This window comes from Mangifera indica, chromosome 19, assembly GCF_011075055.1.
Source record: "Mangifera indica cultivar Alphonso chromosome 19, CATAS_Mindica_2.1, whole genome shotgun sequence".
Taxonomy (NCBI): Eukaryota; Viridiplantae; Streptophyta; class Magnoliopsida; order Sapindales; family Anacardiaceae; genus Mangifera; species Mangifera indica.
This window is the reverse complement of record NC_058155.1, coordinates 1037275-1109363: the sequence shown is the minus strand read 5'-3', so window position 1 is coordinate 1109363 and position 72089 is coordinate 1037275. Positions and strand designations below refer to the sequence as shown.

The window sequence follows — 72089 nt, the reverse complement described above, 5'->3', positions numbered from 1 at the left end:
CTGCGGGCGGTGTAGTGTAAAGTACCCCCTCATAGTTTATAGCATACATACGGGTCTTATATTTTACTAAATTTGCTTCCATTTAATTTATTCATAACTCACCAGACATTACTCTTGGGACGACCCCTAAATCTTGAGTCCCAAATTCTTTTTCTTATTTTTCTTTCTTTTTTTCTTTCCTTCTTTTCTTTCCTTTCCTTTCTTCTTCCTTTTCTTTCTTTCTTTCTTTCTTTCTTTTCTTTCTTTTCTTTCTTTCCTGCCCAGAATTGCGAAACACTGTTCACAGAACAGTCATTTAACAGGGCAACCTTCTTTTTCATACAATTTAACATCCCAAACGGTTTCTAACTCATACAAGCTATATATCGTTGAAAAGAAGATTCAAAGATCTTTCCAACGACCTATAATAGCACTCATAATTCAATAGATAAGGCAGTCGAAACGTGACTAAACTCAGTGATAAAATTACGAAGTACTGTTCACAGAACAGACATTTAGCAGGGCAGCATACTTTTATACAATTTAACAGCCCAAATGGTTTCTAATTCATACAAACTATATATCGTTGAAAAGAGGATTCAAAGATCTTTCCAACAAGCTATAATAGCACTCATAATTCATTCAATCAGGCAGTCAAAACAGCAGATAAATTCAGTGGCAAAACTGCCTCCCCTGTTTTTTTCTTAGTAAAACAGTCCTTTCGGTTTATACAACTTTAACAGTCCAAATGATCTCTAATTCATACAAGCTATATATCATTGGAAAGAGGATTCAAAGAGCTTTCCAACAAGATATAATAGCACTCATAATTAATTCAATAAGGCAGCCAAACATGGGACGAACTCAGTGCAAAAACTGTAAATATTCTGTAACTTTCTGCCATGAACCAAAATCACATACAAGACATCCCAAATGGCAAAACAACATTCCTCAACATCAAATCAACATATATAATATAGATCTAAGGAACCAAAACCCTAAAACATTCACATATCAAGGAGGAAACCCTTACCTTGCTTTAAGCCAAATCTTTGAAAGTTGGCTTCCTCCTCTTTGTTTTGCTTCCTTTATCACCAAGATCACTTTAAATCAATACCAAAACACTCTAACATATTCACATAACATGCATATAAACATAGATAAAAGAAAAAGGAAGGAGAATCTTTGGTTACCAAAGCATCCAAGTGCTATCCATTTCTTTTCTTTTCTTTTCTTATCTTCCAACTCCCTCAAATCCTTCCTTTTTCTTCAAGAAAACAAAGAAAATATGAAGAATGTGGCTGCTAGAGAATGAACGAAAATGATGGAAAAGTCTTGGTTTTGCCTTTTATTTTTCTCCCTTGATCTTATCTCCTTCTCTTTTTCTTTTCCCCCCTTTTTGACTTTTTGTTTTTTGTATTATATATATAATAAAAAATATATATATATAATCACACCCATACTTATATATATTTAAAATGAGAAAAATCTCAAAACATGGTCAAAAGACATAATTGCCCCTGGAATATACCTGAGGGTATTACAACTATATACTTTTAATTTATACGTACAAGATATAATGAAAACTTTATGAAATTTGCATATCTAAACTATCCCCCCTGTGCCAAGAGTTGAACCATATCATCCCTTGGATAAGTAATGTCAATCAACTTATCACACTAAGAGGTAATATCAATTACCTTTTTACCTTTGCTTGGGGTGTTGAGATAGACCAATCGAATATCTTGTTATAACAATAGATAAAAGGTAAATGAGAATTTATATTAACAAATTTAACCATTTATATTGGTTTATCAAATAGTTTACCTCAGCTATCGAAAAAAATGATAATAGGGAATCCTCATAAGGTGATCTATCATCGCCGATACCTTATAATAATGTTAACATTTTATATTGGTTAATCAAAGTGTTTAACAAAAATTATAATATATATAGTCGAACATTATTTGTACCTCTACTGTCAGAATAGATGTCAATATGGGATCCCCCTTCGATGCAGTCTTATCAACACGGGGGCACTATTACAATGTCAACAGTAACGAGTTAATAGGGAATCGATAATCGAATTTTGAATTGAGATATAACATTTGCAAACGATGTTATACTTACTTGAACCATTATAGAAGATGTTAATAGGAAAACCTTATGCAATGATCTCTCATCGCCTATATCAAAAGTCAATATAGGATCTTCCCTTAATAGTCCCTCAACAAAAAACTGAGCTGTAATAATATCAACAATCATAAGTTAACAAAATACTAAAAGTATTTATAAAATATCATTTCCAATATACTTAAAAAGTTTAGTACTTACCTCAACAGTAAGTGGGGATGTGAATGTCAGATCCTCTCTTGATGGTTCATCATCATCGTCATAAGGAGACTATAAGAATATATACAATTATTACAGGGTTTATATGTTTGCATATTTAATTAACTAGAATATTTGGTATATTATTAACTTTTTTACCTGTACAATAGTATTTATGCGGAGATGAGATTATGTGTCCTCCATACAAGTCATCTTATCTTCCATATAAGTTAATTAATCTAAGATAAGATTACCTTATCGAGCCAATACAACATCATACAAGTCATGAATGGAGAAAATCTTGTCCAGTGATGAGGGATCATTTAACTTACGTTCGATGGTTCGGGGCACAATAAGGGTTTTGGTGATATGTGCTCGACAACAGGGTCACAATAAGGGTGTCAACAGAAGTGGGCTTAGTGATGTAAATAGGATTGGTGATAGGAGGTTGAACAAAAGCCTTGATATGAGGAAAAGTAACAATCGAACAATCAATGTCAGGAGGAATCGATGATGTTTCTCTTGATAAAGATAGAGAGGATGTCGATGAAGAAGACTATCTATCCGACATCCCTGTGTATCAAACATTGTCGTCAAACCAGTCTGTGACTTTCTCCACTAGAGTTAAAACTAGCAGAAAATTAAGTAAACTTTGTTATTATACCTCATTCATATTTTAATCAATAATAAATTATTATTTACTGCATCTCCGATAAAGATAGTTGGAATAACATCCCATCCTAAAATGTCTTTTGTGTGCCACCTCAAATTAGGGCAAATCTTGAAACTAGCGTGATATCCACCCATTAATACAGTGTGTCTAGTGTTTTGTATATCCAAAACTGTAATTTCAACTTAAATCTGTTATTTTATAACATTACAATCGTATTAAATCCTTTTTATTTTAATTACAACTTTTTTAAATTAATAAATGTCGCAATTACCTGGAAAGCTAATGAGAACCCCATGATACCATATTGTTTTATAAGGTTTTCCTTATTTTTTATACGGCTGGAATCCATAGAAATTTATGAGATATTATCACTAATCAATTGATACATCATCTGCCACACCCGTACTCCCATATGGGTATGCATTAAACCTATCAAGGTGATCAGCCAAATGTAATATTTTTTAGGGGATTGTTTTTCAAATCACTCTCTAATAACCCCATTTGAAGATAATACAATAGGGTCAACTTTACTACATCAGTGTCATCCTTCTCCTAAGGCCTTTATTGGAAAATATGACTCAAATTGGTATATGTAACTGACTTACACCCATGGAAATATGTATGTTAGATCTGATTTGTGGCCTTCAATGGAATATACATGTCAATATCCAACATTCGATTGAATCAAAAGCCTGTCATAATAGTGAACTCATACTGGCTGAACCTAACATCAATCTCATTAACTCAAAACTATAACTCATCGTTCGAGTTTGCCTTATTTACCACTCTTAGGATAAAAGACTGTATTAACGGTCCACTGAATCGACTACCCTTAAGGTCGAGAAAGTGTTTGAAACAAATATGTTGAAACATTTGTAACTACTGCTCTGTTAATGTTTTTTTAATCATGACTTCCACATCTTTATATTTACATGTAGTAACTTGAGTCTTGAAGTGTTTTTTGATAGGGAATTTCATTTTATCCTTTCCCTCATCTGTTTTTCTCTTTTATTGAGCTTTCTATAAAAAAAATTAAATTAAAATTATATCAATTTTATATTAGAAATGATTCAATTTTGAATATATATGCATTATTCAGAAAAACAAACCTCAAATTCAAATTCTATACGTTCAAAAACTTTAAAATGAAAATTTTTAATTTGCCCCTTCATATAAAAAATATAAAAAAAAAACCATAATTATTAAATAAATTTTATTTTGCCTCCAAAACCCACCAAACACATTTTGCACCCCTCTACATGAATTCGCGTGTCAATGAATTTTTCAAAATTACAATTTTGCCTAACCACAAAATTCACTGTTTAAAAACTCGCACTTTGGCCCCCAACCACACGAATTCGTGTGGTCTAAAAAGTTTGAAAAATGCACAAAACCTCCTCCTCTCTAAGAAATCTCATCACATGAATTCGTATAGTGAACAAAAACTTCGCATAATGACTGCCAATTTCATGTGGTGAGATTTCACCTCGTTTTTCAAATACTATTTCATCAACAATTAACTCTACAACTAATCTAACACAAAAGCTCTAAGAAAATTAAGCCAAAAAACCAACAAATTAAACAATTTCAACAAATATTTCAATTTGAAACCCTAAGTCTAAATACTCAAATACTACATCTAATCGACTAACTCTTACATTAAAATGCATAAAAACATGACAATGATTATTTTACTAACCTTTTCATCCATTTTTGTCATCGAAAATGTCACCAAATTCGCTTGAGAAAATCGACCGGAGAGAGTCTACAGTATTGTGTAGCTGGGTATACTTTTTCATGTGACTGGAAACGAAACTTCATCGTTTTCTTTGATTTTTATAAAGGGCAATTTTGTCTTCACAGTGAAATAAGACAATTTTGTTTAAATTTCAAAAATTTGGATAATTTCACTTTGCACCCCTAAATTTTAGTAATTTATTAATTTCCGTTCATATAGCCCTTCAAATAAAAATACAGTTAAAAGAGGGCTAAAATTAACCCAAAAAATTGAATCTCAAGACTCTTTGGATCAGGATGATGAAAAATACACGCATGAAGGTAATAAAAATGAGCAAAAGTAAAACTTATTACAGCGGGCGACTCCTTCAATCTTTGGTTGATGATTGTCATGATGAAACGATTGTCTCCACCGCTCCCTTCAAATTAGAAGAGTTATTTGGCTTCCATACAGGAGCAATTGAATGATGGATAAAGAAAATAGGTATATTTGTGCTAGTCAAATGTGAGAAAAGGGGAATGGATGTATTGCACGATTTTTAATACTTTTCTCTGTAATATTTTCCCTTTCAAAACAGAGTAGTAGTATCTAGCACTTTATTTAATTTTTCAAAATCATCAAAATCAAATATCAAATTTCAATTTTGAAATGATTTTATTTTCAAATTCAAATTTTTTTCATTTCAAAGTTCAAAAGGTAATTATTTGATTTTGAAATGAAACATTAATTAATTAAAATTAATTGAATAATTATTCAAACAAATATTTTGCCAAAAGACTTATTCCCACCCAAGTTTTGGTAAAAACCCAACTCATACATACTAACTTTTAAAAATTCAAGTATTTACTGTTTTGTTAAAATTTACTGTTAGGGTTAAGAAAAAAATGTTATTAAGTTAAAATTATTTTAAAAAACTAAAAATTTATCATATTTTTCCACGGTTTAAAAACTAACAATTTTACCTCATTTCAAAGTATGAAATGTTACCATTTTCCCCTTAGGGTTTCATTCTTTTCTTTTCTTTTTCCAACCAACCTCCGATACCGACATGCCCACCAATCTCCCGGAAGAAGATGAATAGTTAGCCAACCTAAGGTCGACAACGATTCATCGACTAAAGTCTATGTAACACACAGATTTGTATGTTACATAGATCTATGCGTTAACCAATCTATGTGAATTGATTGATGCATAGATTGATTGGACATAGAGATCGACCAATATATTTCTTTCAAGGCTAGAAAAAAAAAAAAGGAATTAGAAAAAAGAAAGAATATGAAGGAAAGGGGTGGGGCAGAAATAAAGAAAAGAAACAGAAGAAGAAAAAAAGACCTTTTACAATTAAAGTTTACAAAGAAATTACATGCAAGGTGAGAAAGTGTTGTTTTCAAGTTATGAGGGTAGGAAAAGTAATTAAGGCATTGTATGTGTGGGAAAACAGAGTATAAATCAAATGAAAAAAAAATCTTGTTTGTGAGAGTAATAAAAATTTAAGTTCAAAATACTTTGAAAAAAAAAAAGTTTTATATAAGTTTTGTCCAGAAGAGAAAATATTTAAGAACTGAAAAGAACATTTATCTTTTGTATAAAAAATTGATGAGTTTTCTATCCATTTCATGAAAATAGAAACAAAAATAGAAATGAGCAAGCATTTCGCTTTTATCAAAGATTAAAAAGAAAACATAAAAATAGAGAATTAAATGCATTAAAGAATTGAATCACATCCTTCAAAAGATATTTAAAAGTTAAGATATGCCGTGTGTATTTATTTTTATGCATAAGTTGTATAAGTATAAATATATTATATTATTAATTTAAAATCATTCAATTTTATATTTTTATATATATATATATATATATATATATATATATATATATATATATATATATATATATATAATTTTATTATTATTCTCATCAAAGAACACGCAAAAGATGGGAAAAAGTGACAGTTGAAATATTTCAGAACTTAAGACAAGTCTCACACAGCAGTCCTTCCTTCGAGCTAAATCGCATAGAAATCAAACTATTTATCAACAGTTTATAAACTCCTTTCACTATGGAACACAGCGTAAACAAAGGCAGGTGAAACTCTTGATCTTGCCATCCTGTGCTCGCATATCTGGAACACTTTACTTCGCTCGAGGTTTTAAACAATCCTCCTACATTCAAATGACAGTAAGCAACAACCAACAAACTACTGAAGTCGATTGTTTTCTAAATTTTGGGGATGAAAAAGTTCACATCTGCCTAGCTTTTCTTACCCGTTACCCATAAAAGAAAATAAAAAGAGAGAATAAGAAAAAAAAGAGTATACATTAATTTTTAGGCCAAAAGACTTATTCCCACCCAAGGTATAGTGAAAATCTGAAGTAATCCCCGCTAACTTTCAAGAACTCAAACACCCACCTATCTGTTAGCTTTCATGGTTACAATTAGGGGTAAAATCGTTATTTAGAGATTTTATTTAAATAAAGAAAAATTAATTTTTTTCAACCCTTTAGTTTTAAAAAAAAATCATTTACACCCTCAAACTTTGAAACATTCATTTACACCCTCAACTTTGAATGAACAACCACCCCCTCAAACTTTGAAACATTACATTTACACCACAAAAACTTTATTACATCTTTTTGCTAGCCGCTTTTTCCCGTGTTTCTCTCCATCAACATCTCCCCTCCCTCCAAAAATCTAATTTAAATGGTTGAATTTTCTCGCATGGATCAGTGCAAAAATTACTTAGATTCGTGAGGCAATCTATGCATCAGTGACGCACAGATTTATCAGATGGTATTGCACAGATGTGGGCATCATCTTTGTGACGTTGTTCGACTGATTTGTACATCATTGACACATAAATCGTCGCATAGATATGTGCAACATATCTGTGCAAGAAAATCTAACCTTTTTGGTTGGATTTTCTATGGTTTCTGCATCAGGGAACCACCATGAGGTAGGGGAGACGCTACCAGAGAGGAACACTAGGAAGAACGACCGTCAAAAAGATAGAATGAAGTTTTTGGAGTGTAAATGCAATGTTTTAATGTTTGAGTTAAGAAAAAATTGTTAGTTTTTAAAACTAAGAGAAAAATAATTTTCTTTGTTTAAATAAGAATCTTTAAATGATGATTTTACCCTTGACTGTAATAGCCAAATCTAACAGATGAGTAAGTATTTGAGGTTTTTAAAGTTAGCGGGAGTCACTTTGTGTTTTCACTATACCTTGGGTGGGAATTAGTCATTTGGCATAATTTTTATAGGCAAGTTATAGACTGGTTCAGGTTTTTAAGATCCATGGCGCCAACCGTGGAACGAATCAAAAGTCCATCTTGGTCAAATTATATACAAATTTAAAAGTCCATTATAACTATATATATATATATAGAGAGAGAGAGAGCGAGAGAGAAGGCCGAAGGACTATTTCACACCCAAGTTTTACACTAATCTTAAAAACACACCTATGACAAAAAAAAAAACTCAAACACTTACTTATGTGCTAACTTCTATTAAAATTTTTTATTAGAGGTAAGGGTAAAATTGTCATTTTATCTCTAAACCCTAAAACCCTAAAATTTATATCATTTCTCCCCTTTAATTTAGAAAACTAATAATTTTTCCTATGATTAAATTTTAAAAACTACATTTTCCCTCTTAGGGATTTTTCTTCTATCTCCAGCGATCAGTTGCCATTCTTGTCATCAACCAGCCTTCCCACCATCATCTTCTCCCTTGGCCAACATTCCCACTGTTGATTGGTCTTCCCACCATCATCTTCTCCCTCGATTGATGTTTCTATCGCTGACCAACCTTTCCACCATTGTCTTCTCCCTCGGTTGATGTTTCTTGCATTAACCAACCTTCCCACCATTGTCTTCTCCCCTTGACCTACATTCCTACTAGATTGATTTCATCGAACAAAGACGAAAATGTCATTTTCATCTCTTCATCGGACAAAGAGGGTTTGTCTTCATCCAATGAAACCAGTCTGGTGGGAATGTTAATCAAGGGAAAAGATGATGGTGGAAAGGTCGATTGATAGCAAGAATGGCAACTGGTCACTAGAGATAGAAGAAAAATCCTTAGACGTTTTTTAAAGTTTAATCATTAAAGAGGAATTGTTAGTTTTCTAAATTAAAGGGGAAAATGATATAAATTTTAGTATTTAGGGATATAATAATGATTTTATCTTTATCTCTAACGAAAAATTCTAATAAAAATTAGTTTATAGATGAGTGTTTCGATTTTTTATCTGTTGTGAGTGTATTTTTGAAATTAAGATAAAACTTGGATGGAAAATAGCCCCTTGGCCTTTAGAAAAATCCCATTAAATTTGTATTTAATACCAAAAATAACATTGCTTAATTTGGCTTAATTAAGTTTTTATTTGTACCCATATCCCTACCCTAAATTCAAACTTAATTAAAGTTTTCGTTTATTCAACGTTTATCCAATTTCAAACATCATCATGGTTTTTGTCTACACTATTCTTTTCTCCAATTTCTTAATTGACCTTGATTTACCAGCGTGCCATTTTAGGAGTTACACTATTAGATTATAATGAATATTTACCAAATTACTTTGAAAACTTTTAATTTGACATCTAAATTCTATTAATAGAAAATTTTGGTTTTTGAAAAAAAAAAAAAAACATGTAGGATATTATTATTTAAGCAGCGAGAGGGACAGAGGAATTTTAATGACTCCTTATATAAAATAATATGTTTACATAATATCAGGTATTATTTAAAATCTAATTAAAATTTATAATTTAATATTGAGATTTATTTATCTTTTCAAAAGAAATTTTTATTTTTTTTACACAAAGAAAGATTTAAGATTTAAACCTGCCCAAAAAAATGGCTAAAGTAGACTCTAGCAAACCGTTTTAAAGTAAATATTGCACATCTATAGAATATCTCATATTCGCATCTCAAATAGGTCAAATAACTATTTCTTACCTATTGTTTGTTAAAATAACAAATTTATTTCGTTTAAATTTGAAAGTTTATTTTCCTTAATTTTAAGAGTCAGACGGTCAAAGAGTATGTATGTTGAATGATATTACTTGCACCCCTACTAATACAAACAAGCTATTTTTAATGGTAAATACTTTTTTTTTTCTCTCTATATGTATTTCATCCTACTTGTATAAATTTAAAATTTAATATGCCAAGAAAAGTTGAGAATTCTACCATGGGCCTATTAATAGTGGACTGCCCCAGCTTCGGGTTTTCTCGTCTCTTTAGTTACTCTTGAAAATAAGATTCAACCAATAATCAGTATCTCAACTGCTTAAACATATATGGTGTTAGCATGTATCTTATAATAAATAAATAAATAAATAAATAAATAAATATATATATATATATATATATATATATATATATATGCATGTATTTATATATGTATATATATATATATATAAGCATAGAAAAAATAATTTGAGACCGAAATTAAACATGGAATAAAGTAACGAAATTATGATGGAGGAAACAAATAGAGGTAAATAAACATTCATTTTGCTTTCTAAAAGAGTAAAATCATGTGCACTCGTCATCATTATCTCCAAATTAAGATTCCTTATAAGAGTGCATAATTTTTTAAAATATTTATTTAATGTAATAATATCTGATTAACTGTTTATTATTAATGTTTCAATTAATCATATATTCGCGCATAAAAAATTGTGATATTTTGTCACTTAAAAAGAAGTTTAAGATTAGAAAGGGAAAATAAAACTTGTGTATTTGAAAATATTTAGCAAACCAAAATGGCATATGATATGCAAATTGCCTCGAGTTGGGATCGTGCTCAAAATTTCAATCTCTTGTCGTGGTTGGTCGTCCTCTGCAACTTCCGCAGGGTTGTGTATATCTTGATAACGCAGCAAACGAAATCCACACTGCTTCACCCCGCAAACATCGTTATCTATACATTTTCCGTTCGAATCCGTAACATAAAACTGGATGCTCATCTCATCATTGTCACAACTCTTGCATCATACATGAGGAAATCATAACCCAGGAAAACATGATCTTTGTTTACGTTTCGAGGGCCAGCTTCGCTTTCCCAACTCTTCAAGCTGCCATTATGAAATATGGTTGTGCTCTCTCTACATTCATACAAAATTTCCAATTCCTTGCCCCCATTTTTATAGTCACGAAACTCTGCAAGAGCGCTCACAGCAAAACTCAGAAAAATCCAATTGGGCAAACTTTGTTGGAGCTTAAAAGTTACAGAAGATCCCTCATTTTGACGAATAAATTTAACACACTCTGGGATTTCAGTTCCAGGGAAAAAGACACAAGCTCTTGATCGTGTTTGATAGCAAAGTTTCAGTGCCAATAAGTAATCAATAATTCACATGAGAAAATTCTTTTTTAATTTGAAGAAGAAATTAACAAAATGAGTGAGAAAGACCATGTTAGAAATTTCCTGATGTGGGCTAACATTAATTATGATTTTTTATTTAATAAAACCGGGTAATTGAATACTCCAATGATAGTTTATAGATGAGCTTAACTAATCAATAAAGATAAGCTTAATACACTTAAGGTTATGGTCTGGGTAGACAGCACAAATGTGGGTCTTAAGGTTTATTGGATCTTGATGGGGGGTCAATTAACCTACTATAAATTGGCTAGGTCCTTACTCCAAAACCTAATGCAGAAAAATGCAGTATAACTTACCCATTCAAAGATGTTATTTATAGAGGTTTCTGGAGTAGAAGACCAAGTCATATAGAGAGGTGATTTCGATAGATAATTTCAGGTGATTTCAACAAATTTTTCAGTTTCAAATTGCATGGAGATCCAGATATTTCTAAAACCCTAAAGTTTAATTCAATATTTTATAATCTATGCATAAATCTTAGGATTATAATTGAATGATTTATTTTATTCTGTTCTATGAAATAAATCTTACATGTGGTATCAGAGCGGTTCGCATTAGGTTATGAAATCTGAAATTTATAATTAAAAATATGATTAACAATCCAAAATCAAGGTCTCTGGATTATTGAAATTAGGGTTTCTAATTGAACCACTAAATTTGAAAGTAGAATCCGATAATCCTTGTTTTAATGCATTACAGTTGAATTTCAGTTCAAAATTATGATTTGGTAATTCTGAATTTCTTTTCTAAAATTAAAATCCAAGATTTTTATTCTAAAATAAAATATCAGAATTAGGTATTAAAATTATAGATTGAAATTTCGTCATGGTTAAATCGAATTTAATAATAAGCTTGGATTTTCGGCTTAATTCAGCCATGAGCAATAGTCATTGGCAACGTCCCTTTAATCGTTGCTGCAAATTTTGGCAAGATTGAAGGCATCTGAGCTACCACTGGAATAAGCATGTACTCACACCCTTTCTCCTTCTATCAGCATTGCAGTCAATGTCAGCATCAGGTTGAAAAGCACCGCGAGCATCGCTGGCTCTTCCTTGTTCTGCCACGTCTTGCTAGCGAGCGTTCGATGACCTAATCACCTGGAAACGAAATTGAGTGAGCCGATCATTGATTTCCTCCTCAACAGAAACCGATTGGATGATTGGAAGTCGGAATTGCTATCGTCGGTGCCCCAAAATCATTTCTAGGGTTTCTGTTTCATGGTTTAAACCGAGTTGGGAAAACCCGGATACCTAATCTTAAAGCCAAATGGGTCAATTGACCCGAAAGTCTTTTTAAAAAAATAAAAATAAAATAAAATAAAATAAAATAAAATAAAAGAGGTCAATCTAGTCCAAGCATAGGCAAACTGACCTAATAACCTAACCTGGACTTGACCCAATTGGTTAAACCCGACCTGCAGGCAATGGGTTGAGTTCAACCTAGTCAAAGTCAAATGGGTCACTGGGATTTGGTCAACAGTCCACACGGGTTGCTTTGACCCATGTACCTAACCCAGGTTTCGATTGAATTTCCCAACCCAAGGTGCGTGATTTTCACGTGCGTGAAAGATGGCTGAAGATTGTGTCTCATGCATGCATGCACGTGGAAGGTTGTATCCACACATGCAAGCACATGGAAGAATCTAATGACACGTGCAATAGCGTAAAAATTTTATATCGGTGTAAGGAAACACGTGTCTATTGTACCTAGCAGGTAAGAGCGTGTGGAACATGTCTGGAGGCGCGTGTAGGAGCATGAACTGTAGTGGAAGCATGTGACAATCTTTTGGAAGCGCATGAAACTGTTCTAGTGACTCGTGAGGCACGTGGAGTGCTTCTGGATGGGCACGAGGTGCATGAACGTGCTTTAAAGGTATGTTCGGTGCATTGACAATTCCTAAGGGTACATACAAGCTTGCAGTTTGTGTAAATAACATGTATGGTCTTCTGAAAGCATCTCAATGCATTTAAATGACAAATTATATTGAGTGATTGCATGTGATTGTGTGTAATTTGTTCCTAACATGTGCATATACATGCATAAAGAATCATTTAGACATACTTATATGTGTCAAAGTCCTTTGATAGCATGTAATAAAGTTTTAAAGTTTTCTTGGGATACGCAAAACATATGGAAGGTTTTATAGGATGCATGTGAGTGTGTGAAAGTTAGTTAAACACATTTGTGTATGTAAAAGCCTAAGATAGTGTATAAAACCCAATAAAAAAAAAAAAACATGTGACCATAAGAGATTTAAAGGTCTAAGGGTGCATGTTACAACATATGAAAGGCAAACAATAACCCTTGACTAGTATTAAAGACAAATATCAGCACATGAATGGCTTGTAATGGCACATAAAGATATATTAGACACCTTATAAGTCTCCTTTTGAGATGAATTAAATTAACTATTGTGGCATAAAGTACTCCCTTAAAGTAAAAATTATTGTTCAATGGGATAAATGCAATAATTTAAGGAAGATTGTCAAAGACAATACAGTATTATGTCTCATGAAATCTTACTCGAGGCAATAATTTTTAGTATCATTGGAATATTTTGTAAGTTTTCATGATAGTAATTACTAAAGTGATACACTATTGAGACTTACAAAATTTTCCCTTTGGTAATGATACATTTTTTGGTTTTTAAAGTATAAGGTTATTTTTTTGGAAATGCATTGGCCATGAAGAACTCAATACACCCAAAGGTGATTGGGTTTATTCAATTCACATATGTTTTCCTATTAAATAGAAGAGGAACAGTGGTCTAGAAAGTTTTATCTGCCCAAATGTGATATTTCTTTCGAAAACTACATGTTCTGAAAGCCTTTATATGGTTTTAACCTTGTATTTGGGATCCTAAATGTAACATCCGGATTCAGGTATGCTAATGAACTCTGCTTCCAAAATTACCTCTAGAGTTGATTTTATAACTTGTTGTTTAAAGAAATTTGCCAAAAAAAAATAGAAAACTACTAAATGAGCAATAATTTTCAAAGGGGGTAAAATGGTCATTTTAGAAGAATTTAAGAGACAAAATGGGAATGAAAATTGAATGACACACTTGAAATTATATGGTGGTGCTAAGGGTTTTTGGTAATTGGCTAAGGATAAAATAGTTATTTATGGAAAAGGTTAAGGGCAAATTGGTCCAAAGGGCTTATAAAGCCCATAACCTATTCATTTTCTTCTTCTTTAGCCGAGAGTCTCCATAATTTTTAGCTAAAGCTTTCCTTCAATCAAAATTCATCAAAAAACCTAGTTAAACCACCTAATTTCCAGAGCCTCCAGTTATAAAAAGTGTAGATCTATCAATTCTAGTAAGTTATAAGATAAAAAATTTAATTTTTAAGAGATGTCAAGTTTAGGGTTTTGATGGATGATTATATTTTTGGTTGATTAAGGTTGCTAGGAAGAAGAAAAGAAGGAGAATAAGCTTAAATCACCTAATTAGCAAAGAAAAGGTAAGAATTTCATACTTTACATACTTGAAGTAAATTTGAGTTAGGTTATTTAAATAACTTTTACTTATATAAGTATGTAAGGTATTAGAATTAAGGTGATTTATGCTTAAATGGATAAAGAAATTCATTAGGATTCACGATGTAATTTTTGGCCATAAGGGTATTTTAGACATTTCATATTCCTAGGGTTAGCTTTGTGGATTTTATGTGTTAAATATATGAGAAATGATGAATTGATGAAAGAAGTTGCATTAAGTTAATTTTTGTTTAATTATGTGCATGATATGTGGAATAACCCTTATATTAAGTTTATATTATATATTTTGAAATTAATTTGATGCATGAGATATATATAAATGCATGAGAAAATAATATGATGTTTGATAAGGAGTGAAAAAAATAAGGGAAAACAATGAATGGGCATATTTCATATTATGGTTATACATGCATACATAAGGAATCATAGCATATGTATGATTTCAGAAAAAATAAAGAAAGAGGACAAACATTTTCTAAGTTATGCATGTTTTCAGAAAATGGAAAACAAGTATTTTTGGTTTTATAATGACTCATATGATACAGGAAAGCAGAAAGTATACTTAAAATCCTTACACGCGAGCTGTACTGTGTAGACAACAAAGAAAAAAAATGAAATATGCATGTAAGAGAGAATTATACCTTGTATGGTGACTGCAAGTACTATCATATGTAGTCTAAATCGGTCAATGAAAATATTTAAAAAAAAAAGAAAGAGAGAGAAAGAATTAGCAAATATTTTATGGAAATCATTTGCATTAGAATCATGCATGCAAACCTATGTGGCTGATAAAGAGTTGAGAAAGATGTACGATCAGAAAATAGAAAAGTCATGGCACTCATACATGCATAAATCATAACGAGTGAATCATATCTGTATAGTAAGGAAATGAATAAATGGGTGAAAGAAAAGAATTATGATATGTGTTTAATGCGTGTTTTGTGTCAATTATTTTGTTGTAAATAGCTCAGACACGCTGAGTATGGAAGAGATTAGTATTGGTATGAAATACTTTGAGTATTGAGTATGATTTTCTTACTGAGCCGTGGTCACTCACTCCGTTTAATTTACTATTTTACAAGTAAAGAGTTACAACAAAGGTTCCCGGGGAGCACTAGTGAGACATGAGGCTAAGGGAGAAAGACACCATAATTTTGTTGATTTATATATTTTGATGTATCTGTGAATATATGCATATATATATATATATATATATATATATATATATATATATATATATATATATATATATATATATATATATATATATATATATATATATATATATATATATATATATATATATATATATATATATATATACACTTGATGTAGATATTGGTGGATATGTATATATTTCGTTTCCTATATGCATATATATATGGCTAGTTATGAAAATTGGTTGTAAAGGTTCTGTGGGTGATAATTTTTATGATGGTTATTATTATGTACTTATTTTATTAATTGTGATTAAGTTGATGAAAATCCAGTTGGTTGGTAGGACTGATTTATGTGAATTGCTAATTGGGAGTGTTACAGGGCATAATTAAAAAGAAAAAAAAATTCCCCGAGCCCTCTAAAATAGGGGAACTCTTGTCGTTTTTCTGTAACACACCTATTGATTAGAAGAGGTTACACTAATAGCATGTCAATTTTCTGCTCAAACGTGATTTAATGATGATGCACCAAGAATCCTCATGAGGTGTGGCTTATAAAGTTTTAAAGCTACTTTAATTATTGTTCAATACGAATTTGTTGTAACATTTAATTAAGATTGTTAGAGGTAATTTGGTATTGTATCTCATAAAATCTTAATTTTGGTATTATTTAATCCCAGTAAAAGTTATTGTAAGTTGTTAGAATATCTAATCGACAAAACGATGCATTCATTGAAGCTTCCAAAATTTCTATATTTGGTGAAAGAGACATTTTTCAATTAACACATACAATTTCCTGCCCAAAGGTGGTTATTGTGTGTTAAAATTGATGGTCACATAAGGTGTTTGTGGAACTGCATTGGTCATGAAAAATTCAATTCACCCAAAGGTAGTTGTAATTTTTCAATTGACATATGTTTTTCCTATTAGTGTGAAAGGGAGCAATAACCGAGGGGGTTTATCTGCCCAAAGGTGATAAACTTTCCAAAGTTATTTGTTTTTCTTATTTGTAATCTTATGCTCGAGAATCCTAATTGCATGTCGTATTCTCTGCCCAAAGGTGATTATACGATGATGCGTCTAGAACCTTCATGAATAATAGCTTATGAGGTTTTTAAGCTATTTGTTGTCAATGATATTACTTATTGCATCCCATCACTGATAGATTTCATTATTGTGAACAATAATAATAAAGCCACGATGGAGGTCCTAATTGACTCTAACTTTAAAAAGTTAGAGATAAAAGTTGATTTTGCACTGCTAATTAAGGACATATCTTTGGCCTAGTGAGTTAATGAATCATCTAAGCTCAATTGAAAAAAAGGATTTCAAGGTTGAATGGGAGAAATCCATCAAGTCAAGATTGTTTGTCATAAGGAATCTTTTGTTGATTACCTCATCGGAGGTTTATCTTGAGGATTGCTAAATATCTCACAATATTGAAGATACTCTTTAATTAGTAAGACTCTGAGAAAGTATGATGGTTCTATAGGAGTCAAAGATTGATAGATATGTGTTAGTTTTCAAAAGGCACCATAAGACTCACTTTTGACTTTAATCAAATTAAGATTAGTTATGGTTTAAAATTATATATGAAGTACTATTAATCTCATTCATAAATGTTCTTGAATAAGGAAAGCATAAAGTGAATAAACCTTAATGGTAGACTTGATTGTTCAATAGATTCAATTGTAAAGGAAGGAGCAATAATAAATGGTACTAGTTTTAATTCCCCAAATAAGGTTGAGGTTTTGGATGTAAAGTTAGTCAATAGATAAAAGCCAAGTAAGTGGGAGCCCACCTTTAAGTTGAAAACTATGTGGATATTAAGGTTAGTAACATGGGCATAAAGAAAATTTTACCAAATTTCTAAGTTCTGGGACTCCAAAAATGACATAACTATAAAACTCAATTGTAGTTTTAAACCCATGATGAGAAGCAATAGTGATTGAGTATCCTTAGGGTAAAGTAGACAAGAAACATAGTATGTTTTAAAAGAATTTATGTTAAATCTATGTCGAAAATTTTCTTTGAATCCTTTAGGCCTGAAGAAAACCTATTTTGAAGTGTTGGCTAAGTTAGGGATGGTTTGCTTAAAATAACCTTTATGATCTTATTGAAAAGAGATTAAAACTGATATTAGTTGTTATTTCGTCATCATTCACTTGGGGTATTTTAAAAGATAAGATATTTATCACCCAAATCAAGATACTAAAGTGATTAACTCCAATATAGAAAAGTTCTTGGGCTTTGAGCTTTCTAAAAATGATACTCTTCTATTTTAAAAAAGGTGGAATGGATAAGTCTAATTCTTAAAATTTCTGAAGGTATAAAGGTGTTATGGTTAAAATAATAGTAGGAGTCAATGAGGTTTACAAAGACTTATGAAATCTGAGATCACCTTAAATGACGTTTCCCTAAATAATTGATAGCTAATCTTATAATAGATAAGTCAAATACAGTTGATGAAGGTAAAGAAATTCTGATAGGATTGTCTATTATAAAAGGAAGATTTGCCATAATCAAGAATTATTTTATGTATCTTAGCAAAGGAGACCCTATGACATTGAAAGCTCATTTGGATTAGAGTTATAAAAGGTGAATGTCAAAGTTGTCTTTCTAAATGAAAACTTTAGTAAAAGAGGTTGTATGGTACAATCAGGTTCATCAAAAGCATAAGGGATGAAACCTTTAATATGGGTAGAAATAAACTTCTTGACAACGGTGTTTTAATAAAATACACTTCTCATGGTCTTATAAAGAATAAATTGGACTAATATAGGAATATGAAGATCAATGGGAGCAAATTTATTTTTTGGTATGGTTCAATATTTGAAGCTTGATGAATGCACAAGTAACTTTTGCATTTATGGTTCTCAATTTACATCTCTCAAATCCAAGGTTAATTATTTGGTTGTGGTTTAAGAAGTATTGAGATGCTTGCAAAAGATCAGATTTTGGTGGTTATAAAGATGATCTAAAGTTTATTTTAGGATATATTCTTATACTCGCTCAATGCCTATATTTGGAAAAGTACTAAGTAGTCGTGTGCAGCAGCCTCAACCATAAACATTCAATTTGTAGTTTACCATAGAGTAGCTTCTTGAGCGTGTGGTTAAAGGATTACTTGAATAAACTACTTAGTGTCAACTCTTTAGCAGTGCAATTAGGTAAAAGATCATTGATAGATTGAGACATACAAAATAAAATATATTACAATCAAAAACCTCATAAAGAAAGGAGATATTAGGCTAAAATATAATGCAAAGTTGATAAATGTTAAACCCCTAATCAAAGGAATAAGACCTATAACCCATGAACTCATGTTGAAAATATAAGGGTATTTGAGGTCTTTTGACATGTAGGGTTAGTGGGAGTTTTTATTATCATTGTTTTTACTGATATGTTTTGTTACTTATTATTTATTTATTGATCATGATCATATTGACATATTTATTTGTCTATGAATGTATGCGCATATATACGATTAAAGTACAACATATGTCTCAAGATAAAGTTTCTCTTGAGTATGACAGTTGTATGTATATGTTTCATGAGTCTCGAGCAAGGTTGAAACATACAAACTTCATTAGAAGTAAAAAGATTTCTCTTGTTTCTTTTGAAACATAAGGATGAAGAGAAATCATAAAGAGGACTGACAGAGATATAACACATGTTTGTGATCACATTGTTGGGTGTTATTTCTGCCACACTCCCAGATTTGATCCGTGTTGATTTGATTATTAGTAATTGTGATCAAAGATAATCTTATGTTGATAAAGAACATAAGTGATATCTTAATTCGTTATTGATGGTCATATTAACTGGATTGTTTATTAAAGTGTAATTTATCTTTGGACTATTTTGTTTTTTAAAATAGTTGCAACTTAAAGTTAAAAATGTTAATTACCCGAGAGTCAAAATTGTTTTTCTTTTCTTAAAATAAAATAAAAACAATTAATGTTGACCAAGTGGGAGAATATTAGAAATTTCCTGATGTGGGCTAACATTAATTATGATTTTTGATTTAATAAAATCGGGTAATTGAATAGTCCAATGACAGTTTATAGATGAGCTTAAGTGATCAATAAGGATAAGCCCAATACACTTAAGGTTATGATCTAGGTGGACAATATAAGTGTGGGTCTTAAAGTTTATTGGACCTTGATGGAGGGTCAATTAACCTACTATAAATTGGCTAGGTCCCTACTCCAAAACCTAATGCAAAAAAATGTAGTATAGCTTACCCATTCAAAGTTGTTATTCAGAGAGGTTTTTGGAGTAGAAGACCAAGTCACATAGAGAGGTGATCTCGATAGATAATTTCAGGTGATTTCAATAGATTTTTCGGTTTCAAATTACATGGAGATCCAGGTATTTCTAAAACCCTAAAGTTTAATTTAATATTTTATAATCTATGCGTAAATCTTAGGATTATAATTGAATTATTTATTTTATTCTGTTCTATGAAATAAATCTTACAGACCATACCTCATTTTCGTCTAAAACAAGTTTAATAATGCCTTGGAGTTCATATTGATCCAGATTGAAATAGTTGCTCAAGTGAACTCTCACGGATTTCTTGCTTAGGCATAGAATTGACAAGCCTAAATGTTGCTTCCATTAATTCGCAGCTGTGAGCATCTATAGATTGTAAACTAGTTGGAAGCTTAGGAAAGGAGTGAAGGTTGTTGCAGTTGCCTAATTCAAGATGCAATAACTTAGGTAGGTCTTTGAAGCACAATGGAATGTTGTCAACCACTCCCGAGTAGTTAAACATTAATCCATCAAGTTTGGAACAGCCTGAGAGAAGAAGATGTTGTAGAGATTCCAATTTACAAATGTTTCTCAAGAGACTCTTATGGGGCGTTTAGTTTGAAGAATGTTTTATTATTAAAATTAGAGGATTACCTTAAAGATATATTATCTTATAGATTATTGAATATAAATTATTACTATATTTGATAAAATTTAATAAATTAGGTAAGTATAAATAATTGTTATGTTTGGTTAGAGGTAATAAAAGAATACTAATGTATTATTTTACTTAAATATCTTTGATTATAATTATTTTAAAATATTTGTTTATGTTTTTTGTTATATTAATTGAAAATGATATTATTTTTGTCCTAAAAAAATTAATAAATAAAAATATAATTATAATAAAATGAAGATTACCTTAGTAATCTTTTAATATCTAAAATAGAGGTGATAATCAAATTACCTTTTATATTATCTGTTATATTACTATTGATAATAAAATATTGCTGGTATTTTTTATTATTTATAAACTAAACAAAGTAATGTAAGTAATAAAAGATAGATTAACAGATAAATTTTTAATATCTCCTAACCAAATGCACCCTTAAGGCTTTTGCAGTGCCTCAGATTCAAGAAAACAAGCTTCTTCAGGTGCTCTATAGTTGAGGAAATCTTATGCAAATTCCTGCATCCTTCTAAAATCAATCTCTCCAAATTGGGGAAACGTGAGAAATCAGGGACGTTGACATGCTTGGAGTGACTGAGATTAAAATATATTAGACTATCAAACACTGTACCCCAAAACATGAGGAATGGATCAGAATGAGGTTTGGATATTTATTATTAGCTCGAAAATTATAATTTCTTAAATATGTAGAATTAACCAAGTTATAAAATCTAGTGTTTTATTAAATATATTTTGATGAAATAATAAATTATATATTTCTAATATTTAGGTCTAAATTGTGCTAAATCATATAAAACTCCATAGTCTTGTATTTGATAGTATGATTTGACATTTGACAGTTATAATAAAGGCCAAATACATATTCCCACCCAAGTTTAAGTGCTATTACAAAACACACCGTGAGGTTTGAAAAACCCAAAATCCTATCCATCCATTAAAAATCTTAGTTAGGATTAAGGGTAAAACCGTCTTTTAACCAAAAAACTAAAGTCTTATTTCTTTGGTCCCCCTTAGCTTGAAAATCTCACAATTCAACCCCCACTTGAAGTTTGAAAAATCAAAATTTTCCCCCTAGGGTTTGCAAATCAAGGTCGAAATCGTTGGAGATGGTCATCTCTGGTGGCATTGGTTTTGCCTCCCGACTCAACTCTCCCTGCCGATCACTTCTCAGCCACTAGCGTAGGCTATTTCCTCTAACGAAGATGAAATCGTCTTTTTAGGACTGTTTTCATCTCGGACGAAGACGATTTCATCTTCGTCGGAGGAAATAGCCTACGCCGGTGGTTGGAAAGTGATTGACAGGGTGAGTTGAGCTCGGATGGAGAGCCAACGCCACCGTAGACGGCCATCTCCAACAATTCCGACCTTGATTTGCAAACCTTAGGGGAAAATTTTTTATTTTTCAAACTTCAGGTGAGGGCTGAATTGTGAGTTTTCAGGTTGATGGGGGGACATGTAACAAAACTTTAGACTTTTAAATTTTTTTATTAAATAACTATTTTACCCCTAATCATAACTGTGATTTTTAACGAATGGGTGAGATTTTAGATTTTTCAAACCTCATTAATGTATCTTTGGGATAGCACTTAAACTTGGGGGTGAATAGTGCTTTGGCCTATAATAAAATATATCTTCATGTAAATATTAACGTGCCTTAGCATTAGGCCACCGTGTTTTCACTTGGGTATGAGACGTGTCAAGTGCAACAAGGCATTCGGCATCAAATTTTGATTGCAATAAATCCAAGGTACATCCATGCCAACACAGGTACCTTACTTCACTCAAATCAAATTCAACGCCTTTGCCAACTGACACCTGATTGATATTATTCTCTTCATAGTGTGGGTGATGTAGTTCGAACAATCTCAAGTTATGCATCTGTCCAAAACCTCCAATTATTAAAGCTCTTTCTCCTAATTCAGCCATGTCCATACATACGCCTTTAACTGCTCTAGCTCCCTTGATAAACCAGAAAAAATGATAAGATAGCATTGAATGCTATATATATATTGTCAACACTATTATGATATATAAATATTTATATCAGGACCATACATTTACCACTGAATCTTAAAATATAAAATATTATTTTGGTCCTGATTAGAGACTCAGTGTGTATATTATACCATTGGAAAACTAAAAATGATAATCTCTAACGTAATTTTTTACAACTAAATAAAAATTAAAAATGTTTTTATAACTCTTAGCAAATTGTGTCTTATAACAAAAGATATATTTTTATGATTCCACAAACGACTACGTTCCTCAATATATTTAGACTCTTGATGAACAATACTTCAAGCCATTGCTTGCAGCAAATCATTCACCATTATCTTGTCATTAGATGTAATACCCATAAGACACTTATCAATGAGACCTTCTAAGTCAGACTTGCTCCTACACCCATAATTGGCAAACAAGTAATCCAATACAAAATCTTTACTATACCATTTGAAGAAACAAGCAACATCTAGAAATATATCCTTCTGATGACCATATCCATCTAGTTCATTGTAACTTGTAAGTGCTTTTGGATTCCTTCAAGGGGACTGACTTGTAGTTTATCTATAACACTTTCCCAAACTTTTAAGTCGTCTCTCCAATTGGATAAATATTTACCATATATTATCAAAGCTAACGGAACACCATTAGAATATTTTTTTTTTTGGTAAGTAAACACCATTAGAACATTTTACTACCTTATTCGACAGAGAATGATAATCTGAAATGGGTTCTTTTCTTTTGAAGGCATGCCAACTGAAAAGTTCAAGAGATTCAGGATCTGATAATCCTTCTACCTTGTATATATTATTGATAGGCACATTATAATTTTTAAATGCTTTTTTATGTCTTGTTGTTATTAGAATTCAACTTCCTAAACCCAAGTCATTCACCAAATTACCAATTAGAGACTCTATTTGGCCTATCGAAGTGACATCATCTAAAACAATGAAAACATTTTTTTTTTAATCTAGCGTTCGATTTATCAAGATCAATTTTTTATTAGGATTTAATCTTAATTCTTTTCCAATATCTTCGGTGAAGAATGATTTCTGAAATTGATTATTGATATTGTCATATATAGCCCAAGCAATGGTGGTTTTTCCTATACCACTCATTCCCCAAATACCTACAATACGAAGATTGTCTTCATTGTCTTCTGATCCATTCTCAAGTAAAGATTCAATTTTTGTGATGCTTGATTCAACTCCAATTTTCGAGTCCTCATTATCAGTTGGGTATACATAATTCACTTTCTTCAAAACATTATTGACAATTTCAACCACAAGAGCAGCTTCGCACCTACCAAATATATGGGAAACCAAACAATAACAAAATATGAATCAATTAAAAAATTCAAAATATGATTTTTTTTTTTTTTCCAATTCCGATAGCTGATTTGACTAATGAAGATGAACACAATATAGAAGTTTACCTATTGAGTATGCATTTTGTTATTTACAATATATCACTCGATATCCTTAAGAGTAATAATATATATACTCACATTAAATATACAAATAGATACATATTTATATGTGTTATCACATAATTTGATATTACTTTATTTTTAATTTAAAATCACTCAATTATGTGATAGTACATATCAAATATCTATTTATTTGTATATTCAAAATAAATATATAAAATTTTATTATATATTTAATGCATGAAAATTATAGTAACGAAACAAGAACTGAATTTAGAGGATTTTAAAATACTCAACGTGCTCAGGTATCCACAAAACCACCTTTATCAGGGCGAGGATGAAAAAGTTAACTTGAGGAATGGCTCAGATTTGAGGGGCAGATTAAATCCCATATTGAAAACAAGGGTAGAGTGGATTTAGCACTCCCCACCCCCAGAAACCCATCCCATTACTTGTTATTATATAGATAAAATGAATAAATGAATATATATATATATATATAACAAACTTTAATCAAAATGTCGTTATATAAATTTATCATATTCACTAATGAATCTAGATGTGTGTATTAGATTTAAATAAAACATTTATAAATACAGTCTTAAAAATGATGATTCAATTTAAATAAAATTTTTCGTTATAAAAAATATATATTTATAAATAATATTAATGTCATTAAATTAAATATGAGTATAAAATATTTTGTCATTGTGTTAAAACAAGTCCTAATCCTAATAAAAAATAAAGATACTTGTATGCAGCACATTGGGGAATGGGAGTGGGCTTGCAGCCCTGGTGTAATGTAACACAATGGGTTGAGAACCCTATTTTGGATAGTTGTAGGTGTTTTCAACAGGGATTTTTATAAATAAACCACAAAAATAATCCTAATTAAAAAACAATAACATTATCGAGAGAATATGTACAAATTTAAAACCCTTGTTTATCTTGGATTGCAAGAGCATCAAATTAATCAAATGTAACGCCAAATCAATAACCGAAAGATTAAGAGAGTCGCATGTCACACTGTCCAATATATCGTACTAGCTACGAGCAGTTTGGTGAGGATTGGCTTTATCTGGTTTTGCATATGGGTTCACTTGGTTTGTACATTTAGGATTGTTTATGCTTGTGATGATTGATACGGATTTTGATATTTAAGATGATTTTTTTTTTTAATTTGGAATTCTTGATTGTAGTTTAGTATTGAGTATAGACAAATATACTTGGGGTTACATATAATGATAATAAAAATATATGTATAAACAATCAATATAAATTTGTGCATAAATAATAATGTATCTTTATGTGATTGAGTGACTTTGAACTAAGATAAAACAATATTAAATCATATGATAACATATTATTATTTGTGTATAAGTTTGTATTCGTTATTTATATATATAATATAACTCATAGAGTAAATAATGAATGATGGTATTTTAGCTAACTAAGTGGGTGAGCATTAGGCCACTACCTATACCAGCCACTCAGCCACACTCATCGGTAAAATAAAGTTCAATTCAAATATAACCAACTTAATTGAAATACTCAATTAAGTATTTATATTTAATTTAAAATAATTTAATTATATTATTATATATTATTTAAATATTTAATTGAATAGTCAAAAAATATATAATTTTATTGGTTAATTATTTATACCAAATATCTCAACCCATTTATTATTGGTGTTATAAACACTTTAACCTATTTATAGCACCTATCATAATTTGATCTATAAAATACACATTTAACAATTAACAAGTTTAATCTGTTTATGACATGTTTAAAGAATTAATTGACGTAAATAAAACTAATTTAATTTGTTCAAGTTTTTAACTGAATTTTAACAACAATTAATTTATACACTAACACAAAAAATGATAGTTTAGATTTAGTTTTTAACTGAATATTATAGTTATGACGTTAGACCTTTTGACTTAAAATTGTTGACAAAGGTTTCAACCGTTGATCTATTACAATCCAATGGCTTAAGAATTCATGAGATGACAATGAAAATAACCACCTTTTAACTTCCACTCAAATCATGCAGATTGCAATAAATCAATAGCCATAGATTTATGTATTAACTTGTCAATCTTTTAAATTATCAATTTAAGTTAAAAGATTCTAACCTATGGTATTATATAATAAAACTTTTAAATTAAGGAGTATAAATAAATAACACATTATGTATATATGTTCAACTGTATAATAAAAATTTATACACATAACACTGTTTTAAAAGGATATTTGCTTAGGAGTATTCAAATATTATATTGATAATCTATCTCTTATTACTAATATTATCTTATTTTGTTAGTAATAAAATATTTTGGTAATCATCTATTATAAATAGTGATTTGATAAGTAATATAGAAGATAATCTTATTACCAACTCCACCTTAGCTATGAAAAGATTACTTTGATTTTATTATAATTTTATCCTTATTTATTAATTTTTTAAGATAAAAATAATCTAATTTTTAATTGATATAATAATTAACATAAAAAATATTTTAAAATAATTATATCCAATAGCATTTAAATAAAATAATATATTAGTATTATTTTATTATTTCTAACTAAATACAATAATTATTTATACTTATCAAATTTTATTAAATATAATAATAAAATATTATTCAAACTAAATACATCCTAATGGTGAAATTATATATTTATTATAGATTACCAAAATTATCTACCTCTTAATAGCTTTTTTTTTTTTTTTGGTCTTTTAACACTATATGATAAAGTTTGGTAGATTAATATTTTCGTCATTTGAATTTTAAACTATGTCATTAAAAATTATATTAATTGTTACATAAAATTAATACACATTTTATTTGAGTTAAGATGCTGTGACTTTATTTTTAGACATTCTTAATAAAACGGTGAGATTTGTTGATCCAATGGTGATGAGACATGTTGACTTTATTTTGTCACGACTGGATCATCAAAGGTAAAAATACCAACAAAAAATGTCAGCAATTTGGTAAAAATATTAAATCACAAAATCCAACCCATTATATTTATATGACCTGGTATCATGCATAAATCAAATGAGTAATACTATGTGTACCCACTTTGGATACACAAATATATACATACTCATATGTGTCATCATATGATTGGTTATTGTTTTATTCTTAATTCAAAATCATCCAATCACATGATGACACATATAAATGTATATATATTTGTATACTCAAAGTGGGTACACATAATTTTATTGAAATCAAATATATTAACAAGACATTTGTGTATATTTATACAAATGATACTTAGAAATATATATTCTAATAGTGTAATTTTTCATTAAATTTAAAAAAATGCTATATTAGTTATATGTATAAAAATGACCTATTTAGTTTGTAGATTAGTAATATCGAAATAAAATAAGATAACATTTAATAAATTTTGTTTTAATTATATTTTCGATTTTACAATTTATCTTAACATCTTAGATTTGAAAATTTCAACTAACTTATATTTAAGTTATGTCGTTCTTGGTGTTTGTTTTCATTGTTAAAATTGGAAGGGTAAAATTATTTGTGCGTACAAATTATATAAATTGATATCGTATCATTTTATTAGGTGATTTAAAAATGAGAAAATGTAAACAATTATATCATTTAATTATAAATTGTTATTTCAGTTTGTATAATTTATTTGTATGTGTAGTTTAATTAAAATTAAATAAAATTATGTGTACAACAAATTATACAAACTTATTTATACAAATTAAGGTAATAGTTTGTAATTGGGGATGTGATTATTTATTTATTTTTACTTCAAAATCACTTTATCAGATGTTACCACTGTAATTTATATAAATAAATTTATATAATTTATTTATACATGTAGTATTACTTATTATAAATTATTTTGTAAATTGATTTCTTTTGTTATACTAAATGAATTTATTATATCATAAATATAAATTAATAAAACTGTACATATAAATGATGACATATCATTATGTGAGTAAGTGATTTAAATTAGATATAAAATAACGTTAAATTATATAGTAACATGTTATTGTTTGGGCATATAATACTCTTCAATTAAAATTGATAACTGTGTCATAAATAGGTTTACATAGAGCAATATTATGTGCACTCTGTTTGATTTTTTAATTGAATATTTAGATAATATGTCATCATATAATTGAGTATTACTTTATCTTTAATTAAAAGTTATCTAATCACATGATATCATATCATTTGAAGACCTAATTTAGACACGTCAATTAGGCCAGGCCAAATGGAGGCCCGATTCAAAAGACGAAAAAAAGCCCAACACAGAAAACTTGACCCAACATTGTAGTGTGTCAGGCTAAGCCCATGGGCCTGTCAGGTTGGGCTTGAAGCTTTAATATTAAACCTTTGGGTTAATCCAGTTTAGTACTGTATATAAAAAATAAAATTAAAAACCCTTCTGCCTTGGTGGTGCATTTTTATCAAAACAATGCAACAATACACAAACTTAATTTTGGAAATTACTATTTATTTGACACAACAACAATTTGTCTTTCAATTTTAACTAATCAAATGACCTCTAAAACATGCAAATTATGTATCATTGGAAAAATCATTCAAAGAGCTTTTTAACGATATATAATATCAACCATAACTCAATCAACAAGGCAGTTAAAACTAGCTTCAAAGTTTATTGGCAAAAATTGGAAATTGTAAAATCATACACTGTGAACAGTACTTGAGGCATACAACACACATTTAAATCTTCACACTTTGGATTTCAAGGGTAACAAGAAAATTAACCAAGACATAAAGGAAAGTTCCACCAACCTTGGGATCTTCCACCACCAATTCTTCCTCCAAGATGAATTAGATAAAGGAACAAACAAAAAAAAGTTAACAAAGCTTTGCTTGAAATTTTCACTATCAAAGAAGTCTAAAGTTTACAAGTGAAAAAACCACACTTATATACAAGAGGAAGTGGTGGCAAAGTGAGCATTCATGGGCCATTAATTAGACAAGTAAGCTATGACCTTAATTTAAGCTTAACTAATCAAATAAACTAATGTCATACCATATTAATGAAGAAAATGGCAAAAAGGGAACAATTTTTTCCTAAAAAGTATAACTATGTCCACCAATTAAAGTTATTTGCTTCCTCTTTAGTTGAAATTCAACTAAATGAGTTTCATGGCATCTTGGGCTCCAATTTAACTGAAGGATAGCTCCCTCATCTACTTGGGCTTTAGAAAGTGGGCTTGTAGTTCGCTTCTTAGACTCATTTAAGCTTCCATTTCATTAAGACCTTGAAAGCAAGTAATGAGAGTGCACCCAAAAGTAAAGTTAAGCCAAATTAGATATGGCAAAGGTTCTTTGGGCTTGCATGGAGTTTTTCCCACATTCCCTTTATTAGCTTAGGCCAAATAGTGCATGACTAAGAACTTAGGGACCGAAAATGTTGAAGTGGTCAGAGATACATCACTTGACAGAAGGTTTCTGCCAAGGAAGAGGCAGAATCTACTTCTGCCACTCGACAGAAACCTTAAAGAAGCTAGAACAGTTCGGCCTTTTGTGGCAGAAGTCGTTGGCCTTTGCTTAATTTTTTTTTAATTTTTAAATTTATTTATTTTTTTCGGTATAAACTTATTCAATTTTTTCTCATTTTTACTTTCATTTACAAATCTCTCAATCCTCAGTCTCAATTATTTCATTATATTTTCAATCTCATTTTCTCTCATTAACTCTCTTTCAAAAAATATATGAATTCGCAAATAATAATTTTTTGTCTTTGAAGAATTCAAAGATTTGGATATAGAAGATGAGTAGATAAATGTTATAATTATTTATATTTTATAATTTATACATATATGAATTAATTTATTTGTACTATATTATCAATTTATAATATTTTTTATCATATAACTACGGTATTTCTCTGTCACAAGTGAGAGATTATAAATAAAATATTCGGGGTATTGTCCTTAGTTATAATAATTAAAAAATAATTTATATTTAAAAAATTTAATTAAATTTTTTTAAAAATATTGATTAAATTGGTCAGCGCGACTTGATTAAAGCCTGACCCATTCACACCTCTGACCTAATTAGATAATCAAAATTGGGTGCATATAAAAACAAATATAATTATAACTGCAGTAGTTTACAATATGATGTTTACATACTTAATTTATTACATTAAAACACTCCATTTTTTTTTAATTTTCAAAACCCCTTAGAAAAACTTTACTACACCCCTAACATTTTCAAATTATAGTTTACTTTTTAATATATGATTATATATTATTGACATCCTTATTTAATTTGTATTAATATAATTAATATTATTTTTAATTAAATTAATATAATTTAAAATAAAAATATTTAATAAAAATTTGAAATAAAATATTATTTAATTTAAGGGGTTTTTTTTTAAACCTTTACAATAATTTTATAAAAAATTTGATAAATTGACTTTTTCATCATATCGGTGAGTGGGAAATAGACATTAGGCACCATTTTTCTTTTCTTGATTTGCTAGGGCAGCAGGTTGTTTGGTGATCTAGGTAGACGGCTGTCCACTGGGTAGGTTAGCATTGTTTATTTATGGCCAAAGGACTATTTCCCACCTAAGGTATGTTGCATTCTCAAGTTTCCCCCTATTAACTTTGATAATACCAAATACCCACCTATGAACAGTTAAAATTAACGGAACCTTAACCCCTTGAAATTTTATCTCTTTTTGCCCCCCTAAACTTTAAAAACTAAAGTTTCCCCCCAACCAAAGTTTTCAAAAACTGTATTCCCCCCCTAGGGTTTCCAAACCTTTAGATCCAATTTTTTTAGTGACGATTGATGATTTTCAAGCACCTACTCTCTCTCTCTCTGACGACCCCTCCTTTCGATCGTACCTTTTCGACTCTATACAATGCGTCTTTATTGAAACGAAGACGATTCGTCTTCATCTTGACAGAAACACGTCGTCTTCATCGACGACGACACCTAGGAGGGGAAGACGTCGCACGGTCGGAAAGAGGAGACGTCGCCTAGAGATCGTCAGTCTTTGTTGAAAAATTCAATCTGAAAGTTTGGAACCCTAAGGGGGAAATGTTGTTTTTGAAAACTTGGGTTGGGGGAAAATTGTTAGTTTTTAAGGTTTGGGGGTAAAAAAGAAATTAAATTTAAGTTTATTTTTAATATTTCAGGTAAAATGATGATTTTGCCCTTAAATCCATCAACCTGACGTTTTTTTTAACAACTCATGGGTAGGTAAATGGGTTTTTCAAAGTTAACGGGGGGGACTTTGTAGAAAAAACATAACTTGGGTAGGAAATGGTCGTTTGGCCTTTATTTATTTATGGCCGAAAGACTTATTCTCATCCATGTTTAGCGTATCCTCAAACACACATATGTGGGGTTTTAAAAATTTAAATATCTATTTATAAATTGATAAACTTCATCAAAACTATTAATTATAAGAGATAAAATCGTTATTTTATCATTAAACCTTAAAATTTTAAAAACTTATATCATTTTCCCCTACTAGTTTGAAAAACTAACTATTTTTCACTCAAGATTAAGTTTTGAAAGATTCACTTTTCTCCTTAAAGTTTTCTTTTTCTTTCTCCTGCAACCGAAATTTGTTTCCGCTATCAGTCGATCTTTCTACTATATTTTTCTCTCGCTGTCAATCTTCCTACTATAACAGTTTCATAAGACTGAAGAGAAAAAGATGATGAATCATCTTTGTCTCTTTGTTGGACGAAGACAGTTTGTCTTCGTTGGATAGAATTGCTATTAGGGCTGGATCCGAGCTGAGCCGAGCCAAGCTCGGCTCGGTTGAGCTCGAAACGAGCTTGGCTTAGCCGAGCTCGATCGAGCTCGAGTTGGCTCTGTAGATTTTTTTAAAAAATTTTTATACAAAAAGACGTCGTTTTGATAACGAAAAATGAGCTGAGCTGAATGCGAGCCTGAAACGAGCCGAGCCGAGTCGAGCTGAAGTCAAGCTCAAACTGCTCATATATGAATCGAACCGAGCCGAGCTCGAGCTGGCTGCGAGTCGAGCTCAGCTCGACTCGAATCCAGCCCTAATTGCTATAGTGGGAAGGCTAATGACAAGAGAAGAAGATGGTGGAAAGGCTGATGATGAGAGAAGAAAATGGTGGAAAGATTAACTAATGACAGGAAAAGATTCGAGTCATTAGAGAAAGAAGAAAAAACCTTAAAAGGATAAGTGAAATTTTTAAAACTTAATCTTGAGAAAAATTGTTAGTTTTCTAAATTAAGGGGAAAAAATAATATATGTTTTTACAGTTTTAAAATTTAGTGATAAAATAATAGTTTTATCCCTTTTTAGTCAACTGGGTCGCCCAACCCGGATCTTGACCCATGGATAACCCGGTCAACAGTTGACCAGTCAACGATCAAATAGTTGACCAATCAATGGTCAACATTTGACTAGGTGTGAGACCCATTTTCGGTGCGTGGAGGCACATGCAGTGTCTACTTGGCGCGTGAAGGAGCTTATGAGCTTATTTCCGCGCATAAACACCTACTTTCAGAGTGTATTGGCACGTGAAACTTTTTTTTAGTCCTTGGAAGTTGTGTAGTACTTGGATCGGTATATGAGATGTGTTCCATGGGTCTTACAACATATAATGACATGTAATATCTTATTCCAACTCCCGAAAACATATATTGGTGTTTTAGGATACATGTTTCTACTTCATGCAAATTTATTGATTAGAGACCATCACGTTGCATGTAGAAATTATCAATATCCTATTGAATTCTCTTAATTGGGAAAGAGAAAATATCCATGCGTGAATATGATCCCCGTAATCAATGATCTTATTCAGGACAAGAATTTGAAACCTTTTGGGACTGAGTGGATTCATTGCAGCTTGCTATAGAGCGACGCTTAGTAATGTACGATAGAATATTCATTATTTTATCATTATTCCCAAAACTAACGTAATACGAGGTATTTGACCTATTGCAAATGTAATAGAGACTTTATCATAGATAAAGTGTCTCAAAGATCGATACGGGTTGATGAAATGGTCCTAGTCAAAATAGATGATGCATTCGTTGTATCATATATATTTGTTAAGTGTGAGAATTTTGAGATTAGTAGAATTTAATGAAATTCTCATCCAGAATTAATATTGGCGCAATTAGATTAAAGTTTAAAATGTCAAGCATTTGTGTCATAGGAGATGATTGGGAACATAGTGAACTTTCGATTCTATGTCTTATGTGAGATATTTTAAAATTTTAATGCGTAATTGTGATAATTGATGTGTATTTGATTACATTGATAGCGTTGTGTCAGATAGATGTCTCTGTGATCTAGTTAACCATAACATCTTAGAAAATGATGGCTGATTTGAATAAGAATGATACTGAATAAAGAGAATTAAACCATGTGGCATTTGAAATGCACAATATCCTAGATGAACAAAAGGCTTTAGAGGCTGTAAATCAGGATAAGATATAGTTGTGGCTGACTAAGGGATAAAAACCTAATCAGTGCCTTACACAAACGTGATGTGGACACACATCACACATGTAAGAAGCAAGATCCACTTCGTGTGATATTTTGATTAGTTTCATGATTATCGATCTAGTATATAAGTACCATGAAAGTTCAACTGTATATGCCATAAGTTTGGTTTTAATTGAAAAGTTTGGAGAAACTGTGGTCCCCAACTAATGACAGTTGATTTTTGAATTTGATTGAATGTCAAATCTGATTATGAAACTAAAGTCAGCTACGCGTAACCTGATACATGAACAAGAGTTTCATTTAGGAAAACGATTTCTTCTCGATAGTGAGAGTGTATAAAGGTACATATGACCCACAATGAGAAAAGGACTTTTGTTAATTATTCTAGCCACATAAAATTGGAGGATAAGCGCCTATGAGGTAGTTGAATTTAATACTCATACATACGTTACAGAATCAACTTTTAAAAGTGAGTGGCTCAAGTCCTAATATAGGAAGGAGATCGTTTAATATTCAAAGAATAAGAATAAGGAATTGAAATGAGAAGAGTGGCAAAAGTACTAGAAGAAGAGACGAAAACAAGATGAGTAGTTGCAATAGAAGCAACAAGAATTATATCGCTCATGAATGAATAGTGCTGAAAATGATAGTCTTGTTTAAAATCAAGTGATAAAACTTTGATTTTCTAGTACTATGATATTAACTGAGTATTATCCCACGTGGATTATGGACTCTGAAGCCACCGACCAAGTAGTTCATGATAGAAGATCTTTAGTAGATTTCTATCGAATTCTGAATAAAATGGATTGGATATATGTAGGCAACAACACAAGGGTTGTAGTAAGAGGAATAGACACGAGCAAATAAGTTTTGTAGATGATCGAATCTTATATCTACACAAAATCCAATATGCTCCTAATATTCAACAAATCTTGGTCAAAGTACTTGTTCTTCTTAAATTATGATATAATTTGAATTTCTCTGGGTGTTTTATTGAAATGTGATAGAATTGATTTCTACAGATTTGGTTTGTTGGTTGAATGGTTATATGGTGTTTGTCACCTTACATTTTTGATGATGTTAAGTTTTTCATTATTTGCTTCTCCTATGTGTATGAATATGAATACAAATATATGGCATGTTACATTTGGGCATGTAAGCCAAGATGGGTTGAATAAATTGGCTTATGAAAGTTTATTAGGAACTTTCACATATATAGAATTGTCTATATGTAAGCATTGCTTAGTTAGAAAAACTTCTAGAAAACCATTTGACAAAACTATATGAGTTTGACTTCCTTTGCAATCTATATACTTAGGTATATATATTTTCCTATGAATGTAAAGTTTGAGAATGTATCTCATTTTTCATTACTAATGATGATAACAATGCTTGATTTGGTTTTGTCTACTTGATCTCCCATAAGTCAAAAGCAGTAGACTGCTTTAGACACTATATATAATTGAGGGTGAGAATCAATTAGACAAAATTGATAAGAGTTTTATGAACTCATCGAGATCTTGAGCATTTGTTCCAACAGTTCAAGGAACTGAGTAATGAAATAAATAGTATGGTATATAGTAATTCCAAAACTTCGCAACAACCGGTGTAGCGAAAAAAAGTAATTGAACTCTATTGGAAATGGTTAAGTCAGTGAAAGCGCAAGCAAAACGTCAAGTCACTTTGTGATGATATGATATTTATTATTGCTTGAGAACTTAACCGATTGGCTACTAATCCAGTTGCTTCCATTCCCTATGAGTTATGGTCAGATAAAAAATCTGAGATAATTGATTGCAACCTCAGTGGTTAACAATATCAATCCATAATTTTTCCCATAAGTTAAAGTAATTGGGACTGAGAAGAAATAAATGTATCTTTATCAGATATGTTGAGCACTCCAAAGGGTATGTGTTCATTAGGGAGGATTTCGTTGGAAGATTAACTGAACTTGTATTAGAGACATTACATTCATAGAGGATATTTTTCTTAATAGGGATGATATTGATAAAAGGTTTTATCTAAATGAGATGAGAAAAGAATGAAGATGGGTATATCTTAACGACTATTGGTTGAGTCCTAAGATATAAGACCTATACTTGTTCTAGTTAGTGGGAGCAAATGCAATTGAGCTCCAGCCTATTTCGGATAATGGGAGTAATGATTTTTAATTGTTTGTTTCATTCATCTCACCTTAGTGGGAGCATTGAGATTAAGCTTTAATCTATTTCGGATAGTGAGAGCATTAATTCTCAATTGCATTGGAGTGGACGTCCAAAAGTATTCAGTGACGTTTTTAAAGTGAAAACAAGGTTTTCATAACGACTCCCCAAGATGATAAAGAACCTGAAATAAATGTCTCATCCTTTGATAAGAAAATTTTGAAATGCATTGGAAGAAAATATGGAATACAAAGAAAACAAACCAATTCTAGGTTTTGGTTGACTTATCACCAGATCGAAAATTCATTGGGAATAAATGAGTTTTCTAAAAGTTGTAAGGCGGATGACTCAATAAATATATATAATTTCGCTTAATAGAGAAAAACTATACCCAATGAGAAGGTATAGATTGTGTAGAAGGATATTTTCGTTATTTATAATATTTACTTCAATGTATTTGGTTCTAGCTATAATAATAACACATTTAAATTTAGAATTACACCAGATGAATGTCAAGACAATTTTTCTTAGTGGAAAACTTGACAAAGAAATCTGCATGAAATGAGATATAGATCTTATCGTTATAGGTCTGAAGCGCAGAGTGTGCGAGCTTCAAAGACATTAAATGTCCTAAAACTTTCATCTAGATGCTGGTACTTGAACTTTGAAATGATTAATCAAGACCATCATGTCTATGTGACAAAGTCTGATGACAAATTTGTAATTCTATCAATGTGTGTGATGATGTATAAATAGCTAGAAATGATTTGAAGTAAGTGATAATCATCAAAGGATAGTTGTCCATATCTTTGACTTGCAGGATGTGGGAAAACATAATACATATTGTGAATTTACATTTAGAGGAATTGTTCAAAGAAACTTTTGACTCTGTCATAAGAGCATAATATTCAAAAGATTTTAGAACAATCTAATATGGTATATTGTGAACCTATTGATATTCCTGTGACAAATGACGAATTATTGAGCCAAAAGAGATATGTCCCAAAACTTAAGATAGAAGCAGAGAAATGTCAAAGGTTACCTATTCAGATGTCATCAGATGTATTATGTATGCTATGATGCGTACATGCCCAGATATTTATTTTGTTATTGGGCTGGTTAGTCGATATAAGTAAATGTTGAAAAGAGCACTGAAAGGCTGTATGTAGAATTGTTGATATTTTTAAGTCTCTGTGGATGATTGATTATGTGATTAAGGATTGAACTTGCGTTTGATTGGCTATTGAGATACCAGTTAGGGAAGTGTTTTTTAAACCAACGCAAATTATATAACGGCTAAGTTTTTCTTACTCCAAAAGGACCCATATCTTGGAGCGATAAGAAACAGAGATGCATAGTAGTATCCACATTGGAAGCCTAGTATATAGCCTGTTCAGTTAATGTGTAAGAAACTGTTTGGTTAAGAAGATTCTTTGTGAATCTGAGCAAACAAGACAATATTGTCAGAGCAATGATTGTTTGTTGAAATGAAAGATTTTGAATTTTTATAAGATAACCAAACATATCGACACTAGACACAACGTAATAAGAGACTCAATTTCCAAGAGGGAAATGAACGTACAATATAATTCTACGTATTATATAGTCACTGATCCTTTGAATGAGATTCTTCCAAGAAAAGTATATCTTGCACATGTTAAATTTCTTGGATTGCGTAGATAATGATTGATAAGTGTTGAGCTTATATATTGTATTGATGACACAACGTTGAAAACCATGAATTTAAGTTCATTTTATGTTTTTGAACTTATGTCTAGAAATTCTTGGGTTTTCACTACATACACATCGTTTTTAGCTCAACAAGATTGTAATGTCACACAAGTTAGAGATTGGCTCACTCACACGAGCAATCGCCTTTGGCGTTAAGAGAGCGAGCAAAGATGAGACATTATTCTTGAGAATTGTGATGCTAAGAGAGCATACCAATGGGAGACAAATTTCTCAAGAAAAGATTTGTTGAAATAAAAATATCGCCTTGATGATTGATCAAGATGAGGTCATGAATAGATACATTTGAAAATGATCGACTTGGATTCCCCACGTCCAAATAACTTGTGAACGCCAGATGTGAGTTTTTAATATAAATAAATACCTGCAAGTGTGAAGATGATTAAGAACTTAGGTTAGGCGCTCAGGGTAGCGACTGAACTAAGATCTGTACAGTGTTGTGAATGACATTTGAGAAAATACACACTGTAGCACATGATTCATACCATGTGTGCATAAGTAAGACGATCAGTTAAAGTAGTGGAAGGATGAATCCCTGCTCCTTCACTGTGTGAGACTTTATGAGGATTAACTCATGTTGGTACCCTTTGACTCTTTACTGTTGTTTGATGTTTACTCTTAGTGTTGTTGTCTTAGCTTGAAACCTATGGCCATGCATGATTCGGTCTATGAAACATGACTAGAAAAGCAACTAAGTTTAAATTAAGAATTTCGAGTAGAAGAGGAAGACTTATATATATTACGTGTGTCCATTGGCTAGCCGATCATGTCACTCATATGGAGATTGAACTTGATCATGAATACATAGGAAAATAACACAATGAAAAATGAGGGATTAAAGGGAGCTGGTGTTATCGAGTAAGTCTGGGGTGCTGCGAGCCTAACGCTTTATTTTTGTTTTATTCGGGTTAAAGCAACTATGTTATTCCTAACAAATGCATAGTATTTAGCTCCCAAGTACAGGTTGCTCGTGAGGTCGCACGTCACATTTGCAAGTATGAAATGTACTGTTATATGAGATTTCTGTGGCTAAGTATTTGGTTCGGGTCTTCCATCATGTGTGAGTGGGAGATATTGGATTTGGGTCTACCCATGACGGGTCAACCCGACCCGATTTGATTAACTGCCAAAGGACAGTTATTAGCGGTTATTGGCGGTTATTATTGGCAGTTGGACTTTTATATAAAGTCCTAACTGCCTCCCAAAGCAAAGTGATGAGAAGATGAGAAATGAGAGAGAGAACGCCATTTTTTACAGTGAACTTTTCTCTTTTGCCAAAACCAGTGTACAGTAAATTAGTCTCCCAAATGGAAATCAGTACGTGGGCAAATGGCGTTGTGGAAACAGACTAACGTCAACATCTCGTATAGAATTCGAAGACGCTTCATCGAAAATAGAAACGGGTACGCAAATCCGTATTTACAGATTTCACAGATTATAATCTTGGCATGTTTAATTGTTTCTAACATATATCATATTATTTTTTTCTCTTTATTTGACAACTATGATATCTAATTATTTTCAACGACTAAAGAAAAGTTAAGTGGAAATTGTTGATAAGGATTCTACTAATTTTGAGATTAATCAAATCTCATTTTAAGAATAAATCTTATAACAACAACAACACTGCCAAATAAAAGAGACTTAACATTTGATCATATTATTCAATTTAGATAAGCATGAAGCTAATCCAAATTGAGGATAAAAATTAACAAGATTTAGTATACTAACAAGCAAAAAGAGATAGCTTGAAGAACATATGTACGAAAAATACCCTTGCCAAATTTAAGATCATAACTTTTATTTCACTCTTTTCATAAAAAAAATTACATTATTTTCTTTCACATAAAAAGTTATTTGTGTTATTACATTCTTTACTTTAAGCTTTTTGATATTGTATCATTTCCTTTATTTAAGGTTTGATGTAAGTTTTCATTAATTGATTGATAAACAATAATGGAGTCACAACCCCTCCCCCCTTACAAAAAAAACTTTGGGTCAACAAACTGAATTGAACCAAAACGTTAAAACTATAAAGTATAAATTTATCATATAGTTATTAGTGTTATATGATATACGATACATATGAAAAATGATAGACATCTTAAGATGTATTAAATTAATATAGTATAATAAACATATCATATGATACAATACATATTATTGATGTAAATCGATATACTATTTTTTTTTAAAAATGATGATATATTAAAAGTGTATATAAGAAATTTTAAAATGTCAAAAGTATTTGTAATGTTTTCTAAAATAATGATATATTAATTATAATTTTTTATTATTTTATTATTTATTTTTTAAAAGCATACCCTATTATATGATATGTAATTCAACCACAATGATCTATCGTTCTAAAAATTCTGGGTTACTTTGATCTTTTACAAAACCTCAAGTACCATGGAAGCTTTCGTCTTTCAAGGGCTCTACATATTTCGACATTTTTTGACCCGCTCGACTATTGCTTGTGTAACGTGTGTAGATGTCAGGCATGACGATACGCTAGAGGAAGTCGAGAATTAAAAATTAGACTGAAAGGTGCTCCTTTGCTTTGTTTTACTTTACCATCTTAACTTCACAAACTCGTTGCCTTCTTAGAAGCAACTTAGATCAGGTGTGCCCCAGTTTCAAAAATAGGCCTCCAGCGATAATTGTTATTATTATTATTTTATATATTTTATTTTATTATTATTTTTTTAATTAAAAAATGATAATAATAATAATATAATACAATTTGATGCTTATGAAATATCCACATGAAATATTTATTAGAAATCAAAAGTGCCAAAATATCCTAAAATAACTTTAGTAATTGTAGGGAAAATGATAATCTTGGAATGTATAAATTACATAAAGTAAATTATTATTATAATAATGAACGAAATAGAAATAAAATAATTCTACCCGTAACACCCAAATAAATATATGAGTTATAAAACTAAGTAGATTTTTATAATAAATTCGATGTTCCTTATAGGCATTTTCAACAGAGTCTCACCGTAACATGCGTTTTTTACGCATTCAATTGGACACCAGTCTTGAGTGCTTCTTATGTCATTGTATTAGAGGGCATCAAAATCAGATACCTCTTATCTCTTATTTTTCAATTTCAAACATCCATCACAGATGTTGTTGACATCATAACCATATATCTAGTAAATTTTAATTTCCTATTAATTTAAATCACGACATCTCATCAATCGATTTGAACATCCTCAAGATCAGGACTTCTCATTCACTGATCTCTAATTACAAGTTAAATTGTTTATATATTTAATGTGATTATATTAATTTATACAATTTATCAATTAAAAATACAAAGAACGTTCATATAATTATTATTGAAGACAATAAGTTAATTTATGCATATAATCACCCAAAATCTCCTAAGATTTATTCATTTAGCAAACCCAAGAATCCATAACTGGTGGCTAAGATTTTGTTCTAAATGATGTAGATGCATTGTAACATGTGTTGATGCATGCACCAAATCCTGGCTCCCAAAAGCAAATAAACACATGTCAAAATTCTTTCTTTTCTTTTCTTTTCTTTTTTTCTCCAAATAGTGACGAAATTCTTCCTTTTCTTCTTTTCTTTTTCAAACACTGCAGAGTTTGACTTTCTGGAGAAAGAAGACGATGACAATTTCGCCCATGATAGGTGAACACGTCCCATGGCTTGTATGCAAGCAACATAGCTAACATATCTGGTACTAGTTTGGCATGTGTATAGCACATCCGTTGTGCACACTGCATGTCAACAACAAAACACTTGCCGATTGAGACACTCTCGGCATTTGTGGAGCGAGTCGGACGGTGACCCAACTATGGTTCGATTAAGACCTTCTGACTCCTAAGCTTCCGAATTGCACCATCATAATACCACAATATACATATGCAAAGACGCCATGGCTTAAAAATTTGTTCCAGAATCTTAAGTTCATGCATAGTTTCTCTCCCTCTATCTCTCTTTCTCTCTAGATATAGATATATGCATACACACATCAAAATTCCATAACACACCATGTCAACCATACTTTCTAAGAGATTCAAAATAAACATTCACAACATTCTAGACTTTATACATCAAATTCCAGTGCAACAGAATAGGTTAATGGCCTACTTCTAGTCCGACGATTATGCGGTCTTTGCGTGGCAATGGTCTCTTCGGTGACTTCCTTCTCTGGTCGGCGAATAAAAGGTCCTTCTCCCTCCTTTGTTGTGCATGAAGATAATTCTAGAAGTATTTTCATGTGTAGAGGGGAAGAGAAAACTTTTTGTAAAAAGAAAGCAAAAAGAGAGAAAAATAATGTTCATCTGATAGGCTTTTGAAACTGCCTCTTCATTTTTATACCGTTTCTTTCCATAACGTCTTTCAACAGAGTGATACGCAGCAAGTGTTATCCAACCAAAAGTAATTGCCAGATTTGAATGAGATATTTTGCGTAAAGTTGGCTGAAAATTGACTACTAGGATTCATATTCCCATATATATATACTACCTTCCAAATAATTTTACTCATACTCATACATTTTGTACTCAAACATACATACATACATTTATACATATATATTCACACAATGCGTTTCTGAGTTTACTCTCAGATGTATACAATTTCTGTATACAGGCTCATATACACAATTTATACTTGCAAAAAATAATTGGATGATAAATATAACATTGAATGATAACAAAATAATTAAATTGCCATTTTTATTAATTTAAGAATATTACAGTGTGTAATTTTCCGACACCTCCGAATTTGTTTACTCTGATTTGTTGTTCTCTTTTTTACTCTTCAAAATGTGTGATATTTTAAAAGTTTTAAATTGGTGCCGATGTTCGGTTTCCTGTAGATGGACAGTGGGATCTGGGGTTGATTTATCTGTCTGAATTCTTTTTTAATGGTCCACATATTTTTACCGTGAAACTTGATAGAAAATATTTTATTCTTTGCCTTCTGACTTCGATATTTTGCGTCCTAGCTTTGCTGCGGAGTCCTTTCTCGGTGGAAATTGATGGTTTCTTCTTCTGGTACTCATTCGGCAAATTACGACGCCTACTTTTCTTTTAGAGGCAAGGACACGAGACAATTTTATCAGCCATCTCTACGCAGCCTTATGTAGCAGAAGGATTAATGTTTTTATTGATGACGAACTCAATAGAGGAGATGAAATTTCGGCATCTCTTTTGAATGCAATTGAAGGGTCAAAGATTTCAGTTATTGTTTTTTCAAAAGGCTATGCATCTTCTAGATGGTTGCTCCAAGAACTTGTAAAGATTCTTGAATGCAAGAAATACGGGCAAATCGTGACTCCAGTTTTCTATCACGTAGATCCATCAAATGTAAGGAAGCAAACTGGGACTTTTGGGGAAGGATTCGCTAAGCCTGAAGAGCTTTTCAAGGAGAGTCCATACATGGTGCAGAAATGAAGGATTGCTTTGACAGAAGCAGCAAATCTATCTGGCTATGATTCACATGTCATGAGGTGATGAATTGTTAACTTTACTTTCAGGCACTGCTGCTTCTTTTCTCCTTTCCCTCACGGTTACAACTATATAAAGTTCATTGAATTAACCAATTGATTACCAGTATTTGAAAATTATAGCTCTTAAATAACACACCATTGAATAGCTAATAATTTGTTTTTTCTTTTGTTAAGCTGAACTTTTTTTTTTTAGCATTTAAATTCTCTTACCATTTTCAGTGTCAAGATGTGGAAAGATTCGGATTAATTAGTATATTTTCCAGAGCTTGTAATCGATTTCCTTTCATTATATATAAATTTAATGTCATTCATATAATCAATGAGAACTTGCCCTTAGGCCACAGTTCTTTTTCTAGCAAATTGTATCAATAAATTTTTTTTTTTTAAAATTAACTTTAACTAAGAACATTAAGACGGAAATTTTACTGGGAAAAATTTTAATGTTCAAGGAGGAAGGAAAATGGCATATTTCTTTTATCAAAATTGGATATTGGAAGTAAAACTACGTTTTGTCTTGTTTATTTATATTTATATATATTGTTGTTGTTGTTGTTATTATTATTTTAATTAGGCTAGAATCACGTCTTGTTGAGGAAATCGTCAATGATATATTGGAGAGGTTGGATTATTTTTCTTCTGCACGCGAAGAAAGAAACTTGGTTGGAGTGGAATCAAGCATAGAGGAAATTAAATCATTACTAGATATTGGGTCGAAGGATATTCGTATAGTAGGAATCCGTGGAATGGGTGGTATAGGCAAAACATGTATGGCTAGAGTTGTATTCAATAGCCTTTCAAGCTAGTTTGAAGGTTCTTACTTTGTTGCAGATGTCAGCATACAATTGGAGAAATATGGATTATTTTACTTGCGAAAAAAACTTCTATGCGAGTCCAAATATAAGACCCACCTTTACAAAAGAAAAGCTTTGACGAAAAAAGGTTCTTATTGTTTTTGATGATGTTACACATTCAGACCAAATTAAATTTTTGATTGGAGATCTTAGTGGTTTAGGTGAAGGAAGTCGGAACATTATAACAACAAGGAATAAGCAAATAGTTAAAAATTTTGGAACAAATGTTGTTGACATATATGAGGTTCAGACATTATGTCCTAATGATGCGCTTCAACTTTTCTGTAAGTATGCCTTTAGACAGAATCATCCAAGCGAAGCCTGTATGGACCTATCAAATAAAAAGGTGTTCCACTAGCTCTTAAAATTCTAGGTTCTTTATTGTTCATCAGGGGAAGACGTGAGTGGGAGAGTGTAGTGTGTAGACTAGATAAATTTCCTTTGGGTGATATCATAAAGGTGTTAAAGCTAAGTTATGACAGACTAGATGATGGAGAGAAGAGTGTCTTTCTAGATGTTGCATGCTTCTTTAAAGGATAAGATACCTTGTAAAAGAAATCTTGAATGCCACTAGCTTATCCATTGAGGTGATAATAAGTAGTCTCATTGACAAGTCTTTCATAACCATATCGAAAGCACCATAGCAATGCATGAATTGCTTCAACAAATGGGTTGGAAAATTGTTCGATAAGAATCCATGAAAGACCCTAGCAAAGATAGTTGCTTGTGGAATCATAAAAATGTCTACTATCTATTGTCCCAAAATATGGTGAGCATGAAAAGGCATGCATTAGCTTCCATTTTTTGTTTTTATGTTTTTGGAACTTGTAAAAAAAAAAAAAAAATTAGCTTGGAAATTACAAACCATTTTTTCTTATGCATCATTAGATATGGTATGGGGTTGTTTATGATTTAAAGATGTCTAATATTAAAATATTTTATGAAGAAAATTTTATGAGTTTTGAAAGTCAATAAAACTATACATACTCACTTTTAATACACAAATAGATATACAATATACGTGTCATTATGTGATTGAGTATTTTAAATTAATGATAAAATAACTCTCAATCACATGATAAAATAACTTCCAATATATGTGTCATATCTATATGTGTATCTATTTGTGTACTAAAAATGTGTACACGTAACATTGCCCATTGAAAATTAAGCTTTTGATGTATATGATGCTAATTTATTATTTTATATTGATTATTAGGGAACTAAAAATATGGAAGGTATTTGCTTGGACTTGTTTAAAAGTGAAGAGGTATACTTAGATCCTCACGCTTTCTTGAAGATGCATAATTTGAGATTCTTGAACGTATATAGCTCAACATATGGAGAGACCAAAAATAAGATACATTGCTCTCAAGGCCTTGAATTTCATATCCCAGAGCTAAGGTATCTTTGTTGGCACGGATATCCATTGAAATCATTGTTGAATTTTCATCCAGAATATCTTGTTGTTCTTAATATGCCCCATAGCAATCTTGGGCAATTTCGGATTGGTGTCCAGGTAATGTGACAATCATTTATGGTAATTTTTGTTATCAGATATTCTAACTGCTGTTGGTTTTTCTTTTTTTCACAGAATCTTCTTCATTTAAGGCATACTGACCTTAGTCACTCGAGGAATCTAACCGAAATCTCAGATCTCTCATGTGCCCCACATTTGGAGAGCTTTATTGTTGAAGGCTGTACAAGTTTATTTGAGATTTCCTCTTCTATCCAGTATCTCAATAAACTTGTTATCTTGAATCTTCTTCAACATCTCTTAAGAAAGTGATTCTCTCTGTGTGCTCAATCTCAAGATGGTTTCAAAGTTCTCATCTAACATAGAAGAGTTATTTTTAAATGGAACTGCGATCGAAGAATTGCCCTCATCAATAAAAATTTTAGATACTCTTGAAATATATAAATTTCAGGGGCTGTTCAAGGCTTAAGAGTCTCCCAAATGTGATTTCTGAGCTGAAATCTCTTAAACATCTTTATGTCTCTGGCTGTTCTGAACCGGACAGATTGCCTGATGAAATGGGAAATTCAAAAAGTTTGGAGGTGCTCGAGGCAAATGGAAGTGCTAGAATGCAAATATTCCCTTCTATTAAATGTTTGAACAACCTTCATACATTATCTTTGGAGACATACAAGGGTCAAGAGCCATTGGATTTGCTATTGCCTATTTTGCCAGGTTTTAACTTTCTAGAACAATTAAATCTGACTGACTAATATCACAGAGTTGCCCGAGAATCTTGGCCAATTATCCTCCCTAAAATCTTTAAAAATGGCCAGAAATGATTTTGGGAGCATTCCAAAATTCATAAAAAACCTTTGTAAGTTCATGTTGCTTGATGTAAGCTTTTGTTATAGGCTTCAATGCTTACCAGAGCTTCCATGTCAGCTAGAATATGTAAAAGCACAGAGTTGCATTTCATTGCAAACATTTTCAAACTTCATCAATTGTTTGAAACTAGATTGGGATGCACTTGGAAACATCCTGACTGATGCTTTACAAAAACTTGAGCAAACTTCCATTCATTGGCGGGAAGCATATGAGGTATTTCTCCAACTTTCTCGTCAGATGATGTCAATCTCTTTGTCTTCATATCGTCATTTTTTTCCCTTCATTAATATGACTATTTTTTTTGTACAGATGGTTTGGCAAGAGTTTTTGTGTCCCTGGAAGTGAAATTCCAAAGTGGTTTGACTATCAGACTGCAGGATGTTATATAGAGCTGCCACGTGATTCACTCAATCTTAACTTAGTCGGATTTGCATTGTCATAGCCTTTGAAGATCATCATGATGACGGTCGTGAATTGATTGTTAATTTTGAGTTGCTTCTTAAATCCCAAGATGCTTACTACAAAAAAGTTGCTGGTGGCTTGATTCAGGCTTGGCATAAAGATGATGCACCTGATTGTTTTGAGTCAGATCACATATTCCTGGTTTATGATTGCAATATGTACACATCTGGATTTCCAGTTTGTCTTACAATATTGAGGCCATCATTAATTTCTATGTTAGCAACAATGATAGAACACATTTGGAATGTTGCAAGGTGAAAAAATGTGGAGTCCCTTTTTTGTACAACCAACATTCTGGGGAAACAGTTGAAGAGTCCCGTAAAAGTTGTATCTCTAGTGAGGATGAAGACGAGGGGGAAGCACACTTCAGCTCGGGGTAAGATACCTTTTTCTTCATACCTGCAGTGATTAGTTCAAAATATTGCTTTCTTTTAGATCCCATTTGCTTGGTTTGTCTCTCTTGGTTTGGTTACATATATATTAGTAAATCACCCTTTCATGCTGTGGTTATACTATTTTTTGAATGATTTTCTATTGGATCTGAACATATTGTTTATATTTTGATGTGAAAGATAATAATTATTGATGGAATAAATGTCTCACATTGGGTAGAATAATAAAAATGAAAGGGTATATGATGTATTGAGTATCCAAGTTAGATTGATTTAAGCCATTTTAACAATTGGAGTCCAAAACATGTTGAAGCTCATAATTAGTAATCATGAAACGGACGTAGATTTTTAACAATGCTCTATAGTTTTAGTGGAGCTCAAATCTTTCATTAATGTTTAATACAAAAAATAGGACACAGTATTCAACCACATTGTTATTAGCTTATGGATCAGTTATTACATTTAATATTACAAAAGAGTACACATTTAATTCATTTATATTAATAAATAATAATTGAAATAATAATTACAATTATATCAGTAACATTTCAAAAACAGTAAAATAACAATTACTATTATTAATCTTATACTAGAATTCATTCGAGTGAGGAATTTATTTGTAAAGAACTATAAAAGACAATTCATCTGTTCATAATAATTAAAATCACATAGCTTTTCAAATAATTATTAACTTTTAAGATTTTTGAGAGAGGGAGAGAGAGAATTATATCGTTGAACTTCTTAGTTTAGAATAAAATGACCTTTTTTCCTTTTTGTTTAAACTATATGTTGTTGTTTAAATTTATTTTCTAACCAATATTCTGATTCAGTCAAATATATTAGATAAAATTTGAATATGAAGAGTTGAAGAAATAAAACCAAATGATATTGGATGTTAATTTCTTGTTTGACTATTTGTGTGCTTTTATCATTTTTTATTTGAGTATGTGTGCAGAATTTGGAGATAAATTAATTGTCATCAAAACACTTAGTCGCTTATGCAATTTGTGTAATAATTGAATAGCTCTTACCATTGGATAGCTTTCAATGAATGTGGCTGAATGACATATTGGTTCACTTGTAATTTTTAAATATCTTAGAATAAGTGTTAAGTGTTTGTTTTTAATAATTATAATTTGAAAATTAGTATTTTTACACAAATTATGAATTTAAAATATGTGACAAAAAAATTTTAGTTTTTGCAGATAATTAATTTTTTTAATTATTTTACCTTAGCAAATTATTAATCAATAAATAAATCAAACAAATATATAAATCTGTGAAATTACTAGGATAATAAATATCAAGAAATAAAACTTGTCAATAAAATTATCATATATATAAAATTATTAAAGGTAAAAAAATAATCAAAACTAGAGTAAGTATAAATCATCTGTAATGTAAATGGCATAACAATTTAAATAAAATTGGTTTATGAACATTAGAGTTTTAAGGGGTATGATTGAAATTTTGAAACAAGAGTTGGGATATTTTTGAAGAAGGCATTTTAGACAAAGTAATAAGACTCTTATTTAGTTAAAAACGAAAGTTTTTATCTCTTTCAATTCGATAAATATAATTGATTACAAGTCTTAAATTGCCCAAAGTAAGCAACTCACAAATATGTTAATGATAAAACAACAGGCCTTTAGTCAAATTTAGTAGTTAGATGCAAAACATCCATCTTTCTATTAAATACTGTTTGAAGTATGCTTTCTGAGATATATTTTGTATGCTAAACTGCACTAACTGCTAGCTAATGGTAGATTGATTTTTTATAGTTTCTAATGAAGTTGAATTCAAAAACGATATTGTTGTTCCTTCAATCACTTAATTCTCAAATTAAACTCAAGATTTTAAGTTTGATACATTGAAGTTTTTCATCAAATTATGCATCTAGATATTATAGTTAATCATGATTATTTAATTTCTTTTTCTAACATAAAGTTAAAGAATTTTAAAGACTTACAAATATACAGGGTTAAAGGAGTACTCATACTTTACAAATATAAAGACTTACAAAATGGAGATAAACAAATGTACTACTTTTAAAATAGGTATTTTTTTGACAGTGTATTGTTTGTGTTCCTCAAAATTTCTCTGAATATCTGAACTCTTAATAATACTTCAATCAATCAGACTTTTCGTACCTCCTGCAGCTTATGAAACCAAGCAACAAGGTAAGATTTCGCCAAATCTTCCACATGCTCAAAAGAAGTCTTCATAAATCTTAGAATCATTAAGAATCTGCCAAATCCATTTAGAGCTTAAAGTCAGTCCTCAAAAGATTTGTTTGTCTTAAATTACATATATGTGAGCTTACCAATGCTTGGCACAAGAATCCTAGGCATTCAATAAATAGAAATCAATTAACTGCTGGAATTAACTAAAATAATAAATTATCTTGTGTATATATATATTTATATATATGTGAACTTGTATAGATTCTTGAATGCAAGAAAAAGCATGGCCTGGCTATGGTACCAATTTTCCATAACGTGTACCCATTGCCAGAAATGAACCAGACTGACACATTTTGGAATGCTTTTTCTGAGCTTGAAGAACTTTTTAAGAAAGGTTCAGAAATTCTGAAGTGGAGGAAAGCATTGGAAGAAGCAGCTAATCTAGAAGATGGCATCAATTCAAATGATTTTTGGTAACTCATGAATTATATTCTTTAATAGTACTTCTAATTTCTGTGACTCCAGACCCACAAAATGCCACATCATTTGATGGTTAATCTTTTTTTTTTTTCCTCCTATTTCCTTGATGAAGTTATATTTTTACTTTTATCAAAATTGAGTATTTAAATTCATCAGTTCTCATTGTTTCGGCATAAACTTTTCTTTTTTAAAACTGTTCTGAGCGTTGAGCTATGGAAAGCTTCAAAGTAATTATTATATCTAAAGGAAGTGTCATCTCAGCGCAGTTGGGTTCCATTGATCAAGTTTGAATGTTGATGCAGTGATTTTCTTTCGGTAAGAGGGAGTATAAATTTTTCGCTTTATATAAAATCTATTATATTGAAGAGAGAGATTTAGTTAGGGGAAAATTTCTCTTTTCAAGGATGGAGAAGTAGACTATGTTACTAATAATTATTAATACCATTTTAATTAAAACATCAGGAAATTAAATTACATTTTGTTTTTTTTTTTTGGTCATTATAGTATCTAAGTTGATTTATATTATTTTACTTATTCATTAGGTGGGAATCAGATCTTGTAAAGGTAATAGTGAAACGTATCTTGAAGATACTAAATCATATGTATCCCAGCGTTAACAAGGAATTGGTTTGGGGTACAATCAAGCATAAAGAAAATTGAATCTCTACTATGCATTGGGTCAAAAGATGTTTGCATAGTTTGAATCTGGGGAATGGGTATAGGCAAGACAACTATCACAAAAGTTCTGTATGATGAAATTTGTAGTCAGTTTGAAGGTTCTAGCTATGCTTTAAATGTTAGAGAAGAATCAGAGAGTCTTGACAAAGTAACACTTGCAACAAGAGCTTCTTTCCTCCATATTGAAGGACCTTCCGATGCAGGATTCATCTTCACAAAGCTAAGGCTTTTTAATAAAACGGTTCTTCTTGTTTTTAATGATGTGACTTCTTTAGAACAAATAAATTTTTTAATTGGAGACCTCAACTATTTGGGTTTTGGAAGTCGAATCATCATACCAGCAAAGGATGGACAAGTGTTAAAAAATTATGGAGTGGATGATGATAATATTTACAAGGTTGATCCTTAATTTCATCATGAAGCTCTCTAGCTTTTTAGTTGGTATGCCTTTCAACAAAATCGTCTTGCCTTTGGTTATAATGAGTTGTTGAATAGAGTAATAAAATATGTCAAAGGAGTTTCATTAGCTCTTAAAGGGGTTCCTTTTTACGAGAGAAGACTAAAAGTGAATGAGAACGTGCAATAAATAATCCTAAAGAAAGCCCTTATAAGAATATCCAAATGGTGCTAAACGTAAGTTATGATAGACTAAACAGTTATAAGAATAATATATTTCTAAATGTTGCATGTTTTCTCAAATGAGAGAGTAGAGATTTTATAATAAAATTTTTAAACTCTAATGGTTTCTTCGCAAAGATTGGAATAAGTGTTCTCATTGATAGGCATCTTATCATTGTTTCAAACAACAGGATAACAATGCATGCTTCGCTTCAAGAAATGGGTTGGGAAATTTTCCAAGAAGAATGCAATAGAGATCCCAATGATCGTAGTCGTTTGTGGAATCATGCAGATATCTATCATGCGTTGACAAATAATATGGTAAGAATCAAAGGCTTTTAACTTTATTATATATATGATCTGGTGAAACATGAACTTGTATTAGTTCCACTTTTCCTTGGACATTAACTTTCATAGTGTTTGGGTGGGTTTTAAAGATGTATTATTTTAAATTATTATGAAAAGAAGATAAACAAAGGAAAAAAAATATATTGAGAATTTCAACATTGAATTGTTTATGCAAGTTTTCAAATATTTGACGCCAACTGATAATCTTTTTGTGGTTTGTAGGGGAATAAAACAATTGAAGGCATATGCTTGGACATGTCCAAAATAACACATATAGATTTAAATCCACGTCCTTTCGCAGAGATGCCTAACTTGAGATTCTTGAAAGTATATAACTCACATTGTGAAGAGAAAAGTATTAATAAGCTGCCTGTTACCAAAGACCTTGAATTTGATTTTGTTGAGCTAAGTTACCTCTTGTAACATCTCCCAACTAATAGGTGTGTTACAGAAAAACAGCATGAGTTCCCCTATTTTAGAGGGCCCGGGGAATTTTTTTCTCTTTTTAATTATGCCCTGTAACACTCCTAATTAGCAATTCACATAAACCAGTCTTACCATTCGACTGGATTTTCATCAACTTAATCACAATTAATAAAATAAGTACATAATAATAATCATTATAAAAATTATCACCCACAGAACTTTATAATCAATTTTCATAACTAGCCATATATATATACATATATAGATATAGCTATACAAAATCATATATATATATATAGATATAGGAAACAAGATATATACATATCTACTAATATCTACATCAAGTATATATATATATATATATGCATATATTCACATATACATCAAAACATATAAATCAACAACAATATGGTGCCTTCATCCCTCAGCCTCATGTCTCATTAGTGCTCCCCAGGAACCTCTGCTGCATTTCTTTACCTGTAAAATATTAAATTAAACAGAGTGAGCGACTATGGCTCAGTAAGAAAATCATACTCAACACTTAAAGCATTTTATATTAGTACTAATCTTTTCTAATCTTTTCCATACTCAGCGTGTCTGAACTATTTACAACAAAATAATTGACACAGAACACGCATTTAATACATATCATAATTCTTTTCTTTCACACATTTATTCATTTCCTTACTATACAGATATGATTCACTCGTTATGATTTATGCATGTATGAGTGTCATGACATTTCTATTTTCTGATCGTACATCTTTCTCAACTCTTTATCAGCCACACAGGCTTGTATGCATAATTCTAATGCAAATGACTTTCATAAAATATTTACTAATTTGTTTCTCTCTCTTTCTCATTGACCAGTCTCGACTACATATGACAGTACTTGCAGTCACCATACAAAGTATAATTCTCTCTTACACGCATATATATATATATATTTTTTTTCTTTGCTGTCCACACAGTACAACCGATTATTCTCTTTGTTGTCCACACAGTACAGCTCGCGTGTAAGGATTTTAAGTATGTTTTCTACTTTCCTGTATCATATGAGTCATTATAAAACCAAAAATACTTATTTTCCATTTTCTGAAAACATGCATGACTTAGAAAATGTTTTTCCTCTTTCTTTATTTTTTTTTTCTAAAGCCAATTGAACTACCCCCTGATGTTGTAACTGGTGTTGAAATAGTCAATGAAGCAGGTAAAGCTGACCGACTTGGCATCACTATCTGGGGTACTGTCAATGATGGAGGTGTTGACATGGAGGGTGCATTCCTGGGTAGCTTATTAACATATACCTCCAACCTCAATGCGCTTTTCAATGCCTCTTCATAAGTTTGAGAGGTTGGGGTCCAGCTAGCACATGCAAGGCTATCTCCGGTCTAAGGCCTTGAAGAAATCTGTCTAGCCGGAGACTAGGTGTACTCACCATACCTGGAGCAAAACTAGATAAGACATCAAAACGGGTAGAATAATCCTTTACTGAACCTTCCCCCTGCTGCAAAGAAATGAACTCTTGAACTTTGACTGCTACCACATCAGCTGTTCTGTATTGGGCCTCAAATGCCCTTCTAAAGTCTTGCCAGGTCATTAGATCCACATTTCTAGTTTCTTTAACTAGGTCCCACCATACGCGGGCCTCTCCCCTCATCAAGAAACTGGCATACTGAACTTTTTCTCTATCAGTAATAGGAAATAAATCCATAGTACTTTCCACCTGCTTGATCCATTCATTAGCCACTAAAGGATCTTTAGTACCTTTAAATTCAAGAGGGGTATGCTGATTAGGTAAGGAATAAATGGGCTCAAGTCGCCTTTGAGCTCTAATTTCTCCTATCCCGTCATTCCTCATTTCATTTCTGATTTCTTCTATGACTTCCTCACGAATCTCACTTCTAATCTCATCTCGGATGGCATCTCTGGCTATATTTTCAGGTGTGGGTCTATCTTGACTCTCAGTCAACACCTGACGGACTATATCTCTTATTTCTACTAGCCCAAATCCTGAACCAACTGACGGGGCAGGGTTAGACGGTTCTCTCGTCTTTCTCTGAATACCCCTTCCACGACCCCGTCCTCGTCCTCGTCCTCGTCTTGTGGTACTCCTCATCTAATAATTGCGTAAGTGTAATTACATAATATTCTATTATTTGAATACAGGTAAAGAAAACAACTTACTGCAATCGATTCTCGAGAGCTGATCTGTGAGACATGAGGGGCACCTATGCAATATTAGAATGCAAAACCATAGATATATTGTATTATATTACAACACATTATATTATATCTTCCTTTAAGCGCCCAAAATCGCGCTCTGATACCAAAAATGTAATATCTCCCAACTAATAGGTGTGTTACAGAAAAACGGCATGAGTTCCCCTATTTTAGAGGGTCTGGGGAATTTTTTTATCTTTTTAATTATGCCCTGTAACACTCCTAATTAACAATTCACATAAACCAGTCCTACCATCCGACTGGATTTTCATCAACTTAATCACAATTAATAAAATAAGTACATAATAATAATCATTATAAAAATTATCACCCACAGAACTTTATAATCAATTTTCATAACTAGCCATATATATATACATATATAGATATAGCTATACAAAATCATATATATATATACATATATAGATATAGCTATACAAAATCATATATATAGATATAGGAAACAAAATATATACATATCCACTAATATCTACATCAAGTATATATATATATATGCATATATTCACATATACATCAAAACATATAAATCAACAACAATATGGTGCCTTCATCCCTCAGCGTCATGTCTCATTAGTGCTCCCCGGGAACTTTTGCTGCATTTCTTTATCTGTAAAATATTAAATTAAACGGAGTGAGCGACTATGGCTCAGTAAGAAAATCATACTCAACACTTAAAGCATTTTATACTAGTACTAATCTTTTCTAATCTTTTCCATACTCAGTGTGTCTGAACTATTTACAACAAAATAATTGACACAGAACACGCATTTAACATATATCATAATTCTTTTCTTTCACACATTTATTCATTTCCTTACTATACAAATATGATTCACTTGTTATGATTTATGCATGTATGAGTGCCATGACATTTCTATTTTCTGATCGTACATCTTTCTCAACTCTTTATCAGCCACACAGGCTTGTATGCATAATTCTAATGCAAATGACTTTCATAAAATATTTACTAATTTGTTTCTCTCTCTTTCTCATTGACCGGTCTCGACTACATATGACAGTACTTGCAGTCACCATACAAAGTATAATTCTCTCTTACACGCATATATATATATTTTTTTTTTCTTTGCTGTCCACACAGTATAGCTAATATTTTTCTTTGGCTGTCCAAACAGTACAACTGATATTTTTTTCTTTGTTGTCCACACTGTACAGCTCGCGTGTAAGGATTTTAAGTATGTTTTCTGCTTTCCTGTATCATATGAGTCATTATAAAACCAAAAATACTTATTTTCCATTTTCTGAAAACATGCATGACTTAGAAAATGTTTTTCCTCTTTCTTTATTTTTTTTTTCTAAATCATGCATATATTATGATTCCTCATGTATGCATGTATAATCATAATATAAAATATACCCATTCATTGTTTTCCCTTATTCTTTTCATTCTTTATCAAACATCATATTCTCTTCTCATGTATTTATATATCTTATACATTTAATTAATTTCAAAATATACAATGTAGGCTTAATATAAAGGTTATTACACATATTATGCACATAATTAAGCAAAATTAACCTATATCACATAAAATGACATTTTTGCCCTTATGGCCAAAATTTACCTTTTTACCCTTATGGCCAAAAATTATATCATGAATCCTAATGAATTTTTTTATCCTTTTAAGCATAAATCACTTTAATTCTAATACCTTACACACTTATATAAATAAAGGTTATTTAAATAACCTAACTCAAATTTACTTCAAGTATGTAAAGTATGAAATTTTTACCTTTTATTTGCTAAATAGATGATTTAAGCTTATTCACCTTCTTTTCTTCTTTCTGGCAACCTTAATCAACCAAAAATATAATCATCCATCAAAACCATAAACTTGGCATATCTTAAAAATTAAATTTCTTACTTTAGAACTGACCAGAATTGACGGATCTATACTTTTTATAACTGGAGCCTCTGGAAATTAGGTGATTTAGCTAGGTTTTTGGATGAATTTTTTATTAAAGGAAAGCTTTAGTTCAAACAATGGAGGTTCTCGGCAAAAATGAAGGAGAAAATGAATAGGCATAAGTTTATAAGCCTTTTGGACCATTTTGCCCTTAATCTTTTCCATAAATTACTATTTTATCCTTAGCCAATTACCAAAAACCCTTAGCACCACCATATAATTTCAAGTGTGTCATTCAATTTTATTTTCCACTTTGTCCCTTGAATCTTTATAAAATGACTATTTTACCCTCTTTGAAAAATATTGCTCATTTAGTAGTTTTCTATAATTCTTTTGCAATTTCTTTACACAACAAGTTATAAAATCAACTCTAGGGGTAATTTTGAAAGTGGAGTTTACTAACACACCTGAATTCGGATGTTACACCTCTGTTGGCATGGATGCCCATTGAAATCATTACAATCAGGTTTTCATTTAGAGAATCTTGTTGCTCTTGATATGCCTTACAGTGATATTCAACAACTTTGAACTGGTGACCAGGTATATGATAATTATTCATATGGCGGTTATATGTTTTAGATTATCGGATTTTAGACACGCTAATTTGTGTGCTTATTTCTCACGTTACAGATTCTTTTTAATTTAAAAACTATCAACCTCCGTCATTCCAAGCATCTACAGGGAAGTCTGAATTTCTCGCTCACCCCAGATCTAAAGAGCTTAATTTTAGAAGGTTGTTCAAGTTTGCTTGAGATTTCTTCATCTATCAATTGTCTTGTTAAACTTGTTATCTTCAACCTATGGCAGTGCAAAAGCGTACATAGTCTTCCAATGAGCATCAACTCAAAATCTCTTAGAAAAGTTATTCTTTCCTCCTGCTCAAATCTTGAGAAGTTTCCAAGGATATCAGGTGAGATAGAAGAGTTATTTTTAGATGAAACTGCAATAAAAGAATTGCCTCTATCCATCGAAAATCCATCCAGATTAGTGACACTGAATTTTAAAGACTGTTCAAGACTTAAGGGTCTGCCAAGCGATATATGTCACACGAAATCTCTTGAAAATCTTGGTCTCTCTGGGTGTTCAAAACTTGATGGGTTGCTGGACAGTTTGAGAAATTTAGGAGCTTTGAAGGTCCTGAAGTTAGAGAAACTTTCTCTAAGAGATGTATTGTCATCCATTGTATATTTGCACTTTCTGAAGGAACTAAATCTGACTTTGGTATTGTGAAGCTACCTAGCAGTTTGGGTCAGTTGTCAACACTTAACGAGTTTATTTCTCGGCAGAAACAATTTTGAAAGCATTCCAACTAGCATCTTAGACCTTCATAAGTTATCTTATTTGGACTTAAGCTATTGTCAGAGGCTTCAATCCTTGCCAGAGCTTCCAAGTCATCTACAGTATGTAGATGCAAGCAGTTGTACATCACTAGAAGCAACATTTGGTTTATCAATTCTATTCCCAGCCACGTTGACAAATGTTGGAGTTAGCTTCATCAGTTGTTTCAAACTGGAACAAAATGTACTCGTAGACATTATAAAAGATATCGTACTGAAAATTGAGGACACAACAATTGTAAGATCTCTCAATCACTCACAAATTCGGTTTCATGTTTATTTATATTTATAACTGTTTCTATGTTTAAGTTTGACAGAGTGATGAACTTTTTTTTTCTTGATATGGGAATTGGCCCCAAGACCTTTTGCATATATCTGTTTCCCTGGAAACCAAATCCCAGAGTGGTTTACCTTCAAAAGTATTGGAGCTTCTATCAGTTCAAATCAAACATTAGGTAAATTCAATCCTAGATTTGTAAGTTTTGCTGTGTGCGCTGTTGTAGAGTTCCAAAACTATCATGATGATGGTCACGGGTTGGTAGTCCGTTGTGAGTGCAAGCTTGGGAATAGATATGGTAAAGTGTTATTTTACTATGATATTGGACACAATCGTATTGACTCAGAGCACATCTTCTTGGGATATGATCTTCACACGTGTTCCTTCAATTGTGATGATAATTCATACATTGAAGATAATGAAGTGAGCATTCCATTTTATATTGAGGATTCGACTAGTATACAGATAGACTGTTGTGAGGTGAAAAAGTGTGGTTTTGATTTATTGTTTTATCAAGTGATTCGGGATCAAGATGATGAGAAGCAAGTTGTACCAAATGAAATGGAGGACAGGGAACAACCTCTGAAGAAGTTAAAGGGAGCGTTGCTGTAGGTCTTGTTTGTTGTTTCGTTATGGAGCATCACAACTTTGAATGGTTTCATCAGAGCTTATATATATTCAAGTAGTAAATTACTTATTTCATCTGGACCATTTAGTTGTTTATTTAATAATCTACATTTAAAAAAAAAATTATGCATCTTCTCAATAAATTAACTTTTTGCTGTACAAAAATAAAGGAGTTTTATAGAAGTAAAAGTCAGGCTTTTAGTTTTCACAAAATATTTTTAGTAAAGAACAATATTAGTTATTTTTTATGTATAAAAAATGATATTGATAAAATGAAAACTTGGACAACTCTATTACTATTATTTCCATTTTGGTCAAATATTTCAAGAGAAAAAAAGATAATTGTAATTGAGGTATGTTATATCGATTTTCTTGATATGGTAAATGAAAATGTAATATACATACTCTTCATATTGTGGTGGGCTTGATCCAACGTAGTCTGTAGGATATGATTTCAAATAAGTGTTCTTATATATAGTTTCAACTTTAGTGAATTCCAATAATTGAATGGCCATCAATTTTGTCTTGCAAGTTGGAATAGTGTGTGGTTTATCTATGGTATTATCAGGGAATCCTAGAGTTTGAAACTTCAAATTGTTGCTAAAGCAAATCCAAGTCTAGGTAAAGAACAATATGCTCTCTGTTTTTTATTTTTGGGGAAATTATACTGATTATACCATTAAGCAAAAATACTCTCATCTTTCTTTGTTAATCAAAAATGCCCCAAAAAGGTGAAATAACGAGATTGTCCCTTATATAATTTCATAAAACGCAAAAGGATTTTCGTGAAAGCACTGTGCTTTTCAAAATTTGATTTCGCGATACATGGAAAGTTACTGTTTACCATCATGAAATGTTGTAAAACCATTAAGTCCAGCGAGTTTTTCCAGTTTTTTGGTGATGAAAATGGCCAACGAGGTTAGTAATTTATTCTTTATCAACTTTTAATTAATTTGGTGTTGATATTTTACTGATTCAATAAAGATTTTTCATGATGAATTCCTTGAGGGTTTTTGTTCTATAGTATGTATACATTTGTTTGTATTGAAATGAGAGTCGAAAATTGCATTTTTTGATTGGAAATTGTGGTAGAAATGCTATTTTGCGATGAACGTATAGGACTTGCACATTGTGAAATGTATATATTCATTGCAAAACAGCTAGATTTTGTAGAGTTTTCGTGATAGGAGAAAAAAGCAAGTTTTTAAACAGTGACCCTTCATGATATTTCGCAATAAGGGGAAAATTGCTACTTTGTAGATTTTGGTGGGTAGATTGTAAATTAATGGGTTTAGGGGGGGCAAAATGACATTTTCAGGGTTAAGGGGCTTATAAATTATGATGTTTATGAGGGGGCAATTAAAATTGTTATGGATTTTACAGGGTAAAATGAAATTGTCATGTTATCAAGGGGCAAAATGAAAATTTCCATTAATTTGGGGGCAAATGAAAGTATCATAAATTTGGGGTAAATTGATATTTGCCATGAATGTAACACCCGGATTCAAAAATGCTAGTGAACTCTACTTCCAAAATTATCCCTAGAGTTAATTTTATAACTTATTGGTTAAAGAAATTGTAAAAGAATTATAGAAAATTACTAAATGAGCAACAATTTTCAAAGGAGGTAAAATGGTCATTTAGAAGGAATTAAGAGACAAAGTGGGAATGAAAATTGAATGACATACTTGAAATTATATGGTGGTGCTAAGGGTTTTTGGTAATTGGCTAAGGATAAAATAGTCATTTATGGAAAAGGTGAAGGGCAAATTGGTCCAAAAGGTTTATAAAACTCATAACCTATTCATTTTCTTCTTCACTTGTCGAGAACCTCCATTATTTGAACTAAAGCTTTCCTTCAATCAAAAGTCATCCAAAAACCTAGCTAAACCACCTAATTTCTAGAGCCTCCAGTTATAAAAAGTGTAGATCTATCAATTCTGGTCAGTTCTAAGGTAAGAAATTTAATTTTTAAGAGTTGTGAAATTTAGAGTTTTGATGGATGATTATATTTTTGATTGATTAAGGTTGCTAGGAAGAAGAAAAGAAAGAGGATAAACTTAAATCACCTAATTACCAAGGAAAATGTAAGAATTTCCTACTTTACATACTTGAAGTAATTTGAGTTAGGTTATTTAAATAACTTTTACTTATATAAGTGTGTAAGGTATTAGAATTAAGGTGATTTATGCTTAAAAGGATAAAGAAATTCATTAGGATTCATGATGTAATTTTTGGCCATAAGGGCAAAAATATCATTTTATGTGATATAGGTTAATTTTGCTTAATTATGTGCATGATATGTGTAATAACCCTTATATTAAGCCTACATTGTATATTTTGAAATTAATTCAATGCATGAGATATATATAAATGCATGAGAAAATAATATGACGTTTGATAAAGAGTGAAAAGAATAAGGGAAAATAATGAATGGGCATATTTCATATTATGGTTATACATGCATACATGAGGAATCATAGCATATGCATGATTTCAGAAAAAATAAAAATAAAGAAAGAGGTAAAACATTTTCTAAGTTATGCATGTTTTCAGAAAATGGAAAACAAGTATTTTTGGTTTTATAATGACTCATATGATACAGGAAAGCAGAAAGCATATTTAAAATCCTTACACGCGAGCTGTACTGTGTGGACAGCAAAGAAAAATATAGGTTGTACTGTGTGGACAACCAGTTGTACTATGTGGACAACAAAGAAAAAAAAAAGTGAAATATGCGTGTAAGAGAGAATTGTACCTTGCATGGTGACTGCAAGTACTGTCATCTGTAGTCTAGCCGGTCAATGAAAATATTTGAAAAAAAAAAAAGAGAGAAAGAATTAGTAAATATTTTATGAAAGTCAGTTGCATTAGAATCATACATGCAAGCCTATGTGGCTAATAAAAAGTTGAGAAAAATGTATGATCAGAAAATAAAAAAGTCATGGCACTCATACATGCATAAATCATAACGAGTGAATCATATCGGTATAGTAGGGAAATGAATAAATGGATGAAAGAAAAGAATTATGATATGTATTTAATGCATGTTCTGTGTCAATTATTTTGTTGTAAATAGCTCAAACATGCTGAGTATGGAAAAGATTAGTACTGGTATGAAATACTTTGAGTATTGAGTATGATTTTCTTACTGAACTGTGGTCGCTCACTCCGTTTAATTTAATATTTTACAGGTAAAGAGTTACAGCAAAGGTTCCCAGGGAGCGCTAGTGAGACATGAGGCAGGGGGAGAAAGGCACCATAATTTTGTTGATTTATATGTTTTGATATATATGTGAATATATGCGTATATATATATATATATATATATATATATATATATATATATATATATATATATATATATATATATATATATATATATATATATATATATATATATATATATATATATATATATATACATATACATATATATATACATATACATATATATATATACATAGAGCTAGTTATGAAAATTGGTTGTAAAGTTTCTGTGGGTGATAATTTTTATGATGGTTATTATTATGTACTTATTTTATTAATTATGATTAATTTGACAAAAAATCCAAACGGTTGGTAGGACTGGTTTGTGTGAATTGCTAATTGGGAGTGTTACAGGGCATAATTAAAAAGAAAAAATATTCCCCAGGCCCTCTACAATAGGGAAACTCTTACCGTTTTTCTGTAACACACCTATTGGTTAGGAGAGGTTACAATGAATTTAGGGGGAATTAAATTTTTTGCTATTTTAGGGTTTTTTTACTATGGTTTTCAAATTTGTAATATTTTTTTAAAATTATTGTGATAATTGATAAATTTCATTTATTTAGGGGATGGGTACCTTTATGCTAAAGCTTTTAAACGTGTAAATTTGAAATTTTTTGTTGTTTTTTTGGTCAAAATATGAGGTTTATGATGGGGCAAATGAAAATTGTTATGAATTAGAGAGGGCAGATGGAACTTTGTCACGATTTGGGGGGCAAATTGAAATGTTTGCTATTTAGGGTTTTTTTATGATAGTTTTCAAATTTTCATTCTATTTTTCTAAATAATTGTGATAATTGATAGATTTTACTTATTTAGAGAATATGTATCTTTCATTTTAAGATAATTTTTATGTGGGTTTCGAGTTTTCAATCAGTTTTTTTGAATTATTCTAAAAATATTATGAAAATTATCGTGTTAACAATTTTTTTATTATTTGATAGAAGAATTAAAAATAAAGGAGATGTGAGGAGCATCAGGGGGAGCAGAGGGGGGAACAAAAGGGGAAATTGAGATTTTTTGACAAGAGTCTATGTTTCTTGACAGAGATAACAACCTGGGTAAAAAGAAAACTCATGGCCTCGATTATGTCTACATTAACCTAAAGGTAGTTACAAATGTTTGAGAAGATGTCATTTGAATATTTTCTTCAGTTTAGAGACATAAGATCCAGCTCTGTCCACTCATTTATATGTTATAAGACATGATATGAGAGACTAGTCATGGTTTTGGATCAATAGGGTTGACGTGAGGTTTAACTCATATGAGTTTGCTCTTGTTACCGACCTTCACTTCTCCACGTTCATTGACTTTGTGATGTATATGTCATAGGATGCCAAAAACAAGATTAGAGACATATTTTAAAGGTGTTAGATCTGTGATATTGAAAAGGTATTTACTGTGCGACCATGGGAGGGGGGGTGATGATGAGGATGCCATTAAATTAACTCTATTATAGTCTCCATATGGTGTTACTACTAGGAAACGACATTAGAAAAAAAAGGTCAATATGCGATTTCTCCAATTGGTTAATCTTGATAGATTCAATGCGTACCTATGGGAGAAACTAACATGGGACATAATGTACTAATCCTTTTGTAAAGCCATTATGAGATTATCGTCTAACCTACCTAGCACTAGTAAGAAAAAGTATGATATTATGGGGTTCCCTCAAGTAAATTGATCAGTGTAAATATTTTTTTTTAGTAAATTAATAGAACTAAACTTTTATTTTGTTATTACAATTTGGATATATGAAAAGTTGGACTTCGTGTTTAAGTAGGTGGATTTGGTTAATTATTTTGCGTTTCCATGTATGTTTAGGTGAAAGTCGAAAAGCTTCCCAAATAAGGCGATACAAAATATTTATTCAATGAAAATACGACTAGTATCTTTAAATAGATTAATTGATTCAAAAAACACTAATGGTTATATTTTAATGAGTAGGATGATATAAAATTTTCATTGGATACTTTCTCATGAGGAGTAGATTCCATAGTATATTGATATCGTTGGCTATTTTGGACCGATATGTCCACATCTTTTCTCTCTATTAGTATCATCATCATTATCATCATCTACTCATATAGTCGATGCAGCTCCACCTGTTAAGCCAACTCCTCTAGTGTTACCATTTGTTGAGCTAGCTTGTATTTCTCCATTGGTTGAGTGCCTCTCGCCTGTCGGCGTGGCCCCTGTGATGGAGCACCTTTTGCCTACCAATGTAGCCCCTATGATAGAGCACCTTTTGCTCGCCCAAGTGGCTCATACGTGGAGCCCCTTTCATCTATGCATATGGCCCTCATGGTGTCTATATTTGATGCTCCATTGATGAGATAGGGGCAATCTTATTTTGGATAGGATATGGCATGAAATGTCTCTTTTATAAGAGGATATGTCTAGGCAGATGTGTTGTTTTGAGGCTTGGATGAGTCGCCTAGAGGACATTATGACATGGACCCGATCAAATACAATCATTTAGGTAAAAATGTCATATATTTATTTATTCGTTATTAAATATTTTTCTACTCATTTGTCTAACACATATTCGTATGAGGTTCTTACAACGGTTTTGGTAGGCCTACCTCTATACGCATTGAAATTTCCTCTTTTCCCTCACAGAGGTTAATAATTATTTAATTTGTTACGACATATTATATGAAATGTTATTGAATAATTTATTATTACATTTTGTATAAGATTTTGGCCATAAAAGAGTATTGGTTCATAGTTCTCCATGTACACCATCCCTATCGTAGAGGGTTGTACATTGTTGTTATGAAGTCAGTTGAATGAAGTTAATCCTAACAGGGTAATAACTTTTTATTCTTTGTAATTCCAAGATGAACTATTGTTCTCCCTAGTGAACCTCCCAAACAACGAGTAAAGGGGTGATTGACATAAGCTTACAGTGAGATGATCTTAGCAATGTCCTCCACAGGAAGATGATGTAGAGATGCAGATAGTAGACTTAACAACAATGAAGCATTTCCTAACCAAATCTCCTCTTCTGTATGTCAAGAAGGTAACATTAACCCATTTCATCGTGTTTGTTAATTAAAATGAATTATTGAATTAATAATTTTATGTATTTTTTTAGTTGGTAGGATGAATTGCTCATGGTAGGGTCATTCGAAAGAGTCCACTTGTATGTATTTTATATATAAATTTAATAAAACTAAGGGTAAAAGGATAGATTCAAGCCATTCCCTCCTTAGCTGTAGAATGTGAGGAAGTTTTCCTCAAATGGTACACTGAAACTACAACATCAAATGATCATGACGTATATTACATAGAAGCAAAGTCTAAAGTCATGACATGACATATAAGAGTTGGAGTACCACCCTACTGGATGAGTATGAGTGGCAGAACTCTCTATGAAGATGGTGGAGACGGACTACATGTCTGATTTGTTTTACAAATCATGAGAGGAAGTTGATAAGGTATTATATATACATGTTTCCATTATAATGTACTTATATATAACATGTGTGTCCATTATAATGTCTTAATGTTTCCTAATTTTCATCTATATAAACTTTGGTTGTGTCCATTAGGTTGTCATGACTCTAGATTTATGTGATTGATTGATCATCATATATGACTCCCAGATAGCTTATACAAGTAGTAGCCATGATGGGCTCGCTTGGTAGATGTGACTCTATATTACATTCATTTTGGTATTACTGGCAAGCACGAGTTTTTGGACCACCGCTGGATGTACAACACTAGAGGATCATTTGGAATTGCGTCGACTAGCAAGTGTCCTCTAATAGGGCGAGAGTTCCAATAACTACGATATTTTTATGTTGCGCTTCAAAAAATGTATGACACTTTTGCGAAGCCTAGATTTCCCCTACAAGTCTTTTGCCTTGATGCATAGGCGTTTAACCTCACAGTTGTATTTCCACTGCATCGAGTAGATTGTAGATTTAAGTTTTTATTTATCATTGGTTATTCATATGTTTTTAAAGTTACATATATATTTTATTTACGATGTTTAATTGGTTATGCGTTCGATTTTGTGTTTTTTTAATTTTATTATGACTTACTAGATAAAATATGAATAAAAACTCAAACAATGTAGAAAATATAATAACTGATTAAAAGAAATTAATAGATGTCTGCAACATAAATAATATTGATATAATATTCAATGGATTATGTCTCATTTCAGCAAATACATAAATCAAACTAAATAGATTTCTCATTTCAATAAGTACATGCATCAAATATTAATCAAACTAAATATTAGGTTGAGACTAACAGATGTCTGCAATATAAATAATACTGATATAATATTTAATGGATTACATCTCATTTTAAGAAGTACATAAATCAAATATTAATCAAATTAAATAGATTTCTCATTTTAATAAGTACATAAATCAAACATTAACCAAATTGAATAGTAGGTTGAGACTGTGCATATCTTTTTCCTTTATCTCCTTTAGATGAACTCGATGACACACAACTTAGAACCAGTGTTGGGTTTTGCAGTTTGTTTGTACATGCATAGGTTGATTACAACAATTGCAAACCTTTAGTATAACGATCTCATAATATAAAAAGCATCAATTTTTGATTGAAAAGCTACTCAATCGACAATGGTTGAGAATGGGTGACAAGATAACTCTTTCTTCTACAGTAGGTAACTATTTTGATTGGTTTCCAAGTGGATTGACAGCTTCTATATACATCATATGGTAGTATTCAGTGGTGTAGAAAGGATGAACCCATGTATAGACATTAGTGTGCCTCAAATGTCTTACGACAATAACGACATGCTTACATGAAATACGTGAAAACTAAAACTTTATGCATGTCCATGTGTTTGCCATTACTTATAACCTAATACCGAACATTTAAAATTAGACAAACCTCCAGTCGCACAACCTTCAACACATGGTGGCCAAGCTTCTTCTCTGTCCATGGTGTAACATGGTGGCGACATTTATCTACAATTTTAAATAAATGTAAGTGTAAAAAGTCGTGGTTAATTAGATAATTAGCATTAATGCTATACATACTTGTATGGTCTCTTCTCTTATAAAAACATTGCTGCAATGTGCCCGAATAAACTTAGCCAACATTGTAATAGGCAAACTCCATACTTGTCTGATAAGGGCATTAAATGACCCTACGATATTAGTTGTCATTATGTTATACATGTGCATTAAAAAATGTGCCCTACTTTATCGATGATACCCCACCTCACATAGATAATCCCTTGCTTGAAGATGTATCTTATTAATAGATGTTATCATAGTCTCAAAATTTGTCTCTGTATATGTGTTCACTGTTTTCTAGTATAAACACACTTCCTATGAGTTTATAAATAATATGAGTATTTTGTTATAAAAATTTATAAATTTTTCAAATGTATAAATACGTTACTTGTGAGTTGCGTTTGTACTTCAATCGTATGTGACAAGGAAAGTGATGACAACAACATCCATTATATACCTCTAAAAAGACCTTAGCCATTGTAAGGTATATAACATGATGTCAATATGAGATTATTGCCAACTTTGGTACTTTATCAATGCAATCTTTAAATTTTGTCAAAAACCAACCCTACGTTTGATGATCCTCTTTTTTTCCCACACCAAAAGTTATTGGGTATATCTAGTTATTACCATCTAGAGCTACGATAAGAAATAAATGTCTCATATATTGACCTTTTAAGAAGGTAGCATTAGTACAAATAACTAGTCGAAGATATTGTTTAAATGCACAGATGGAACAACCAATGTCATGAAAAAACACTAAAAGCGATACTCCTCGCCTGTTTCTATGTATCATGGTTCTCGAATTAACACCCTCTAAATTATAACAATAATCTAGTAAGCGTCTCAGTAACTGTAATGAATATAATATATCAATCTTACACCTGTCGGTTATGTCAATAATGATCTTTTTACAGAGATAAACACGATCAATCAATACGAACTTCGACTTTAGTAATTGGCTTAAAGCTCGAGCTGTAACTTATCTATTATGTAGCTTTATTTAAGCTATTGAACATCTGTGCATGCGATTCATCTTACGGATTTGAAATACTTCACTGGGTTTTACTCTTCTTCTTGATAGAAACCATTCACATTTCTCATCAGAGCACTTAATCGTCCATTTCACTATGTCTCTATGTTAGAATCATTTCTCCAACACAAATTAAGCCACTGCATCTTTTAAGTGTTTCTTATCATTAAAAATGTCGCCAAATTTTATAGTATTCCCTTTTCACACCGATCCTACACCACTTAATATTGTCGAACGTTGTAGAGAAAAATCAGGTAGTCATTTAAATGGATTAGTGGAGACATTATCAAAAAATGGTCGAGAATAATTTCTGCCACCTTAAACATAATCTTCAAGTTGGAGACTATTAATATCATAGTTAATAGGTGACGTATTCTTGAAGTCTAGCTCATCAAGAAGAACATCAATCATTTCATTCCCATCAAAGTCAGTCGAATCTAAAACCCTATCTTTGTCTCTACGAACCAATTCTATAGCAATATAGAATGAATCATTACAAACATTAATCAAGTCTTCCCTATTGGATTCCTTTATCACTTTAGCATCATCATTGCACCTATTTCTTCTTCTACTTGTCCTTCAATGGCGGTATATGTAACAAAAATTATAATACATTCTTAGAAGTATTGCAACATCTCAGTAAAACCTTCCATATCTTTATCATTTTCGATTTTTACAAGGGAGTCAAACTTAATACTTTTTGGTTTCATGCATTGTTAAATGTAGTTTTAAATCGGATCGATACCACACTTTTTACTCAACTGTTGGATAAATCCTTTAAGTGTTGTTCTTGATAGAATTTTAATCAATTTTTTAAAACATCCAATATACTTCATTATGTTAAGATCACATAGGATATATTCTTCTTCAAAATGAACAGCAACATAACCAGTCATTTCAATTATCAATTCTACAATGAATAATTTTGATTAAAAAAACATTTCTCATAAAAAATCCACATTAAACATTTAATATTATCAAAATGACCCCTATATTTTCCTATAATTTCATTTAATCCCCTTATATATGATCAACTATTAATATGCCCCCTTTAATTTTTTTACATTTCATTTAATACCTCCATACATTATCTGAACCCAAAATATTTGTTTCATATATTAGTTAATAACAAAATACTTCTATATTTTTTTAGTATTTTCTTTAACCGCCTAATATATTATAAAAATTCAAAATACTTCCTATATTTTTAAAACATATACAAACTTAATATTCTTATAATATCAAAATGCACCCTCATTATAGGCATATTTTTTTAGCACCCTCATAGTTTGTCTAATTTTAAAATACTCTCTATTTTTATCTAAAATTTTATTTAACACCCCATACATTGTTTTGTTCGAAATACCCTTATATTTTATCAAAATGTCTCTATATTTTTTTAATATTTTATTTAAAACCTTCATACAATGTTTATTATTAAAATACCCCTCATATTTTTCTATTATTTTTTTAGCCCCGTAATATATTACAACCCTATATTTTGTTTACAATTTCATTTATATGCCCCCTCTAATTTTCTTTCATTTCATTTAACACCCTTATACATTATCTGAAATCAAAATATTTGTTTCATATATTGGTTAATATCAAAAGGCCCCCTATATATTTTAATATTTCATTTAAACCCTTAATATATTATAAAAAATCAAAATACCCCTATATTTTCATAACATATACAGACTTGATATTCTTATAATATTAAAATGCCCCCTCATTTTAGTTAATTTAAAAATACTACTATATTTATCTAACATTTTATTTAACACTCTTATACATTATCTTGTATCGAAATGCCCCTATATTTTATCAAAGTATCCCTATATTTTTCTAACAGTTCATTTAAAGTCTTCATATAATGTTTAATATCAAAATACCGCATATTTTTTTAATCATTTTATTTAACCCTTTAAAATATTATCAAATATCCAAATACCCCTTTTATATAATTAAGGTTGGATTCAAACCTGAAACGAACCAGCTCTATGCTAGCTAGCTCACTCAAGCTCGAGCTTGAGCTACTCGTCAAATTTGCGAATTAAAAATTTTGACACAAAATGGGATCGTTTTGACCAATATGTATTAAAACTACATCATTTTAATAATGAAATAGTTAAAAGCTCGAGCTCGAAATGCGTCGAGTCGAATTCGAGCCAAGTTTGAGCTTAACTTCCATGAGCTGGAGTTGGAGCTGGAGCTGGAGCTTAGCTCGAATCCAGCCTTGTATATAATATGTAAACTTGATTTAACAAATAAAATGAAGTTTTGTTTTAAGATTTGTATAAATACATTTTTCTCACAAATTAATTTTTTCAATTCGAATTCAAAAATACGAATTTTTTCCTTCCAAATGAATCTACAACATCAAATATTAAGTAAAAATAAAGGTAAGAGTTTGAATGATGTGAAAAAAGTATGAGATTGAGAGTTTATATAAAAGTGGTAAAAGATAGTATTAACAATTTTTAAAAAAAATTTGGGGTATTTTTGTTTGAGACTTAAAAAAGGCAGCATTTTTACTTAGAAAATGGAAAAGGGACATTTTTGCCTAGTTTAGGATAAGATGGGATATTTAATTTAATTTCCCTTAATATTTTTTTGGTCATATCATGTTGGTTTGGTTAGCTTAATAAGATCTCATTTTGCTTGGATGTGTTTATATGGTGAACACTCGTCATGTTATTGCTTTAGTGCTTGTAATAGTTTTTTAGTGATGGATGATAAAACTATTATAAAAACAACTCATGTTCTCATCGTGTGTGCATGTATTAAATCCAATAATAATTTTTGTAAATGCATATTTCGTTTAAACTAGTATTTATCAAATATGACATTTACTCTTTTAATATACCCAATATGTAAATAAATATTTTTTTAATTCCCCAGAGGCCAAAAGACTTATTCCCACCCAACGTATGCTTAAAACCAAAGTCTTATATTCCAACATTTAAAAACTCAAATATCCACCCATGAGACAATTTCTGTTAACTATATCAGTTAGGGTTATGGGTAAATCATTTTTTACTTAAAGAATTAAAATTTTATAACATTTTTCTCTCTAAATTTAAAATTTTCATAATTTGCCCCCACCCAAAATTTGAAAAGCGACAATTTCCCCTTTAGGGTTTTATCCTCTTCTCTCTGGCGACAATCTACCATATCTGATCATGGGTCGTCCTCCCTCCGGCCTTATCTCTCCTCTTGATCTCTCTCCCTTTACTCTTTGGTGACTTTTCAAACAAAATCGGGAGGGGAGATAAGGTTAAAGGGAGGACAATCGATGGTCAAAGATGGCAGATCATCGTTAGAGAGAAGAGAAAAAAACTCTTAGGACCCTAAGGGGAAAATTATCACTTTTTAAACTTTGGGTGGAGGAAAATTGCGTGATTTTTAAATTTATGGAGAAAAACATGATAAAACTTTAATATTTAAATTTTTTTAATAAATAATGGTTTTACTCCCTACCCTAATTGATATTTTTAATAGAAATTACTTTATAGGTGAGTATTTAAATTTTTGAAAGTTCGAAGGTAACACATTAGGATTTTACTATACTTGGGGTGGTAACAAGTCTTTTGGCCTTCCCTAAAACCTTCATTTTTTCCCCTAAATCGGCAATTTGATTTTTTTTTTGTGGGATCATAGGTGAAATTTTTTTTGAAGAGATGGAAGATAGAATCAAACAATGGAAATAAAATTATAATGAATATTCTATTAACTTTTCTTGTTTAAGGTTTGATTTAGGAAATTTAGTTCAACCCATTTAAACTCTTGTTAGAATGATGATAAAAATAAAGTATTTAGAAAAGTTTTATTTTCAAGTTTTACTATTATGTTAGGTTCTGTTCGAAAGAAAGGATTCAAGGGTCTTTTTATTTATTTATTTTTTGGGAGAGTAGATTAAATAATCTCAATCCCAAGGTTGGACATACCTCTCCTAACCAATAGGTGTGTTACAGAAAAACGGCAAAAGTTCCCCTATTTTAAAGGCCCCAGGGAATTTTTTTTTTTTGCCCTGTAACACTCCTAATTAGCAATTCACACAAACCAGTCCTACCAATTAGCTGGATTTTTATCAACATAATCACAACAAAATAAATACTTAATAGTAACCATCATGAAAATTAGCACCCACAGAAACTTTATAACCAATTTTAATGACTAGCCATATATATATACATATAGATATATATATATATACATATAGATATATATATATATATATATATGCATATATTCACATATACATCAAAAACATATAAGTCAACAAAAATATGGTGTCTTCCTCCCTCAGCCTCATGTTTCACTAGTGCTCCTTGAGAACTTTTGTTGTAACTCTTTACTTATAAAATATTAAATTAAACGGAGTAAACGACCATGGCTCAGTAAGAAATTATACTCAATATTCAAAGCATTTCATACCAGTACTAATCTCTTCCATACTCAATGTGTCTGGGCTATTTACATACAAAATAATTGACACGGAATATGCATTAAACACATATCATAATTCT

General features: G+C 30.9%; 1 protein-coding gene and 2 long non-coding RNA genes across 4 annotated transcripts; all 3 read left to right on the top strand.

The window, feature by feature from the left end:
- Positions 1-42366: 42366 nt before the first annotated feature.
- LOC123202977 lies at positions 42367-47536 on the top strand. 2 transcript variants are annotated; one of them, XR_006499105.1, is made up of 4 exons: positions 42367-43053; positions 45124-45423; positions 45499-46461; positions 46558-47532. It is a non-coding gene; the product is annotated as an uncharacterized LOC123202977 (long non-coding RNA). The 2 variants fall into 2 exon arrangements; XR_006499104.1 differs by lacking the exon at positions 42367-43053 and having other exon boundaries at positions 44992-45423; positions 46558-47536.
- An 877-nt stretch (positions 47537-48413) lies between these two features.
- LOC123203411 (disease resistance protein RPP2B-like) lies at positions 48414-51832 on the top strand. The gene is made up of 3 exons (XM_044619774.1): positions 48414-49758; positions 51253-51382; positions 51632-51832. The coding sequence occupies exons 1-3, from the start codon at positions 49580-49582 to the stop codon at positions 51830-51832; spliced, it is 510 nt and encodes a 169-aa protein (XP_044475709.1). The 5' UTR covers positions 48414-49579.
- Positions 51833-56428: 4596 nt separating this feature from the next.
- On the top strand, positions 56429-58284 carry LOC123203023. The gene is made up of 2 exons (XR_006499121.1): positions 56429-56544; positions 56635-58284. It is a non-coding gene; the product is annotated as an uncharacterized LOC123203023 (long non-coding RNA).
- The last annotated feature ends 13805 nt before the right edge of the window (positions 58285-72089 follow it).

Excerpts from the sequence above, each read along its gene's own strand:
- LOC123203411 (XM_044619774.1), top strand. The coding sequence starts at position 49,580 with ATGGTACCAATTTTCCATAACGTGTACCCATTGCCAGAAATGAACCAG. Across the intron at positions 49,759-51,252 it reads ATCAATTCAAATGATTTTTG|GATAACAATGCATGCTTCGC; the intron begins GTAACTCATGAA and ends TTCAAACAACAG. Across the intron at positions 51,383-51,631 it reads ATGCGTTGACAAATAATATG|GGGAATAAAACAATTGAAGG; the intron begins GTAAGAATCAAA and ends TGTGGTTTGTAG.